At 39.9% G+C, this 68,383-nt stretch overlaps 4 protein-coding genes and 1 long non-coding RNA gene across 7 annotated transcripts; 3 read left to right on the forward strand and 2 right to left on the reverse strand.

Moving 5' to 3' along the window:
- Nucleotides 1-4,351: 4,351 nt before the first annotated feature.
- LOC109192307 (zinc finger BED domain-containing protein RICESLEEPER 2-like) lies at nucleotides 4,352-6,330 on the reverse strand. The gene is made up of 2 exons (XM_019342880.1): nucleotides 4,909-6,330; nucleotides 4,352-4,810 (listed from the first exon to the last, which is right to left on the reverse strand). Exons 1-2 carry the CDS (start codon nucleotides 6,328-6,330, stop codon nucleotides 4,352-4,354), a joined length of 1,881 nt encoding a protein of 626 aa, XP_019198425.1.
- Nucleotides 6,331-13,318: 6,988 nt separating this feature from the next.
- Nucleotides 13,319-15,691, reverse strand: LOC109192262. Of its 3 annotated transcripts, none has more exons than XR_002056076.1 (4): nucleotides 14,792-15,691; nucleotides 14,287-14,621; nucleotides 13,877-13,993; nucleotides 13,319-13,489 (listed from the first exon to the last, which is right to left on the reverse strand). It is a non-coding gene; the product is annotated as an uncharacterized LOC109192262 (long non-coding RNA). The 3 variants fall into 3 exon arrangements; XR_002056075.1 differs by having other exon boundaries at nucleotides 14,287-14,380; nucleotides 14,492-15,691; XR_002056074.1 differs by having other exon boundaries at nucleotides 14,287-15,689.
- Nucleotides 15,692-26,327: 10,636 nt separating this feature from the next.
- LOC109192616 (WD-40 repeat-containing protein MSI4-like) lies at nucleotides 26,328-37,332 on the forward strand. The gene is made up of 15 exons (XM_019343331.1): nucleotides 26,328-26,628; nucleotides 27,112-27,175; nucleotides 28,272-28,358; nucleotides 28,449-28,511; nucleotides 28,825-28,890; nucleotides 29,024-29,098; nucleotides 29,357-29,432; nucleotides 29,612-29,807; nucleotides 30,021-30,102; nucleotides 30,625-30,698; nucleotides 30,877-30,988; nucleotides 31,088-31,162; nucleotides 31,340-31,413; nucleotides 36,659-36,758; nucleotides 37,066-37,332. The coding sequence occupies exons 1-15, from the start codon at nucleotides 26,498-26,500 to the stop codon at nucleotides 37,156-37,158; spliced, it is 1,368 nt and encodes a 455-aa protein (XP_019198876.1). The 5' UTR covers nucleotides 26,328-26,497; the 3' UTR covers nucleotides 37,159-37,332.
- Nucleotides 37,333-47,058: 9,726 nt separating this feature from the next.
- LOC109192375 (transmembrane 9 superfamily member 7) lies at nucleotides 47,059-55,261 on the forward strand. Its single transcript, XM_019342985.1, has 8 exons — nucleotides 47,059-47,229; nucleotides 48,184-48,348; nucleotides 48,488-48,597; nucleotides 48,715-48,823; nucleotides 48,911-49,023; nucleotides 49,144-49,294; nucleotides 49,395-50,824; nucleotides 55,160-55,261. The coding sequence occupies exons 1-7, from the start codon at nucleotides 47,110-47,112 to the stop codon at nucleotides 50,550-50,552; spliced, it is 1,926 nt and encodes a 641-aa protein (XP_019198530.1). The 5' UTR covers nucleotides 47,059-47,109; the 3' UTR covers nucleotides 50,553-50,824; nucleotides 55,160-55,261.
- On the forward strand, nucleotides 51,763-53,624 carry LOC109192376. The gene is made up of 2 exons (XM_019342986.1): nucleotides 51,763-52,632; nucleotides 52,681-53,624. The coding sequence occupies exons 1-2, from the start codon at nucleotides 51,879-51,881 to the stop codon at nucleotides 53,436-53,438; spliced, it is 1,512 nt and encodes a 503-aa protein (XP_019198531.1). The 5' UTR covers nucleotides 51,763-51,878; the 3' UTR covers nucleotides 53,439-53,624.
- Nucleotides 55,262-68,383: the final 13,122 nt, after the last annotated feature.

Raw genomic sequence — 68,383 nt, forward strand, 5'->3', positions numbered from 1 at the left:
TATACAGTTCACAACAGGCAAGACAGATAAAGCTGAGCACAATTAATAATCATAACCCAACATATACAATCCCCAACATAGATCCCATAGTCACATCCCCAAGATATTCATAACCACAACTCATCCATATCTAATCACACAAGCACACTTTGTTGGCGCCACAGGACCAATCGCATGCCCATACATGAGGGTCAGCGCATATAGCTCTGACACGGCCCCGCAGCACCCTGCCCCGTATCGCAACACGGAGGGGTCGATCGCAACCGACCGATGAACCGCAGCTCATCATAGTTTGATCGCAACCAAACAGTGGACCGCAGCCCAAGAGAATGTCATTTGACCGCAGCCAGGAACTATGAACCGCAGCTCATGTAGAAATGTTTGATCGCAACCAAACGGTGGACCGCAGCCCAAGAGTGTACATCTTACCGCAGCCAGCTTCTGAACCGCAGCTCAGGAATAACCAATCCGATCGCAACCGAATTGGGGTATCATGCACACATAACACATAGCAAGTACATGCAACCCACATTACACGTTAGGAAGGGGGAGAAAGCGTATAACAAAACCTATGCGTGATCCTTCACATACTAAGAATAATCCTAAGGGGTTCATACTTCTTCCACCTAGGTCAACGGGATACCAATTCAACTAGCATGCAATATATAAGACTCGTAAACCTACGAACGGTACCCGAAACATCAAACTAGACATTGGCACGATAGACGGAGTCCGCTGGGACACCACGGGGATCGGGGGAACATCAAACGGGGAAGCCAAGGTCCCAAGGTGGGAGGAATTCCAGCGGGTAGCCGGTGGGTGGGGGGCCACCCACCGGCTGCCCGCCGGAAACACTGTTCCGGGCAGCGGGTGGCCGGCGGGCAGCTGCCCGCTGCCGGAGCTGCCTGTTCTGGCCCCGGGTAGGTGCGGGTCCCCTACCCCCACCTACCCCCCACTGACTCTTTTTCATCACGAATACGCCCCGGGAACCTTTGTGGAACCCGAAACCATGCTTAGACACTTTTAAACGTAATTGATGACAACACGTAGTCAATTTACGGATCAAATGCGAGAAACATACGGCACATAACCTATCATGCTTTTCTAAACATAATCAACACCCAAACATGCGAATTCCCACCCAATATGCCAAGAATAATACCATACGATACATCCTAGGGTTCTAACCACTTTTACATCAACAAGAATGCGATTCGTCTTCTAATATCAAGATTCGGTGAGAATAACACATAATCATCAAGAACATCATACAATTATCAAGAACGTCACATAATCAACAAGAACATCAACCTAGGGTTCTAATCACTTTTAGATCAACAAGAATACGATTCGTCTTCTAATATAAAAATTCGGTAAGAATAACACATAAACATCAAGAACATCATACAATTATCAAGAACATCATATAATCACCAAGAACTCCACATAATCATCAAGAACACCATAATTATCAAGAATACCATAATTATCAATAATCTCTCATCATCAAGATCACCCATGGAATCATCACACCAATCATCAATAATAATATCACAAATCATCAATACACAATAATATGGGGAAACCCTAAGAGGGGAATCATAACTATGAAAATAGGTTTTGTTGAGACATGGGTTACCTCTTAGCCTTAATTAATTCCTTGGCTATGAATGGTCTTTCTTTAAGCTTTCTTGCTTTCTTGATTTCTCCTAAGGGAATTCTTGGAACTCTTTAGGTGGTGAGCGATTATTGTGGTGAAAGATCTAGGTGCCTCCTATATCCCTATTTATATATTTAAGATTTCTAATTAGGGCCTGAATGGTATGGGTTTACTAATTCTATTCCTTATAGGGCTAGGGCTTGTTTAAGGGATAAGGGTTCATGGTCCATAGTGGACCATATTAATTTATTTAAAGAGTTTCCTAATCATACTCTGGATAGTAAAAGGCCTACTTCTTTTATTCCTAATAGATAACTAGGTCTAGGATTCCTAGTTAGAATCCGAGTAGTAAAAGGTTCACATTCTTTATTCCTAATAGGCTTAGGACTCTAGTTTAGGCAAGGGTCCACGGTTCATGGTGGACCTTATTAATTAATTAAAGGGAAACCTAACATAATTAAATCCTATTTAATTATTATTAACGGAATTAATTAAATAATTAATCCGGAATTGAAGGCCGTAACACGGGGTGTTACAGTAGCGAATATAACCAATTGATAAATTTGAATGTAAATAATTTTTATATTGGAGAAAAATAAATACAATATAACTAATGAAATTATTTATCTTATTTAATTTATTGATAATGAATAATTTTTTTTGAATAAAGACATTGTAGACACATAATTCTAAATTAAAAAAATGCATATGTATTATTTTTTGTTGTAGCTACTAAATTATTATTTAATAATTTAATAAGAGTAAAATAGAGTACTAATTATGCCAACTTTGATTGGGATGGGTTTTGAACCTAAGACCTTTCTTATTGAAATCAATGAGTAAGTTAACGGTGAACTAACAGAAATTAACGGAAAAGATAATATTTAACGGAAAAGTTAACGAATAATCATATTCATTAAGGATAAATTAGGAAATCTTAAGGGAAAATTAAAATCTGATCAATCTGAGTCATTCATTTGATTAAAAAATTTGACCGCCATTTTTTCTACCTATTATAGGCCTAACTCTCTTGGGCTTTTATATATATATATATATATATATATATATATATATATATATATATATATATATATATATATATATATAAAACAGCCGATGGTTCTCAACCCATCCAACTGTCCGTATAGCCGACCGATCGTAACCGGCTGGGTTAACACCTGATGGTTATCAACCCATCAGATGGTCATTATAGCCAATTGATCGCAACCAATTGGAGTATCATGCACAATTAACACATAAGTCAAGCACATGCAACCCACATTAACACATAGGGAGGGGAATCATCGGGGAACACTTATCCTAATATAACTCATACCTAATAAACCACATAAAACTTCTCATAACACTCCTAAGGGATCATACACCTAGGCCTGAGCATCGGTCGGATACGGACGGATCGGATGTCTTATCCGTCCATCCGATCGGATTTCGGATTTCATTTGTACCCCCCTATCCGTTTATTTTTTTGGACAGATCCTATCGGATTTCATAGGTTCAGATTTCGGATATCCGTTGTCAGATTTCGGATTTTAATCGGATATAATAAATTAAAATAAAAAAAATTCTAAAATAGATAAAAATAATACTGAGTTTCATTACCACAACGTAGCAAAATATACAAGTATACAACTATAACAGTTTCAAACTAAGTTAATAATTACATATTTTCGAATTTCAATGATTATACAAAAAATCATAGACTTGAGCTGTCAGCACCGGTACTCTTCAGTTCTTCTTCAGCAATTCAGCAAAATCAACACTAATCTAGTCATCTAGATAATCTATTCTTCTTCCTGCTAGTATTCAAACTTAAAATGATATTAGTGTTTAGATTTTAGAAAACAGACAATCAGACATTTAGAGTAACAATACTAAGCAATTATTCACTAGGCTAAGTGGCTCAGAGTGCATTTTTCCATATCAAGTAAGAATGTGGGCAAATTGCTCTAAATGTTTTATATTAACACATTGGCAACATACCAACTCCATTCCATTTATTCAGACAATAGTGGAAGCTTCATCATAGCCACCAAATAAAACAAATACATTCAAACTGAAAACAGAGTAAGGAAGAGTTATACCAGAATTCCAGAGTGCAGAGAAATGGGCAAAATTGGGCTCAACTCATCTAATGGCAGCAACAAATCAATAACAGAAAGTTGCCAAGCCACTTAGAGGCTAAACACCACTTGCAACAACATAAGTACATAATAGAATATCAAACTGAGTAAAGAAATGAACACATTGTAAACTGATATTAAAAACATTACAGTGATTGTAGGCAACATTGATGGTATAGTAGATGAAGCTCCAGTGGGCAATTCTGCAATAGTGAAAAACATAATAAGTAAGAAAGAAAGTGAAAAGGAAATAAACTTAATAAAGAATAAAAAAAAAAAAGTAACTAAGAAAGTGATAAATGTTACCTTTCTCTAATCTTTCAACCTCCTCCAGGTTCTCCTTAACTTGGATTGGCTGATTAGGTGCCCTCAACCAATCTTGAGTACATATTAGTGCTTCCACTATTTTAGGAGTCAAGGAACTCCTAAATGGATCAAGTACCCTTCCAGATGTACAAAAACAGCTCTCAGAAGCAACTGTGGAGATAGGAACTGCAAGCACATCTCTAGCCATTTTGGAGAGAATAGGAAATCTCTCACTATGGCTCTTCTACCACTTTAACACATCAAAAGCAACAGATTCATCATCCTCCACAAGACTTTCACTTAAGTATACTTGCAGCTCAGTTTGCTTACTGCTTCCACTACTTTCCAATCTCTTTTTTTTTTTTTTTTTAAGTTGGCTCTTCAAAGATGACTGAGGCCTACCAACTGTACAAGTAGTAGCCTGGTTAGCCTCAGACTGGACTGCTTGAGCAGAGGATGCTGTCTGGGTAGAACTGAGAGAGTATGTAGCTGCATAGTCATCATATAAAGCAGCCATTGCAGATTGGACCTTGGTAAAACAAGTTTTGCCTTTCTCTTCTCCATACAACTGGACAAATTGATGAGGCATGTACTCCTCCTTATCTCTGGGGTACAGAATATTGGCAAAAAAAATGATAGAGTTCATTTTTTCTGGATCCCCCCAATATTTGTCAAACTTGTTCCTCATTTGTGTCCCCATTGCCTAAAACAGAAAGAAAAAAAAAACAATTTATTAGTTTACAGAATTATAGGAAATACAAAAAACAATAAGCAAACAAATTGAAAGATAAATGAGATTACCTTTTCAGTCCCATGCTCAGAGTTCACCATAGCTTCAAGCATGCAACTGAGATCAGAGATCTCAGAGAAGAATGTGTTGGATGTGACATAAAGTGAACCAGAGATCCTCACTGTCATATCATAAAATGCTTTCAACAGCTTCACTAAGCTTTCCACAGAACACCAATCCAAGAAGGTAGGAGCACTCCCCAAGTCAGCAGAATAAGAGGGGTCATTTCTCTCATATGCATCAAACACTACTTGATATTGAATTGCAGTGTTGAGCATAATGTAGGTGTTGTTCCACCTTGTAGGGACATCAAGATGCAAAGCTGATTTAGCTTCCACACCAAACAGTTCAGCAAACTCTCTGAACTTTGTCAGCCTAGCTGGTGAGTTCCTAACCCATCTCACTGCATCTCTCACCCTCTTAACTGACTCATCTGCAAACTTCAACCCATCTTGGACCACTAAATTGAGGATATGGGCTATGCACCTCATGTGCATGTACTGAACCTTAACAGAAGAAGAACCCCAAGATAACAGTTTACTCTTAAAAAACCACATAGCTGTGTCATTAGAGGAAGCATTATCCACTGTTACAGTAAACACATTCTTAATTCCCCACTCTAATAAACAACTCTCTAGGGCTTTTGCAATGTACTCCCCCTTATGAGAAGAAACTGGGACAAAGGATATAATTTTTTTATGAAGCTTCCACTGGTCATCTAAAAAATGTGCAGTAATGCACATATAGTTGATTCTCTGGACAGAAGTCCATGTATCTGTTGTTAGACTAACCCTTTGAGTTCCCACTCTAAACAACTTCTTAAGGTTTAGCCTCTCATCAAGAAATATTTGGTAGATGTCCCTAGAAATGGTCCACCTAGAAGGGATAAGAAACCTAAGACAAGCAACCAGAATAAACCTCTTGAACCCCTGGCCCCCTACAAACCTAAAAGGGAGCTCATCTATGATTATCATCTCACAAAGGGCCCTCCTAATGGCATCTTGATTAAATACCCATGTCCCCAAAACACCCACAGGAGCCTCTGTTCCACCCTTAGAAGTGGACAGAGTGTTGAATGTGAGTAGAGACTGCCTTGTATCCTTTGAATGGGGATTTTTAAGACAACTGACCATATGGTTTTTTAATGATGATGTGCCATGTTTTTTAGTTTCACATAAATACTCTTTTGCACAGTAAAGACATTTGCCTTTAATCACTTTTTTAGTTTCAGGATCTTTGATCTTTTCAAAGTGTTCCCACACTATGGATCTAGACTCTAATTCTTTCCTCTTCTTTACAGCAGGAACTTTAGGAGTGGCCATAGGCTGTTGAGCACTTGTCTCAATGCCTGTGGTTTGTACTCCTTGTTCACCCACTGTTGAAGATGGAAGAGGTCCAGTTCCACTTCCACTTATATTTTGATTGCTCTCCATTTATAAAGATTTATGGATGAGCAAATAGGATTCAAATTTCACACAAGCACACATAAGGCCATACACTATCACAGTGATATGTATTCCATAATCAGAATTCATGATTCATGAACTCTTCATTTTATGGACTCCTGATTTTAGGACTTAACAGTAAACACTCAGTACTGAGTACTGACATACATAATTACATATAACACATTAACAAATTCATTCCATAATCAAGAGTCATGAATCATGAAATCATCATTTTATGGAAATGCCCACAAATTAGGGCTTAACACTTAACAGTAAACACTCAGTACTGAGTATTGACATACATAATTACATATAACACATTAACAAATTCATTACATAATCAGGAGTCATGATTCATAAATCATGAACTCATCATTTTATGGAAATGTCCACAAATTAGGGCTTAACACTTCCACACTCAACCATCAACCCATCAACAATTCAAGTATTCAACAACATTCAACAGTATTCATTCCAATTTGCAAATTCCAACAGTCAACTATTAGCATTCAACATGGACATCATAAATTCATAATATCAATTACAAATTCAGTAGGCTTCCACAGTTCCACACTTCCACCACCACCATACATTTTGAAATAACAAATTTAAGGGTCTTTTAACCATAAACTTACAAACACATATCAGAATAAGCACAAATTCATCACGTATGTGGGAAGCCCTAAAAATTAGGGTTCAGTTACAAATTAGGGTGCATGCAACATCATAGAACTAGAACAGAACAGACAAACTCACAAACATGCAACAGGAAAATAAGAAAAAAATGACAGAGTTACATTTTACTTTTTTCTCAAAGGTTACCTCTGAGATCTAGGGCTTCAAGGCATCAAACTTCCACTTCCATTGCCGTCCGGCTTCTTCCTTCTTGCCGTCTTTCCAGTTTGCACAAAGCCACAGACACTTCCACAAGATTCCCATCGAACTGTCGAATACTCGAAGCCTCAAAGGAGTCGAAGGGGAGTTCAGACTCTCAGACTTCAGATACTCTCAGTTGAGACTTAGAGTTCATACTTCAGAGAATCAGAGATTCACCAGAGAAGGAGATTATGGAAGAAGATTAGATGAGAAGGACTGAAGATCGGATGTGGGTGGCTAGAGGAGAGTATGAGACTAAGGAGATTTCGAGAAGAAGCTCTGGGGAGTGGGGAGTGGCCGAGTGGAGAGTCTCAGAGAATGAGAGAATGGAAAACCCTAGGTCTACGCAACGTTTTACTTAGGCCATATTTCGGATCTCGGACGGGTTCGGATGAGATATTTCCTAACCCTACCCGTCCGTCTTTAATAGCCACGTTGCGTGGGGTTGGTTCGGATATCACCCGAACCCGTCGGATTTCATCTCCGTTTGGTGAGCGCTGGTTCGGGTCGGGCGGGTTCTTCGGGTAGTTCGGGTATTGCACAGCCCTACATACACCTTCCTCCTAGGCCTACCAATTCAACTAGCATGCGATACACAAGACTCTTTTATCCTAAGAACGGTACCCGATTCATCAAACTAGACTCACATACGACAAATGGGGTACAACGGGACACCACGGGACACGGGGAAAAACATCACGATTCGTACCGAATGTCCAGCGGGTGGAGGGCCACCCGCCAGCGGCGAATTGGAAGGCAGCGGGTGCCTGGCGGGCAGTCGCCTGCCCGCTGGAAAGAGGGCGTTGGGCAGCGGGTAGGTGGCGGGTACCCTCGCCCCCACCTACCCCCCACTGACTCCTATGTAATAAATTGGTCCAGGGATCCCTCGTGGAACTCGAAACCATGTCCAAACACATTCAAACACAAACGACGACACCACGTAATCAAGTAACGAATTAAAACCAAGAACCACACCAAATACATCCTAACACGACTCCTAAACATGTCAAGAATCAACACCCGATCATGCAAATTCCCACCCAAACATACCAAGAATAACACAATATGAAATCCACGTTATAACCCTAGGGCTCTAGTCATAATTAAAACATAAGATCATTTATATAATTTATCATAAAATCAAGAACATCAAGATTTTCACATAAGCATCAAGATCGACACATAAATCTCAAGATCATCTCATAAACACAATATAAATCTCAAGCAAGGTTTTATCAAGACTCGAGCACAGAATCAGATATCAAGGAATCCAATGAAGAAGTTATAGCAAGGAAAATAAGTTTTGTTGAGACATGAGTTGCCTCTTAGCCTTAATTAGAATCCTTGGCTACTAAGGATCTTTCTCTAAGATCTCCTCTTCGTGATTTCTCCTACATTTAGTGATAGGGGAATTCCTGGGAATTCTTGTGTGGTGGAATCTATTGTGGTGGGATTTCTAGGTGCCTCCCAGGTCCTTATATATATATATTTAAGAGTCCTTACTAAGGTCTGAAAGGTAAGGATTCACTTATTCTATTCCTTATAGGACTAAGGTTTTGGTTTAGAGATAAGGGTCCATGATCCGTGGTGGACCCTTCTTAATTAATTAAGGGAATTTAAACCTCTTTTAATGGAAAGCAATTAAATAATTAGTCTGGGTTAGAGGCCGTAACACGGGGTGTTACACCCTCCCCTCCTTACAAGAGGCTTCGTCCTCGAAGCCTGTGCGTGGATCCGTTCAATCACCCCTGGACGTCACGCGTTTGACCTCCTGGTTTAGGAAATGCGGCTCCACGTGTCGTTTGCTGGGGGTAGAGCGGAGTTTGGTTAGGTTGACGGCAAGTAGTGTTTGGAAAGTTTGGGTCTACCTTGATTTCCTGGTCTCGAGCTAGACGCCCCGCGCGTGCCCAACATGGTCTCGATTGCCGCCACTCTCCGGTCTAGTGAGTTTGTTGCGAGAATTAGGGATGAGAACCCGTCATCCATAATCCGGTTCTGCCTGGTGAGTTGCGCGAGGATGCGCTCATTGACGGACCTCTCATCTTGGCCCTCCATGTTTCCTCTTTCTTGTGCGGGTGTAGGCGGGTTAGGTTCGCTGCATTCTTCCTGTTCTTCTTGTTCTCCACATTCTTGCATTGCCCGTCTCAGTTTCTTGTTAGAGATTTCCAACTGGTCAACCAGCATTCGTCGTTCTTCTGTGGGTTTCAGGCAAACCTCCTCGAGGGTGATGTATTGTCCCTCTCCGTCATGGTAGATGTCATTGCGGCGGAGGTTCTGGGCATTGAAAACCATCCCATTCACGGGCTTGGCTTCCGTGTGGCTTAGGTCCACCCATTTTCTTTCCATGATCCAACTTAGGATCGTCCCATAGGGTAAGCTGAGCCGGTTGCTAGATTTACAGAACTCCATGTGTTTCAACATAAGGCCGGGTAAATTGAACTTGACCTTATGCTTAAGGAAATAGGCAAAGGTGCATTCCAAACTTCCCATGTCCTTGCTCTTGTTGTTAGTGGGCAACAAGCTGTCAGACACAATCATGACTAGCAATTTCTGTTCGGCGGTTAGCCACTTCCTGTTTGGCCTGGTGGCTGAAGTGAAGCCATCTTTTTTTTCTAGCAAATACCCGAGGTAATCCTTGTACCCCGTGTTTTGGGTACTGACCCATGCCTTCCGGTCATAGTCCGACACACCCGTGGTGGTCAGTTTCAGGAGTTTAGCCAAGCGGCCCTCGGAGAGCACTATTTCCTTGCCCCGGACCTTGGAGGTAACTTCCAACTTGTCCCCCCGTTTGGTGGCTACCAAGTGACAATAGAATTCTTTTACCAATTCGGGGTACGTATCTCCTTTAATTGCGAGATAGGTATCCAAAAGGCCTTGGAATCTAAGCATATCGACCAACTCCGGAGAGAATTAGTCGGGTTCGAGTGCTTTACCTCCGATGAGTGTGTAGTTGGCATCGTTCCATTCCGGGACTCGGGTACCGACGGGTTTCTTCGGCATCGCTCGGGGTTGATGTTTGGTTTGGGACTTTTCTGGCGGCTTCTCCGACGGTTTTTTTTTTTTTCCGACGAGCTGGGCGACGGGGGTGGAGTGGTAGGGCGTCGTCGGTGGGGTGCCGAGGTTACACTGACTCGCGGTGGTGTGGAGTCCCGTAGCTGTTGGACAGCGTCGCGTCGGGCGTTGTGGCGGCGGTGGAGCTCTTGTCTTGTTGGTCGATGTTGCGGCGGGAAGCGGTGGCAGCGGGTCTTCGGCAGGAGCTGGGCGGTTGGCTACCGGGTGGTCGACAGCGGTGAGGCGGTAAGTGGTTGGGGTTCTTGGGGAGGTGTCGACGGTATCTCTGTCGAGGGGGGGAGAGAAGGAGAGAGAGGGAGTGTGTGGGAGGAAGAAGAAAAAGGGTTTTTGATTTGGGGATTTTGTGGGTTTTAGGGATTTGGAGGGGTTTAAGAAGGGAGTGTTCCCTTGCGATTTCAAGAAACACTCATAGCCTAGTGGTTAAGGCTTTGGTCTTGTAAGCAAGAAGTCTTAGGTTGTACTCCCATTGGTGGTATTAGTCCCCCTTTTTTTTTTTTTTTTTTTTTTTTTTTTTTGCATTCCTTTCATGCCTTGGTTTTCCTATCCTTCCTTTGACCCGATGTGGCAAGTGGCTTGACCGGATCCCCTTGTCGGACTTTTGCCTTTACCGTGTGTTGGGTTTGAGACTCGTTGATTATGAGGGACGTGGGTCTTAGTCCTCCACTTTAAGCTGATTTAATTGACTTCGTCTTTTATTTAAGGTCATAAAAATCTCTAAATAACTAAACTAAACAAGCGATTCTACTAAGGGGGTGGTTTACAGGGGTTCACATATCAACTTAAGCAGAATTCTTCTTCCTGGTTTTCCTCTTATTGATTAGCGGGATCCTCGTCCCCTAGGGCCACGTTTTCCGTGTCGATGTTGCCTTTGTTTTCAAGATCGGCCTGGGTGTGGCTAATGACGAATACCTTTACGGGGGCACCGTAACTCCCTTGGTTATTTGTGCCTCCTTGTTGGTCCATGACCGCAGGGCGTGTGTTCGGGGGTTGAGTGCACTGGAAGGACTTGTGTCCTTCTCCCCCGCAGTTGAAGCACCGCCAGGGGTTTCCCAGGCAGTCCTTGCCTTTATGGTCCTTGTTGCATCTTCGGCAAAGGAATGGTCTTGTATTCGCTTCATTGTTTCTCATGGGTGGCCCTTGGCTAGTTGGGTTGCCCGTCCTTGCGTTAGAGTCGTTTCTAGTCCTCTTTACAGGTGGCGCCCCGCCTCCTGTGCTTCTCTTACGGATCTGTTCCTGAACTCCCCGTTGTAGAAGTTGGATTCGATAGAGGTCGGCGGCGCTGGTGTAGGCTTCGTTAAGGGTTTGGGGTTTGCTTACGATTAGGGCCTTTCGGGCTTCGAAGTTGAGGCTTGTCACACACTTCTCTATCTTGGTTGTCTCCGTAAGAACTAATTCGGGCACGAAACGAGCCAGCTCGAGGAATCGTTTGTGGTATTCCATGACGGTGGCCATTCCTTGTTTTAGGTGGAGAAATTCCTCGTACATGGTTGCCCTTACGTGCGCGAGGTAGAACCGTTCCCCCAGCCGTGCTTTTAGGCTCTCCTAGTTAAACCCCAGTTCTTGCCTATAAGTAGGTCCTTCGTGGATCCACCAAAGGTCGGCCTCGTGTCCGAAGTAGAATGAGGCTATCTCTACGCGGCGTTCTCTGGGCATTCTACTACCCTGAGGATTTTGTCGAAGGTTCGGATCCATTCTTCGAGGATCGTGGGGTCCTCTTCTCCTAAGAAGGTGGGTGGGCGATGGCTCGAGACTTGCCGAGCGATATCGGAGTTTCCGTTTGGTGGTAGTGGTCGGTTATTGTTACGAAGGACGGCGTCGCTTAGTGCTTGGGCGACATGAGTTAGTTGTTGTAGATTCTGAGCTAGATATTCGTGAGCGGAGGGTTTGGGGACCTTGACTGACTTCTTGTTGGCGCCATGCTGATGGTCTACAGGGCCAACATTTATCGTAATGGTAAGTTAGTGGGTTGCATCCTTACCTTGATGTGACAAGCGTAGGGGATTCTTAAATTAAGTGTAGAATAGAGTGATGGGGAAGTTAGGCATGTAATGATAGGTAAACCCACAATCTCACTGCGTGTCTTAAGTTTCCTGAATCCTATGTACCTAAATACCTAGAGTTCAAGCTTAATGTCCTAAAGTCATGTCTTAAGAGTCTTATCCTAGGGTCAAACATAGGCTCTGATACCAACTGTAACACTCCTAAATTTTAAAACTTTTAATGCTTATGAAATAAAGGCAATTCTATTATCAAATCCCAAACAGAGCATAACTAAACATAATTGTTGGGGTGCTATGCCACATCTGAGCTGGAGAACTCAGATGCACAGGCTAAACTATCCGAACAACAGAAATCCTCAAATCAATGTCTAGTACAACATCAAGGCATGCAGGCCGATAAAAGAACTAATCTAGCTAGGTCCACGGGTCCAACTAGCGCGCTCCGGAGCTACTCATCTGTGCCTGAAAGCCAAATATACACTACAAGAAAATTGATCATTAGTGAGAGGTAAAACTGTCACTAAAAATCAAAAACCATCATAAAAGACTTTTAATGACAAGAAATTTACCGTCACCACCCGTCGTTATTTCTTCCGAGGTTAAAAACAAATAGTGACAGGATATGAGACCATCAAGAATAAACATATAGTGATAGTTTATTTACCGTCACTAAAACGTTCTTTTTGTGATGGAAAATCCCATCATTAATATTACTATTTACTAACAACATTTTTTCTCATTATATTAGATTTTGTCCGTCACTAAAAATAATAATTTAGTGTCAAATATTATTTTTATAATATTGTGTATATTGTTACTTTTCATTAAATATTAATTTTTGTAATACATTTTTTCTCACTAATCAATATTATGTTATGTTGTAACTATAAATATTGTATTGGTAAAAATTATAATGCAATTAAAATAAACTCGATCAATATATTAAAAGACTTTATCATCAATACCAAAATGAAATGTTTCATACAAGTTTGTAAAGACTAATATAAAAACAAAGAAACTAATTATAACAAATAGTCATAGTAATGTATTTACGGGTTATTTTGCCTCAAGTCTTTTGCATTTGAACTAATTTTGCCTCAAGTCTTGCAAGAACAGTGGTGCAGTCAAACAGTCAAACCCCTGCTTATCAATTATCGTATCACTTCCAGCTTCAAAATCACAAGACTGTCTTTCAACTGCCAATAAAACCCCGAAATGTTTTAGTATAATCTTAAGACATTGAACATATTAGGTGGAAGGTAAAAATATTTGGAAGACATTGAGCTGATTAAAGCCTCCAAATCCCTAGAAAATAAAATAATGTGACATGTCACATGTTTAGAGACTGAGATATCCACTATGTTTTTTTTTCTTTTGAAATCCACTATGTTTAGTAGAACAAAAACAGTCATATTCTTCTATCTAACAAAGTATAAACAGTTCATGATATGATATGGCAAGTGTTTCTTTTATACATATTAATACTCAACATACTCAAGAACATTTCAAGAAAAGTGAGATAAAAAGAAAGAAATAGGCCAGGCAAGGCATCTAATACAAGTGAAATTTATCAGTAAACTCACCACTTCAGCAAGACTTGCACCTTCATGAAGTCCTATGCTCTTGATCTCATGCTGGGCCGCTTTAGCAAAAGGAAAAACAGCTGGATCAAGGTCCTGCCTCTCTTCTGTGATAAGACCCTGCATCAGCACCCATAGTCTCTCAAATAAACAGAAGAAAAAAAATATCAAAAAAGAAAATGGGCAAGCATGACAAAAATGGCATACTGTCACATTCATTTTTTTATTTGTTGTCTTTGACTTTTTACTAATCTCTGATTACTTATATAATTATGTTTTACATTATGACAAAATGAAGAATATTACCTTTTGGAAGTTTAAGAAATTTCAGATAGTATTCATAGTATGCAAAGAGCTTAAAGCATCAATACATTTACAGATATAGAACACATGCTATATAAGTAGATTATTACGTTCTTATCCAAAACAAGAAAGTGGGGATTTGCTGATGGCCCTGACATTCTCGAAACATCCTACATTGCCATGTTCAGAACAGCAAGCCCTGCACTGAATCAAGAGAAAGAAGGACAAAATAAGAAAATGTAGCATGAGGCTTCCATTGAAAACATAGATCATATGAACAAGGGAATACATTTTAGTACTTGTATTTTAACCTACCTTCCGGCTCCAACCACAACTATTTTTTGATTGGCAAAATCAGTTAATGGTCAACCCTGCGCTCTAACAGTCCCTAACAGACCAGCTAGAGCAACACCAGCATTTGTAGAATATACAAGAACTGGTCAACCTTCATTATCAAATAATCTAAATGACTACAGACACACATAATATAATCATAAAGAAGAAGCATAAATGAATCACTAAAAACATCATCAGATTATTATCTATTTTTAGCTATGGGCTGCTTCAATTAGATTTATAGTAAAGAAGCATAAGATGATGACCAAATGAACTTACACTGAGGGATGTTGGAGGAAGCCTAAGAGATTAGATTAACACATACCATATTCCAAGTCTTCTTACATGGACACTTCTGTATGTGTATTCAGTGATTCATCATATTTAGGATCCAGAACTTCAGAATTTTGATATGTGAAAAATAATATGGAAAACAAAATGAGATCAAAACACTATCCTGATCAAGCTTCTTCCTCAATCAAAAAACTGCCACCAATTAGCTTCTTCCTCAATAAAAAACAACCATCTTGAATGAAATACAACAAAAATAAATAAAAGATGACAAGTATTTTAAAATGCACCTTCGTTAAGGACAAATAGAAGCCAAACTATCCCAAAAAATATTGAAATCAACAACAAATGTGCAGAAATATCATAATACATTGACAACAAGAATCATCCTTTATATCTTAAAAGGGAAATCAAAAATGGATTTTTGGAATCCGCAGTTATATTTAGAGTATAAGAAATTGAAGGGTATTTAAACACCAAGAATAAGGAAAGGGCATGAAATAAGAGAGACAAACAGAACACAAGCCGTCATCCACGTCCTCTTTGCCGTTGTTCAAGGTCGTCGAAGCTTCTCTCTCCGATGTTGTTCACCGAGGTTCACGTCATTGCAGCCGTCCTCGAGCTTGGCGGCCGATGGCGAGCTAGATTTCCCTCTTTGCGTCATCAACCTGGCACATCCGATTGAAGAGAAAAATAATGAAAAATAAAACCAGAGAAACGAAAATACCTGATGGCTGGAGGCGAAAACGGCGGCGAGCGAGTTGCAACGATTTGAAGGAAGAGGCAATGACTAGGTCTGGCGACTTAGGAAAAGAATGAATGTTTTAGGGATTTAGGAGAGGTGGAAAGAGAAGAGGGGGAAGATGTGGCTGTAAAATTTGATGTACAAGAAAGGCGCCCAATATCAAAATTTTGGTGGGAATTTGATTTTATTAAAATAATTTTCAACATCAATAGTGAGAGTAATAGTATCTTTCATACCAATAATGAGAGTATATTTTTAAAATAAGTATAGAATTAAAATTTGGTCACTAAATTATAAACCTTTAGCTAGAGTAGTTTTTTACCCTCACAAAAACTATGCAAATACTACATTTAGTGAGGGGTTTTTATACCCGTCACTAATTTTTTGTCGTTAAAAACTATTTTTCTTGTAGTGATATCTGTTCAGCGAATAATACTGGTAACCCACTCCAACGCGTTAAGTATAATATAGGTAGATATATATAAGGAAAATCATTTTGAAGCCGGAATATATATATACTTATGCAACTCTAATTTAAAACCGAGGATAGACTCAATCAAGCAAGGGTAGGCACATTCAATATAATTAATCACACACATAACGATTCTAACATGCATCCTAAGGTCACAAGACTATTCCATATCAATCATATCAATACTCAATTACTATTTCAGTCACAATCAACAATAAGACACGTATGCACATATGGTGGTGCCGCAGGACCAATCGCATGCCCATACATGAGGGTCAGCGCATATAGCTCTGACATGGCCCCGAAGCACCTTGCTTGTACCACATCACAAGGAGATTGATCGCAACCAATCCATGAACCGTAGCTCATTTATAATGTTTGATCGCAATTAAACGGTGGACCGCAACCCGATTATTATGTATATCTGATCACAACCAGATTATGGACCGCAGCCCTATATATATATATATATATATATATATATATATATATATATATATATATATATATATATATATATATATATATACATATATATATATATATATATATATATATATATATAACAGCCGATAGTTCTCAACCCATCTAACTGCCTGTATAGCCAACCGATTACAACCGGCCGGGTTAAAACCTGATGGTTCTCAACCCATCATATGGTCATTATAGCCAATTGTGTAACACCCTGTGTTACGGCCTCTAACCCAAACTAATTATTTAATTGCTTACCCTTAAAAGAGAACTGAATTCCCTTAATTAATTAAGAAAGATCCCACCATGGACCATGGACCCTTATCCCTAAATCAAACTCTTAGTCCTATAAGGAATAGAATAAGTAATTCCCTACCATTCAGGCCCCAGTTAGGAATCTTAGATATATATATATATCTTAGATATATATATATATATATATATATATATATATATATATATATATACATATATATATATATATACATATATATATACATATACATATATATATACATATATATATATATATATGTATATATATACATATATATATGTATATATATATATATACATATATATATATATATACATATATATATATATATATATATCTATATATATATACATATATATATATATATATATATCTATATATATATATATACATGTATATATATATATATCTATATATATATATATGTATATATATATATATATATCTATATATATAAGGACATAGGAGGCACCTAGAATTCACACCACAATAGATTCCACCACACCAGAATTCCCAAGAATTCCCCTATCACCAAACGTAGGAGAAATCACGAAGAAGAGATCTTTGAGAAAGAACCTTGGTAGCCAAGGATTCTAATTAAGGCTAAGTGGTAACCCATGTCTCAACAAAACCTATTTTCCTTGCTATAATCTTCTTCTTTGGCTCATTTGATATGCAATACTCAGGCACATTAAGTACAAAGCTCACGCACATTAACATTACACACTCAGGCACATTAAGTATAAATCTCAGGCACATTAAGCACAAGACTCACGCACATTAAGTATAAAACTCACGCACATTAATCAACCGCATAACTGCACGGGAAGCCACAAATACACCTGATCCCTTTCCTATATATATATATATATATATATATATATATATATATATATATATATATATATATATATATATATATATATGAAAATCATTTGAGACTTGGGAATACATTGATATAATCTTAACAACTCTAACTTTAAAATCAGGACATTGACTCATTTGAGGATACACTCATGAACCCAATCAGACTCATGACATACCAATAGGATTAACACGATAAGACAACGATAAGACACAAGAATAGAAAACCATAACCAAATTAAACGTTCCAAGTTCCTACCTTATTCTACATTCCAACCTTACACCACGCCATCCTTATAACAGTTCTAACATTTACCTCCGAGACCACCCTATACACCAGTCCAACCTTATCCCTCCGGAGCCATGCCGTCCCTGCTTTTCTGCCAACATTTCATAAACATAATCATAATCATAATTTACCGCCAATCATTTTGAGCACGCAATTCGTTACCGCCAACCTCATTTCATTCATCATACATAGATATCAACATAACATTTAAGGCTCAACAATAGCCTATTCAAAGGATAATCAAGAAAAAGTACACATACGTACAAGCTCACGACGACAAGTGACATCAAGATAATCATAAAACTCATAAGGAACATTATAGACTTTACTTTATTCCAACGAATTGAAAGGTTGGACCACATACATGATTCGAGACTCGCAAATCCTATTACGATACTTAGGACATCGTTCTAGACTTACGGGATATCAAAGAAGACATTCACGTACACGGGGATCGACCAAACGGAGGCCAACAACTCACCGCACGCCACGTACCAGCGGGTGGACGACCACCCCCCCCCCCGGTCGGGTGCACAACACATTCCAGCGGGCGGACGACCACGCGCCGTTCCCCGCCGGTTCTGTCCCCTGTTCCAGCGGGTACATAGGCGGGTGTTCGACCACCCGCCGAGTACCCGCTGGTACCTCTATTGTGGCGAATTTTTCCACTTCGGGAATTTACCAAGAATACACAATTTCAAGTCCAACCACATCAAAACTCACCACAACAATAATAGGGACTTGAATACATGTGTGATACCCCGAATATTTTTACTATATGATCCCTAATTATATATTATTTATTTATGAGACCCAAAATCTTTTAAGAGTACTCTACTTATATTATTTCTAGACTAATATAAATTTACTTTGTATTATATTATGCTAAATATATTATTGTACTCTAATTTGCCTAAATACTACACACTACTCTGATTTATTAAGATCAATTACTTTAATTACTGCACTTTAATAACCTTTATTTTCTCTAATAATTATTTTATTAATAGTATATTACTAATTGTATTCCTATTATATTCTTTATACACAGTTATATATACAGCCTTCCTAATTAAATACCAATCCTGATATAATAATATAATAATATATAGCCTTTTGTTCCTTCTCCAAAATAATAATTCCATTAGGTTTTAGTCTTCTACCATTAGCAATTCTCTCTCATATTTCCTCTCCTAGCCGTTTCTCTTTCTCGCTACCTTAGTCGACATTGGAGCTTTAGGTTTGGGTGAGTGGTGCGACAGTGTGGTGACCGATGAAATTGATGAAGTTTAGTAATGAAGATAATGCCAACAACGAATTGAAAGAATCATTGTAGCACACCGTGTTACGACATCCGAATCCGGACTAATTACGAAATCAATCTTGTTAATGTATAGTTAAGAAGGATTTAATTGGACTGGAACCCCATTAATTAAGTAGTGTAGCCCACAATGGATCATGGACCCTTATTCTTAATCAAGCCTTTAATCCATTGAGAATAGGGAAAGCGGGTCTTTACTATTCAGACTATAGTTGGGACTCCTGAATCTATATATAGGGGACTAGAAAGCGTTTAGAACGCTACCACGCCTAATTCTATCACGCGAGACTTTCCCCAGGAAACCTAGCAAGGGAATTCGCCACCACCAAGTCTAGAAAGATCAATTGGAAGAAGGACCTTAGAGAAGAACCTTAGTAGCCAAGGATATTGGTTAGGGCTAAGAGGTAATCCATGTCTTACAAAACCTATTTTCCTTGCTATATCTTGATTATTGGCTCTTTTGGTAATTGTATGTGTGATTCGGTGATTGAGTCTTTATAGAGCCTTGCTTAGGGTTTATGCTATGTTTATTCGATAATCTGGATAATCTTGATATTTGTAATTGATTGTTTATGTTGTGTTTACTTGATAATCTTGATGTTGTGATTTATTACTTATGTGATCTCGTATTTAATTATGTTTAGAGCTTGTTCTTAGGGTTTATATCGTGAATCTCGTATTGTGATGTTCTTGGTATTCTTGGGTGGGTTTATGCATGCTCGGGTGTTGATTTTAGTCTAGGACTTGTCTCTAGGGATTTGCATATAGGTTTCTTGATGTTCTTGAGGTTCCGGATGCTCTTGAACCGTTATGTGATTGATGACGAGTCTTGGCATGTTTAGGAATCGTGCTAGAATGTAATGGTAATGATTCTTGGTCTAGTCTTCGTTGTTTGAATCCGTGATATCGTTGTTGTGTGTCAGAATGTGTTTGGACATGGTTTTGGGTTCCACGAACGAACCCCGAGCCTAAATTCTACCTTTGTACGAGTGGGGGGTAGGTGGGAGGACGAGTCCCCACCACTTACCCGCTGCCTTGGGTTGTCTAGTTCCAGCGGGCAGCCAACGGGCAGACGACTGCCCGTTGGGCACTCGCTGGAAAGTGGACTGCCCACCGGCGGGTGACCGACGGGTGGTCCTCCACCCGTCACCCACCCGCTGGAACGTGGTGGCACGGCGTGTCGTTTTCCCCCGTTTGTCGTTTCCCCGTGTCCCGTATGCCCCGTTGTACCCCGTTCGATGTTTATGTGTCTCGTATGATGTTTTGAGTACTGTTCTAGGGATTTATGTGTAGTGTGCATCGTGTATTATTGTATCTTGGTTGTTGTTGATGCTTATGTGTTGATTGATTGGTTGATGGTGTGATGTTTATGTGTTGATTAATTGGTTGATGGTGTGTGTTGCGATCATTACGCGATGATGGTTGAGATTGTAATCGGCGGAAATGAATTGTTGGCAGTTAGCACAACGAGTGCCCGGTCATTGTACTAAAGGTACAGGCCTAGCGGTTACTGTGTTGAAGGCACAAACCCACGTTCGACTGTGCTGGCTTTAGGCTTGGGTCAGGTTATAAGTGTTGCGGTGCCATGTCGGGGCTATATGCGATGACTCATTGGTATTGGTACTAGAGGTACGGATCATGCAAATGGCACTGCGGCGCTATCATGATATGTTGGTGGACGTTGTTGGTGGTTTGTCGGTTGGGGCATGTAGTTGCCCGGACGGATAAGAGAGGCGTTATAAGGGTGGCCTGGAGGTACAGGTTGGAACTGATATAAGGATGGAGAGGAGTAAAGGTTGGAACTTGGTATAAGGGTGGGAGATGGATAATTGTTTGTTGATATTGATTGATTAACTGTTGTGTGGTTCTATTATTAATATTGCTAATGGTTGTTGAATCTGTTATCGTGTCTTGAGTCTTGATCTTGGATTTAAACTAGAGTTGCTTCGGTTATATATGTATTCCAGTTTCAAAATGATTTTTCTTATATCTACATATATTGCACTTAACGCGTGGGAGTGGGTTACCAGCATTATTTGCTGACGGTTGTTACACCACATGTTTTTCAGGTTCAGATCAGTAGCTCAGAGCGCGCTAGTTGGATCCCTCGGACTTAGCCTAGATAGTCGTAGATTCTAGTTAGACGGCCCGCGTGCCTTGATTTGTACTCATTTATGGATTCATGAATTTACATCTTGATTAGCTAGTTAGCATTTGCATCTAAGTTCTCTAGCTTAGATGTGGCATAACACCCCGACTCTTATGTTTAGTTATGCTCTGTTTGGTAATGTTGGATTTGGTTTTATTTCACATGCATTAAAAGTTTTAATAATTTAGGAGTGTTACAGTTGGTATCAGAGCCTAAGTTCGACCCTAGGAAAAGACCCTTAAGACAAGACTCTAGGACATTAAGTTCGGACTCATGATACTTAAAGTACATAGGATCTAGGAAGCCTAGGGCATGCGGCGAGACTGTGAGTTTATCTACCGTTATCTGCTTAACTCTTCCTTAATCTATTTTGTGCTTAGCTTGAAGGTTTCCCATAAAGTATATCATAAAGGTAAGGATGCGAATCACTAACTTACCATTACAATCGGTGCTAATCATGTAGACACTGGAATGTCGCCAACAAGGAACCAGTCAAGGACCCCCGAGCCTTCTACCCAATATTCGTTAACTCAGAACCTACAACAGTTGACTCAGGTCGCCCAAACATTGAGCAACGCTGTAACACCCCATGTTACGACCTCTAAACCAATTAATTATTTAATTACTTACCCTAAAAAAGAGAATTAAATTCCATTGATTAATTAGGAAGAGTCCACCATAGACCATGGACCCTTGTCCCTAAACCAATCCCCTAGTCCTATAAGAAATAGAACTAGCAAACTCATACCATTCAGACCCTAATTAGGACTCTTAGATATATAAATAGGGGCATAGGAGGCACCTAGAATTCACACTACAATAGATATCACCACACAAGAAATCACAAGGATTCCCCGTAGGAGATGTAACACCCCGTGTTACGATCCCTAACTATTTAATCATTTACCCAAAAAGAAAGAATTAAATTTCATTAACTAATTAGGAAGGGTCCACCATAAGCCATAAACCCCTATCCCTAAAACCAATCCCCTAGTCCTATAGGAAATAGAAGTAACAAACCCATACCATTTAGACCCCAATTAGGACTCTGAGATATATATATATATATATATATATATATATATATATATATATATATATATGTATGTATATATGGTCATAGGAGGCACCTAGAACTCACACCACAATAATCTCTCACCACACAAGAAGTTCCAAGAATTCCCTTAGGAGAAATCAAGAAAGAAGAAATCTTAAAGAAAGACCCTTCATAGCCAAGGAAATTAATTAAGGCTAAGAGGTAACCCATGTCTCAACAAAACCTATTTTCTTCGCTATAATCTCCTTCCTTGGCCTCCTTCTATATGCTTGTGTCTTGATGAATTTCCTCTATGCTATTTGTTATATGTTCTTGATGATTGATAAGATAATTTATGTGTATTCTTGATAATCTTGATGATCTTGATGTTGAAAAGAGGTTCTTGATATTGATGTGATGATTCTTGACGAATCTTGATATTTCTTGATAAAATATGATTTTTGATGGTTTGGGATTAGAGCCCTAGGTTGGATTGGGAATTTGTGTTGTGATGTTCTTGATATATATTTGGGTGGCAATTCGCATGTTCGGGTGTTGTTTATGTTTAGAAGTCGTAATAGGATGAGTTCTACGTGATTCTTGCTTTTTGATCCATTAATTGCCTATGTGGTGTCGTTAATTGCGTTTAAAAGTATCTAAGCATGGTTTCGGGTTTCAAAACGGATCCCAGGATGAATTTGTGATAAAAGAGTCAGCGGGGGTAGGTGGGGTAGGGGAACCCACCACATACCCGCTGCCCGAAGATCACCGCCAGGCAGCGGGCAGCCGCCTGCCCGCCGGCAACCCGCTGCCCGAACAGTGATCTCCGGCGGGTGACCCCCACCCATCGGCTACCCGCTGGTCCGTACCCACCTCGGGTCTTCGGCTTCCCCGTTTGATGTTCCCTACTCCCCAAGGTGTCCCAACGGACCCCGTTTGTCGTGCTTGAGTCTAGTTTGATATTTCGGGTACCATTCGTATGATAAAAGAGTCTTAGTAATTGCATGCTAGTTGAATCGGTAACCCGTTGACCTAGGTGGAAGTGGTATGAACCCCTTAGGACTATTCTTAGTATGTGAATGATCACACGTAAGTTTATTTATATGTCTTCCCCTCCCAATGTGCTACTACGTGCTACTATGTGTTATGTGATGCATGATCCCCCAATTTGGTTGCGATCCAATTGGGTGTTCCCGAGCTGCGGTTCGGAAGTTGGCTGAAGGCCGAATTGACTGTTCCTGAGCTAAGGTTCAGAAGTTGGCTGAAGGCCGAATTGATTCATCCTCCTGGCTGCGGTCAGTGATTCACTTCTTGGGCTGCGGTCCACATGGGCCTCGGTGCTATGACCCACCGACCTGGACGCGCCAGACGGTGTGTAGGGCCAATAAGCCTAGGAAGGCTGTAGTCCACCGACCTGAGTAATTAGGCGGTGTGTAGGGCTACGGCTGGCAACGATCCACCGAGTGATGGGCCAGCGGTGTGTAGGGTCGTAGTCTCCGAGGATCTTCGCCCACCGACTGAGTCCCTCAGCGGTGTGTAAGGCTTGATCTGCTACGGTCCACCGACTGTGCCTATCAACGGTGTGTAGGGTCGTATGTCCCCCCTTGTAAAGGGGATCACAGTCCACCGACTGTGCGCGTCAGTGGTGTGTAGGATTGTGGTCCGACATTGAGTTCGTCAGCGGTCCTTAAAAGGGTTGGTTGCGATCAACTCCCTTCATGCCGCGGTATGAGGTAGGGTGCTGCGGGGCCGTGTTAATGCTATATGCATTAACCCTCATGTTCGGGGCATGTGATTGGTCCTGTGGCGCCATCAATGATTATGTGATATGAATGATGTTTGGATGATGATGTGTTTGAATTGAAAAGTGATCTGTGACCTTAGATGCGTATTCCTTATGATGTTAACTCTACTTAACTGTTTATCATAGATTAATGTGCTCGTCCCTAGTTGCTGAGTCTATTCCTGGTTTTAAACCTAGAGTCTCCTAAGTATATATCTTCCTGCTTCAAAATGATTTTCCTATATCTATATCTATATATATACCTATATTGTATTTCAACGCGTTGGAGTGGGTTACCAGCATCTCTCGTTGAACAGATATATTTGGCTTTCAGGCACAGATGAGTAGACCCCAGAGCGCGCTAGAGATCCGAAGCGTAGATTAGTTAGTTCCCCTTCGGCCTACGTGCCATGCTTATGTATTGACATTACTTTGAGGATTTCAGTTAGTTAGCCTGTGCACCTGAGTTCTCTAGCTCAGGTGTGGCATAGCACCCCATACTCTTATGTTTGATTTCAGGATTTAATGAGGATTTACCTTTATTATATAAGTTTAAAAAGTTTCAAATTTCGGGATGTTACAGGAGAAATTAAGAAGAGGAGATCTTAGAGAAAGAACATTTATAGCCAAGGAATCTAATTAAGGCTAAGAGGTAACCCATGTCTCAACAAAACATATTTTCCTTGCTATAATCTTCTTCTTTGACTCCTTCTATATGCTTGTGTCTTGATAAATATTCTATAATAATTATGATATGATCTTGATGATTGATGAAATGATCTTATGTGTTGATCTTGATAATCTTGAGGATTATAAGAGGATCTTGATAATTATGTGATGTTCTTGATAAATCTTGATGTTCTTGATTTTAAAGATGAAACTATGATTTTGATGATTTAAATATGATTAGAGACTTAGGCTAAATTGGGAATTTTGTATTGTAATATTCTTGATATAATTGGGAGGGATTTCGCATGTTCGGGTGTTACTTATGTTTAGAAGTCATGTTAGGATGTATTCAATATGATTCTTGGTTTTGATCCATTGTTTGACTACGTGGTGCCGTCGTTTATGTTTAAAAGTGTCTAAACATGGTTTCGGGTTACACAAAAGATCCCGGGACCCTATTATTGAAAAAGAGTCAGTGGGGGGTAGGTGGGGTAGGGGAACCCGCCACCTACCCGTTGCCAAATTTGGCGTCGCCGACAGCGGGCAGGCGATTGCCCGCCAGGCACCCGCTGCCCGGTTTCTCGCCGCCGGCGGGTAGACCTCCACCCGTCGGCCACCCGCTGGTTTGTCCCCACCTCAGGATGTTGGGTTCCCCGTTTGATGTTTCCTCGACCCTCGTGGTGTCCCAATGGACTCCGTTTATCATGCCTAAATATAGTTTAACGTTTCGGGTACCGTTCGTAAGGTAAAAGAGTCTTATATATTGCATGCTAGTTGAATTGGTACCCCATTGGCCTAGGTGAAAGAAGTATGAACCCCTTAGGACTATTCATAGTATGTGGATAACCACGCATATGTTTCATTATACGTTTTCTCCCCTTTCCCAATGTGTTAGTGTGGGTTGCATGTGCTTGCTATGTGTTATGTGTGCATGACTCCCCAATATTGGCTGCGGTTCATAATCCTGGCTGCGGTCAGTGACACACTCTTGGCTGCGGTCCACCGTTGGGCTCGCCAACGGTTTTACATGAGCTGCGGTTCATAATCCTAGTTGCGGTCAGTGGCACACTTTTTGGGCTGCGATCCACCGTTGGGCTCGCCAACGGTTTGATGAGCTGTGGTTCATCGGTTGGCTGCGGTCAACCCCTTCATACTGCAGCCAACCCCTTCATACTGCGGTATGAGGCAGGGTGCTGTGGGGCGGTGTTAGCGCTATATGCGCTGACCCTCATGTATGGGCATGCAAAATGACTAAAATATCTTCATTATTTGACCTATTAAAATTTTCATGTGAGATTTGACGGACAATTTGATCGGAGTGATCAAAATTGATAAAATTTATATAGTCAATGTACTAAATTAACACTCTTTAAAGAAATGAACTGTAATTAACAGGACCTATAATCAAGTGAACAAAATTGAAAATTACTCTTATTATATGTCTGTAAATTACAGTGAGGAACCTGATAAACCGTGGGAAAAGGCCACAAGTGCCTAAGTGGAAGGGCAGCGTAGCAGTGGTTTGCGCTTGAGCAACGCGGGAAATCCAAAAGCGAGACTGTGGGAGAAAGTTCCGGAGAGAGAGAGATTGCAATCCAGGGAGGGCCAGGGGGAGAAGATGAAGGAGAGAACCGGAAAAGGGGGTCAGCCGTCGGTTAACGAGCGCTACACACAGTGGAAGTCTCTAGTTCCCGTTCTCTATGACTGGCTTGCTAACCACAATCTTGTATGGCCATCTCTTTCCTGCAGGTCCTGCATCTCTCTCTCTCTCTAGGGTTTGATCATTTTCAGAATTTATAATGTGATTCCTTTTTTCGCTCTTTGTGAGTTGGTGATTTGTTGTTTTTTTTGTTTTTTGTTTTTTTTTTTTTGTCTTGTGTTTGTGTTTGGCATCCTGGTTGATCCCTGGAAAAAATGACCGCAAGAGAACATGGAGTTTTTAATTTTAAACTTTTTGTCTATTGTTTATATCACTAGCATTAGTGCATTGTATCCCTAATAACCCTAGTTGTGAGCATTGTAGAAATTTGTTTTCAGAAATAACAAGGATTCGAGAAACCAAATTTTGTGTTAAATCGTAGATTTAGGATTATGAATTTTTTATTATTTTTATTTATGTTTTGTGCTCCTGCATTATGGTATGACGTGAAGTTTCACCATTGTTGTGATATGCTATGAATTTGTATGTTGTTTGTGATCCTATTAAACTAAAGCCACCATCCTCTCTCTCAGGTGGGGGCCACAAGTGGAGCAAGCAACTTACAAGAATCGCCAACGGCTCTACCTCTCTGAGCAGGTAAGATGATGTTCTTAAGCCCTTCAAATACTTGTATTATGTTAACTCAGCTTGATGGCTATGCATGTGGGTTGCATTGCAGTGGTCAAACTTATTTGATTTTTTATAAATCTTTTTTAATTATTACGGAAGCTGCAATGGACTAGTTCCATGATGAGATGAGCTTTTGCTGGCTAGGGATGTACACTTGTCCAGCTTTGCGGTTTTTTTGAAGTGATGGTGGTTTATTGGTCAAAATGGGCAGTTCATTAGGCACTTGAAGCAAGTTCATTATTAGATATTGATATACTTGTACTCATTTTGATGGACAGACTAGAGGAGAATACAAGGAACTGCTTATTTGGTTGTTTTGGGAAGTTAATAAATTGTCATCTTAATGTTTTTTATATTTTTTTTAAAAGATCTTATTTTGTTCGCAACTTCCCATGGTGTTAAATTATTCGCATTTACGCCAAATAGATGTCAGTGGAAATGTCTAACAAAGAAAAGAACAAGATAAGTGACGACATTATGATTGTGCAGACAGAAGCCACTACATTTTTGCCACTCCTTGATGTGGCAATTGTAATAGATTGAAGTTTAAAATAAAAAAGGAAAAACTAACCATACAAAAATTGTCACATTAGGGAGTGGCAAATATGTAGTGGTTTATCCGTTTTTGTAGGGGTGGGAAGCATTTTCCTTCTTGAAAATGTGAACTATAGAATGTGCCCATTAATTGAGCAATTAAGACTTTGTTCTTGAGGCTGATAGCCTGAAAGCCTGATAGTGCTCTTGGTTGATTTTGAGAAGAATCTTGAGGATGTAGCTGTTATTTTTTTATAATTGTTAGAGTTGAAAAATGTCTTATTCCAACCAAAGATGGCACAATATTACATTCATGTCTTTTACAATTTACAGTATATACTTGAATTTTCACTTCTCAGCCTCTGCTCTTCAAGTGCATGGAACATTTTTAGCATTTTATTGTGTGGTCTCTATAATGAAAATTCCTTGTATGTATCTTTTTTAGGCACACCGAGTGGCGCTTTTTTCTCAAGTTACAGTTTATTTACACTAATATCTTGTTATTTCTTCTCTTGACTCCCCATGCTAGACTGATGGTAGTGTTCCAAATACACTTGTGATTGCAAATTGTGAAGTTGTAAAACCTAGGGTTGCAGCTGCAGAGCACATCTCACAGGTTTTCTACATGATAGATCCACGATTTTCACCCCTCCCCACTTTTATTATTCTGTTTCTTATTATATAGTATTGGTTTCCTATGCTCTAGTTCAATGAAGAGGCCCGATCTCCTTTTGTAAAGAAGCACAAAACAATCATACATCCTGGCGAGGTATGCATATTTTGTTTCATTTCCAATTACTGAAACCAAATCGTAATATATAGTATAATTTACACATTAGTAACAATAAAGAGTTTTTACTTTCTATTATTTTGGATTATGCATTGGGTTTGGTATAAAGTTTTCATTTTCCATTTTAGTTAAAACTCTTTTAAAAGCATGAGCACTGCAGGAATAGAAGTAGCACTTTCCCCTCCTAATTTGAAATTCACCCTTTATATAACACAAAGGATGTATTGAGTTCTGGAAACATGAAATCTGGTTTTGCATAGAATTGATTTGAAAAATCTGTTAATAATTGCAGGTTAACCGAATCAGGGAATTGCCTCAGAATAGCAAGATAGTGGCCACACACACTGACAGTCCGGATGTGAGTATATTCTTCAACTTTTGATGCTTGTCACAGATATTTTCATACAATTTTTTGTTATTCTTCTGCTCCCCTTTTATTAATGCTAGATCCTTTGATGTGATTACATGGTTTCTTGAAATTCTTAAACCAGGTTCTCATCTGGGATGTTGAGTCTCAGCCTAGTCGACATGCTGTTTTGGGAGCCTCTGACTCTAAGCCAGACTTGGTATGCTTTCTTTTAAAATATAAGAATGTGAGGTCATAGTTAATTTGTTTCTTAGTATTAACATGATTGCTGAGCCCATCAAATTGTCACTTTTACTTTGCCTCAAGTCTTGACAATTTATTTAATTTATATTTGAAGGTTTCTCATTTAAATATCATATACAAGTACTTTATTCAGATTTTGCAAGTTATCTTTTGATCATTCTGCTATGCTTGTTTTTCTCCAACTAGGTGGTTTAAAGTTTGGTGTCACTTGCAGGTGTTGACAGGTCATCAAGATAATGCTGAATTTGCACTTGCCATGTGCCCAACGGAGCCCTTTGTGCTATCTGGAGGTTAGACAGTTTGAATCTCAAAATATTTTGCTGTCTATACATTTTTCAAGTAGTAGTTGTTCATCTGTTTAAATGATATTTTGAATGTGTGTGTGTATAAGACTTCAATTGGTGATATTTTGGATGTATACAAGTATATCTACTTAAAGTATTCCATTGTTCATAACTTTTTGTGGCAGGGAAGGACAAGTCAGTAGTGTTGTGGAGCATTCATGACCATATCTCTACCTTGGCAACTGATCAGGGTGATAAGAAGCCTCTGGGATCTGGAGCCACTAGCACTAAGCTGCCTGCAAATAGTCCTACTGTTCAAGCTCGAGGTGTTTTCCAAGGGCATGAGGATACTGTTGAAGACGTTCAGTTTTGCCCTTCAAGGTATATGACTTTGCAGTATCTGCTCTCTTGCCCTTTGGGATGTTCTGTATTTAAGTCCTAATTATTTCATGTAACAAGTTGGGAAATATTACATTTATTATTGTTTATTCAAGACCAAACTTTCTTTTATGTTGGAAAAAACGGAGGGAAAAATAGAATGGTTGCAGCATTATCCTGACATTATTTTTACTGATTTTTTATTTAATGATATAGTGCACAGGAGTTCTGTAGTGTTGGTGATGATTCATGCTTAATATTGTGGGATGCAAGACGAGGTTCAGCTCCCGTCATGAAGGTTATTCTCCTCATTTTGCTTTTGCTGCTTCTAGAGCTTCAGTTTATACTTGTAAAATATGACTAAATATCTACGGCAATATTAAGCATGCACTTTCCTGGGCTGCAACTTGAATCATGAATACATTATCCTTCAATTAAAAGTATCGAAATAGTTCTCTTATTTAGTATCAAGTGTGCTCTTTCTATACAGTTAACAACCCATGACACTTCACCATTTGAGTGTGTTTTTGGGATTATAATCTAGCAACAACCATTTTCTAGAGTTTGATTGAGAAGGTTCTGAAAATGTTTACTGAAAGTTGAACTTTGATCTCTCGTCTAAACCTTTCACCTTTGTTTTACTACCAGTCACTTGACAAATCTGATTTTGCTAAGATATCTTGATTGTTATACACTGTTTCATGTTTTATTTTTTTCTCTGTTTCTTGTGAAGATATTACATTCTCTTTGCTGTTAACCTTACTGTTGGAATTAGATTTTATATCTGGTTAGTCTTTAGGATTTTGTTATTTGCTGGCAGGTTGAGAAGGCTCACAGTGCTGATCTCCATTGTGTTGATTGGAATCCATTTGATGTAAATCTTATCTTGACTGGGTAATGTATACTAGCTGCTCCTTTCAGGTCTTTGCTGGTTAAATTCTTCTGTAATTATAGGGAAACATCATTTTTTTATGACTTTCATCTGGTGTTAACATACCATTACACTGTTGAGCTAGTGTTGTCATTAGTATATACAATCTCTCTGAAACACTGGAGTACCATTCTTCTTCAGGTCTGCTGATAACACCGTCCGTATGTTTGACCGCCGTAAACTCACTTCTGGAGGAGTAGGTTCTCCTATCCACATATTTGAAGGTCATTCTGCTGCTGTTCTATGTGTCCAGGTATTACACTATATGACATGTCAGATTTCCCTCTAATATTTGAAGGATTCAGTTTGCCTGCTATTTCCACTGGCGATTTAGCAAACTTGTATATTGCAGTGGTCTCCAGACAAGTCATCTGTCTTCGGAAGTTCTGCTGAGGATGGTATCTTGAATATCTGGGATCATGAAAAGGTTTGAGTTTATACATAGTTTTTCATATTCTTTTGAGTTTTGGAAACTGAAAAATAATGTCTGATTTAGAAAGTTGACATTTTAATGGTTGAAAAGTATTAATGTTTCATTTTCAAAATGCTACATGCTTTTATATTAGTAGTTACATATTGTTTATTGACAAAAATGTTTGCTCAGATTGGTAAGGAGGATCCTGGGAAAAAACCTCCAAATTCCCCTCAAGGCTTGTTTTTCCGTCATGCTGGACACAGGTTCTAAGATTTTTAATTACTAATCTGATTTCCTATCTATTATGGCGGATTGCTCCATGTTAAATTCTATCCAGGCTCAATAATCTGCCACTTTCACTTTGAGAGATCTGCTCAATACATGTATTCTGCTCACCTTTACTGGGAAACTTAACACATCTTGAATCATCATGTCTATCTCTTTATCTGACACTTCCTGTTGAACTCTAAATGGTGAAGTGTATATTTAGATAGTGAAAATACTGTGTTACAATGAGTACAGGGAACCTACACTTATATACAAGCTAATAGGAAACCCCAACCACTTATTTCAAATTTCAAATGACTAGCTAGGAGAACTCCTCTAACAACCTTCTAACACCCCCCTCAAGTTGGAGCATAGATATCAAACATGCCCAACTTGTTACATATATATGAAACCCGATTCTTACACAATCCTTTCGTGAATATGTCAGCCAGCTGATCACCACTCCGAACGTGTGTAAGTGATATTAGTCCTTGCTCCACTTTTTCCCGTATAAAGTGGCAGTCAACTTCAATATGCTTCGTCCGCTCGTGAAAGACTGGATTATTTGCGATGTGTATGGCAGCACAGTTATCACACCACAAATCTATTGGTAACTCCACTTCAACACCCACTTCTTTTAAAATATTACGCACCCAGATTATTTCACTTGCCACATGAGTCATAGCCCGGTATTCCGATTCTGCACTTGAGCGCGACACCATATTCTGCTTCTTACTCTTCCACGAGACCAAGTTGCCTCCTACAAACACACAATAACCTGTCATAGACTTCCTGTCACCCGGTGAACCAGCCCAGTCTGCATCGGAGAACGCTTCAACACGCATATACCCGTGATCAGCATAAAGAATCCCTTTTCCAGGAGCACCTTTCAAGTATTTCACAATCCGAACCGCCGCTTCCCAGTGTGTCTGGGTCGGTGCACTCATGAATTGACTAATCACACTCACTGGAAACGCAATATCTGGACAGGTAATTGTGAGATAATTCAGTTTTCCTACTAACTTCCTGTACTGCTCCGGATCTTCAAACGGCTCCCCTTCTCCTGTCAATAACTTCACACCTTGATCCATGGGCGTATCACACGGTTTTGACCCAAGCAGCCCCGTGTCACCGAGCAAGTCCAACACATATTTCCTCTGTGAGAGGAATATGCCCTTCTTAGAGCGTGCAACTTCAATTCCCAGAAAGTACTTCAACACTCCCAGATCTTTAGTATGAAACTCAGACCCGAGAAAGGACTTGAGTGCCTCGATCCCACTTGTATCACTGCCTGTAATTACAATATTATCTACATATACTATCAACAAAACACACCCATAGTTAGTATGTTTGTAAAAGACAGTATGATCATATGCACTTCTCTGCATTCCAAACTCAACAACCGCCTTGCTAAACTGCCCAAACCACGCACGCGGAGACTGCTTCAGCCCATATAACGACTTCTTCAGCTTGCACACCTTCCCAGACTCCCCCTAAGCAACAAACCCCGGTGGTTGCTCCATATAAACTTCCTCACGCAAGTAGCCATGTAAGAAAGCATTTTTCACATCAAGCTGATGCAAGGGCCAATGACTTGAGGCTGCCAAAGAGATAAATATCCGCACAGATGTTAACTTGGCCACTGGAGAGAACGTCTCGGTATAATCTATACCATACGTCTGGGCGTACCCCTTGGCTACCAAGCGTGCTTTGAGTCTAGCCACAGACCCATTCGGGTTCATTTTCACCACATACACCCATTTACACCCAATAGCAACCTTACCAGGGGAAGCTGCACTAGATCCCACGTCTGGTTCTCCTCAAGGGCGTCTATCTCCTCTACCATCGCACGCCTCCAACCATCATGGGACATAGCCTGACTCAAAGATTTTGGAACAGGAACAGACTTTAACTGGGACACAAAAGCACGTGAAGACGCCGATAAATTGGTATATGACACAAAGGACGGAATGGGACGAGCACAACTACGCTTACCTTTCCGAACGGTGATAGGAACATCCTGGTCTGTCGACGAAGATTCTGGTAAGGGAGGATTTACTGGTGGAACCGGTGGGGCTGCATGCGTATCAACTTCTCTGGGCCGCCTGATATAAACCTGCGTAACAGGAGGCCTAGACTCCACTCCTACGGAGTCCGGGATAGTAACAACATATGTCTGAAAATCATCCGTCTCGGAACTACAACCAGATGAACCAGGGAGCTCCTCACTGAATAAAGTGTTCTCGAAGAATGAGACATCTGCAGAAACCAAGTATCGCCCCAAATCCGGGGAGTAACATCGATACCCTTTTTGAGTACTTGAATATCCCAGGAAAATACATTTTAATGACTTAGGATCGAGTTTCCCTCTTTGAGGACGAACATCCTGGACAAAACACGTACACCCAAACACTTTAGGAGGAAGGCAGAACAACGGTTTGGACGGATAGATGAAATGACAAGGACTCTGACCCCCAAGGACCCTTGTAGGTAGGCGGTTTATTAAGAAACACGCCGTATGAACAGCATCTGCCCAGTAAACCCTAGGGAATTTCATTTGAAACAACAAGGCCCTAGTAACCTCCAACAGATGGCGGTTCTTACGTTCTGCCACACCATTCTGTTGGGGAGTGCTGACACAAGACGACTGATGTACCATCCCATTCTGACTCATATAACTCGAGAAGGAACGAGAAAAATACTCAGTCCCATTATCACTCCGCAAAACCTGTATCATTTTATTGAACTGAGTTTTGACCATCGCATAGAAATTACAAAAGATCCCAAACAACTCATCTCTAAATTTCATGAGGTATAGCCAAGTGTGTCTAGAGAAATCATCTACAAACGTTACAAAATATTTAAACCCAGATTTCGATACTACTCGACATGGCCTCCATATATCTGAGCGAACTAATTGAAATAAAGACTCGACTCTATTATTGACTCTAGGAGGGTATGGTATCCGACAATGCTTAGCAAGCTCGCATGACTCACATTGCAAGTCAGACAGAGATTCTAACCCCAGACACAACTTCTTTAAGACAGACAAAGGCGGGTGACCATACCGGGAGTGCAACTGCAACGGAGACATATTTCCCAATAAATCAACCGGAACACTTCCAGAATCTTTGGACAGCCGTTCTAACACGTACAACCCACCGACCTCCTTCCCTTTACCAATAATCGTCTTCGTCAACAGATCATGAAACAGACAATATCCAGGGAAGAACATGACACAACAATTTAGGTCCTGGGTAATTTGACTAATTGACAATAAATGGAATGGGAATTTTTGGGAGATATAACACAGAAGTGAGAGGTAACGACGAACTAACATTCACACTACCTTTACCTAAAACAGAGGTGGATGAACCATATGCCAAGGTAACTGTAGGACCATATTTAAAGGAACAATATTCGGAAAACATACTTAGATTACCTGACATGTGGTCACTGGCTCCAGAATCAATGACCCACTGTCGAGACGAGGAGGAAACACAAGCAATAGGATTACCTGTTTGAACAAAGGTAGCTGACGGAGACGGCAATGACCCTGGACTAGCTGGAGACTGCGAGGAAGACAGCTTTAACTGATTAAACAAAGCCATATCTTCTTCAGTTATCACAACCGTCCCTTCTGGTCTAGAGGCAGAATTAGCAAATCTCCTATGGTCGGAGAGCTGTGGGCATTGGTTACGCAGATGACCGGGATCACCACAATTATAGCAAGCCCTTTGCCCTCGACCTCCTCCGCGCCCTCTACCTCGTCCCCTGGACCGACCTCCTCGACTATTGGCACTATCAGTCCCACTATCTCCCTGTGAGAAAAAGACTTGTTTCTCCAACGTACTATCAGTACCAAGGTTCACTGACGCATTTTGAACCATAGAAAAAACTTGGTCGAGCGAGTCTAATTCCTTATTCCCCAATAATTGTGATTTCAAAACATCATACTCCTTATCCAACCTAGAAATCCAACTAAAAATATGTAACTGATCACGTTGTTTTTTCATTTGATCCACTTTATCAGTAATCGGCATAGCAGCACACAATGCCTCACTCACATTCTTGAAGTCATAATAGTAATCCTTGATGTCCCGCCCTTTTTGAGACGGTCGATGAACATCCTGGGATAACTGATTTAACTTCCTCAAATTATTTGCCCCGCTAAACCACTTATTCACTAAATCCCACACTTCCTTCGCACTCTTACAGTGCTGTAAAGATAGGATTATCTTCCTATCAATACAATTTATTATACGCGAAAACAGGGCGTTATCATCTTTCTGCCATGCTTGGGCTTTGGTAGGGTCATCCGGATATGTTTCAATTAAATGTCCAGCTTTACCCATACCCTTCAAGTTCACTTCAACTAAAAACTTCCATTCCCCAAAATTGGACCCATCCGGTGCCAACACCAAATCAACCAATTTAGATTGAGTTGACACCACAGTAATAGTCCTATTTTCTGCCATAATAAACACACAAGAACCAACCTGGAGGTGCAGACTTCTCTTTTATGCAAAACCCAGATCTGGCAGCAACTTGGCAGCAAACCACGCAGATTCAGTTCTGGAAACACACTGCCCACGCCAAATCCCCTCAACAACGGACGGGGATATTGCTACAGAAGCGTCGGGCGCACGGAGACGGAGCTAGCCGCGTCGGCGGCGACCGGAGGCGAGGCCGGAAAACGTCGCACGCACCGGCGCGTGGCGTCGGAGCTCGGGGAGTGCGGCGGCGCGTGAAACTTCCGACGGCTGCTCCGTTCCTTCCAGCGGCGGCGGCGCCTCCTCGTTCCGACCAAAGCCCACCACCCACATCTACTGCTCTGATACCATGTTGAACTCTAAATGGTGAAGTGTATATTTAGATAGTGAAAATACTGTGTTACAATGAGTACAGGGAACCTACACTTATATACAAGCTAATATGAAACCCCAACCACTTATTTCAAATTTCAAATGACTAGCTAGAAGAACTCCTCTAACAACCTTCTAACACTTCCCGATTCACATAATCTCTTTCTTTCTTTCTCCATCTTTTTTCCAATTGTTGGGTAAACCTTTAGTTAACATTGCCTGCTCTTATTGTCAGTGAGAGAACTGCTTGCTTACCAAAATTATGCATCTATTTTAAAATCAATTTTTACACCAACATTTGTCTACTTTACACTTCTTTCAGTTTGACAATTTATTAGACTTTGTTATGATGTGGTGTCTCTGTTGATGGATTCAGGGATAAGGTGGTTGACTTCCATTGGAATGCATCAGACCCGTGGACAATTGTTAGCGTCTCTGATGATGGTGAAAGCACTGGTGGAGGTGGCACTTTGCAGGTGAAAACCTCACTTTTTGCCTATTGTATATATTAGAATGCTGCATTAACCTATCAAACATAAAGATGTTAAGTCAATCATAATTGATGATTATCCATGCATTAAAGCTAGAATTTCACATCAGTATTTTTATTATACTCGGCATGTGCTTCAAATCCTCGGGTATTTTTTTTTTTATCATAAACGTCAACCCCGCCCCTAATCCAATCCCCAAAAACAGGCTGTCATTGTTTTACATGTTTTATATTGTTGGCAATGTAGAGTCAATTTGGCAGTCTCTGTTTCTTAACTTTGAATTATCCTGCAGATATGGAGAATGATGGACATCATTTATAGGCCACAGGATGAGGTTATTACTGAGCTGGAGAAGTTCAAATCTCACCTGCTGACTTGCTCTTAATTTCGCCTACTTCTCTCCAGGGATGAAAACTTGTAATTTATTTGGCTGATTTCAGATTCCTTAGTAAACTATATAACCTTGGGGATTTATCTGTTCTGTAATCTCTAGATTCGAGACCTATCTACAATTGAACTCCTATAATGCCCTTATAATACAAGTCAAGTTTCTAGCAAATTGGATGGCTAGCGAAGTAGCAAGTTGGTTTCTTGGGTTCAACACTGTAACAATTATATTGTGTGGGGTGGAGATTGCTGATCGCCACCATTGTACTCAATACAATCAATCATGTATTGTATCGGTTGTTAGAGATTATTCACGGTTTTTTATGAGCTTACAAGAAAAGAGAGTAAACAAAGAGAAGAAAGAAGAAAAAAAAAAAAAAAAAAAAAAAAAGCATGACATTTTATTTTTAAGTAATCGGAAACGTGCCAGCGTGCGTTGCAGTGCACACGCTTGTCTAGGCGTGCTTCCTGCGCGTTATGCGCATTGATTCAATGTAGCAATGCATTTTCTCTCACATGGTGATCCCCACAATAAACTTAAACTTGCAAGAGAAATGACTAGCAAATAAATTCTTCTCCACACTTATTAAAAACTCCTCCTTGGTTTATTGATCTGCAAAAATTCAATAATATCCTTTGATGTAGATGCTCTTATTGGTAATGATTTTCAATAGTACTTGGTACAAATTATGTATTGTATTGGATTTATTCTAATAACATCTTGTATGATATGTGATTGTACATTGTATAGGTCATATTGAAAATCATTTCTAATAACACGATACATACACTTAGTGTTAATTAATACTATAAAAGTTCATATACAGGTCCAAACTATGTTTACCCTAGTAATTCAATCCCCTTTTAAGTGAAAAATAATGCACCATGGACTTTTGTAGTTGTACCTCATTGTTTATTTTAAAATTTATCCTGGACGGTAACTTTTTTTTTTTTTTTTTTTTTTTTTTATGCTACAGTAGATGTAGTTACTATGTAAAATTTAGACATCACATGAACTTATATAATTTTGTTATTTTATCATTTTTTTTTGAAAGAAAAGCTACATTAAACTTCATTAAATAAGTGTGGACTATGTGGTCCAATGGTACCCGGGTTGGACTTCCATTTGAAAGATTGTAAGTTCGAGCCTCAATGGAGGCGTTATTAGCTCTTTGTGTTTTAGTAGGTTGAGAAAGTATATGACTCTAGCTTAAGCATGAGCTAATTTAATCACACACCCTGCAAATGAGGATCATTCAGACAACAAACTGGGCCATTTTTAGCAGCCACAAAATCACAAGAATACCATAATCAACTTGGTTGATTTCAAAGAACGAGTTATTTTATCACTCATCTTTATTTTTTTTCACTAGTCTTGTTTTTTTGTCTTTTCATAATACAAATAATTAAATTAAGAAAGAAAAGGATTGAAGTGGTGAAGAAATTGCTGCATTGTACAATGTACGACATTCTTATATTTGTTTTGAAATTTGGACTCAAAAGTAAACACATCAAATAATGTGTCACTCTTCCTACAATACAATATAATCCCTTTTCTCACCTAAGTTTGGATGGTAGCCTAAAGAAGAAAAGTAACAACTCTTTCCCACCATGATAGCCAAAAGAAGAAAAGGTAAGAAGATCCTCTCTCCCCCTCCGGGACACAACACCCGTGCGGCCGTGCCCATATACAACCATTCTCCTCCCTTTTCCTCGCAAGATTATCTCACCCTTCCATTAATCATTATTTCGTTTTGCACCCAAATAATTCTTCTTTGGCTTATGTTGGATTCCAAGAAGTTCAAGCTAGCATCAACAACAATGCAAATTTGAGCTACCACATTGCAATGTATATATACCCTCTACTTGTTAGGGTCAGAATTAAGATTCAAATTCAGTGGTGTTAATATACTAAATTTAATAGTACTTTTAATAACATAGAAATATAAATATAAATTTCACTTATAAACAAATATCTTCATTTTACAATTGTTCACAACGCGTTTTCGTATTTTGAAAAGTGTTGTATAATTTTTTTCTTTATCAACAATGCTTTCAAACACACCCCTTTCAATAAAAGTAACCAAATAGTCATTCATCAAGTTATTTTCCATTCGAATGTGCAATCTATTCTGGCTCTTTCAACATTTGCACTTGCCACCGATAATATTAAAGTTAATTATTTCACCAAGAAAAAAACTAATAATATACACTATTTTTCTTTGTCTCCACTAGTTTTTCAGAAAAAAAAATCAACTTCTTCGATATTGAAAAATGCAGAGTTAGAACACACATCAAAGATATTATAGTGTTTACAACAAGCTAGCTTCAACAACATCTATATATATATATATATATAAAAGTAAAATCCTCCTAACAAATTCCCCCCTCCCCCCCCCCCCCCCCCAAAACTTTTGTAGTAAAACTTATTTGGTAAGTAATTGTCAAATAGAAATTAAATAAAATCTATTAATTGGTAATATTATATATGGTATTATATTCTATAATATAATATAATATAATTGATAATATTATTGTTCAAGTATAATAAAAATATTATTGTTCAAGTATAAAATAAAATCTATATATCTATATATATCTATATATCTATATATTTATATATCTATATAAAAGTAAAATCCTCCAAACTAATTTTTTTTCCAAAATTTAGGACCATTTATGTAAATTCATATTTATTCTGTTTATGGAAATAATAATTATAAATATAAAAAACTATATATATATATATATATATTCATGCATTTATATATACGTGTGATATATATATATATATATATATATATATATATATATATATATAGACATTATATACACTTAATATTTAATTTAATCTATATATACTAATATAATTTCATTACCTTACTTTACTTTCTATATTTTTTAAATAAATTATTATACTTTCCTTTCGAATTACTATTTTTCACCTATAAATACGAATTTATAGACTTTGACATTCATTCATCTTTCCTCACACAACTGGTTCTTCGTGATTTTCAATATATTCCTATGTCTTCTTTAATCCTAGCAAAACTCATTCACTTAATCTCTACTTCAGGTAATTGTTTTTACTCTCCAAATTCTTTTGTTTGAATCTAAGTTTGTTGAGATTGATGATGATGATCAATGAATAATATGATTCGGTTATTATTATTATTGGATTTATTTGATTCACAGGTTTCTTATCAAGGTGGTTAGGATGCTATTAAGGTTGATAGAAAGTTTGCCTTCGAGGGTAAGATTTTATATTCACCAAAATTATTATTTTCCCCGAGTATTGTATGTATTGATATTATATGATATATGTTATTCATGTGAACACAGGTACAATTATCGATAAATGGTAATATTGTGAGTGGTGATTCTCGAAATATCGAGAATGAGTTTTGGATTTGTCGAACTCGTGCGTTATGTAAATACTTGGCTTGAAATTTTTGGTGTTGTATACATAGTAGTATTGTGAAATTGTATTAATATTTGATTATGGACTATAATTATATTTTAGAGAATTATATATTTGGAGAAAATTATATATTCTGGAGAAAATTATATTTTTGTGGATAAAGTATTTATTTGTGGAGAAATAATAAAATTTTGAGAAAATAATATATTGTGTGGTGTCCAAGTAAGAGCGAGTACTGTTTACTTGGACTATTTACTACTCATTGAGCTTAGAATCCCATGAGAGTGTATCACATAAGTTATGATTCAGGTAGTAGGTAGGAAAACTTTACTGCTTGGATCATATATTACCCAGTGGCTTTGAATCCTCTGAAGTGTGCACATAGGTTTTAGTTCAGTTTCAAAGTGGATTTCAAAAAGTTTGGTTATTTCTCCATAAATAACTATTTATTCTCCATACAAGGAAATGCATAACTCCACATGTATTTTGGAAAAGTATGAAATTATATGAGTTTTGAAAATAAAAAAAAAAAAAATTCAAGCCATTATTTTACGGGGTGAAGTAAAACTTATTTAGCTTATGCTAATTTTTGTTTACATTCTGTTTTTGTGTAAAATTATTTATACAGGTGAACATGGATATGAATTAGGGAAGAATTCAAGTTGAGAAGGAATAAAGTTTAATTATTTGTTATTTTGAGGAAAATATTGTTGTATAGTAATTTTAGTTTTAAGTACTACGTTGATTTTGAGATATTATTTGATTTTGTAAATTTAGCATAATTACCATAAATAATGTTTAATAATTGACAAATTCTATTAGGCAATAAAAATTTATCATTATAAAATCTTTTGTACTATGAACACATTATTTTTAATTATTTCGATTTAATAATATTATATCTTATTTACAAAAAATCAAAGTAATACTTTTAGTACTACTGAATATTTATTAGTGGGTATATTATATACCGTCATTAAATTAATTTCTCTGGTAAAATCAGATCTTCAACTTCACAATGATATATTCTAAGAGTCTACATTAAAAATATAAGAGAAAACATATATGCTTATTAGAAACACTAATATTGTGACTTGATATAATGAGGTAGTGAAGCAAAGAAGAATAATGAATTTTCTACCTTTTCTAACTACATTCCCCCGTAATTCAAGTAGCGTTATGAGTTTATTTGGTTCTTGGGCAAAACAGCAATCAAACAAAAGATAAATCGAATTGAGGGGTGAGGACAGTTTAGATGAAGGCATTTTCTCATCATACTTGTCTTTTTCTAGAGAGATTGAGAATGTGATGCTGAGGAAAGAGAAAAAGAAAATGAAGAGATTTTTTTTAACCAGAAGTTTTTGTACAAATTTATAATTGTATATTTATATTAATAAATAATTATTAAGACAAGTATAATTTATTTTATATTGTGGAGACATTACTTTTAATAAATTTAATTTAATAATATTATACCTTAATTATAAAAATTCTACATAAGCATTCAAAAAAAAAATAAATAAATAAAAATTCTACATAATAATTTTAGTATTAAATGTTATACAATAATTACCATAAACAATGTTTAATAATTGACAAATTCTATTATGCAATAAAATTACTATTTTTGACAATAAGATTTCTTCCGTATATATTTGTGACAATTTTATAGCAATAAGATTTCTTCCATAATTATTAAAATAGTAATTTGTTCCATATATATTTATGTCTTTTTCGGTACTAATTTTATTTGTGACTTTTTACCATAAAATTCTATCTAATTTGTTCTGTACTATGTTTGTGCCTTTTTACCATAAACAATGTTAATTCTATAGCAATAAGATTTCTTCCATATATATTTGTGCCTTTTTCAGTGTAATTATTATGATAATTTATATAGATATATATTTTTATACTTAATATATAATATTATTGGCACAAAATAAATTATACTTACCTTATTATACAGATTATTTTTTAATATAATTTCATAATTTTTATTAAAGGTAATTATTCTCATAATTTTTCTTTCATTCTTTTGTGTAATCATTATAGTAATGTATTTAAATATTGGAAGAGAACAAATGTTATAATTAATATAATTAATAACATTATAGTAATTGCCACAATATTTGTATATACAATGTATTATACAATCATATAAGGATTTATATTTATTCATACAAAATTTAGAATTTATATTTTTATTGATTTCTAAGTACAATTCTCTTAGTTATTATTATTATTATTATTATTATTATTATTATTATTATTATTATTATTCATATTCATATTTTTAGCATTATAATATATATGAAATACAATTTGGAATAAATCAATTTAATTATATGAATTTTTGCTATAAATTTATCTAAATATGTACATGATTAGAGATTATATTAACCATACAAAATTTTAATTTTAATTTTGTATGTTATGAAAATAGATACTTGACCAAATATATAAAAGTCCAACTATATTATTATATTGTACATTTTAACATCTTTTTATTTTTTTCTATTTTAATTTTAAATTCATAATAACAAAAAAATTTCATGGGTAAAACACTATATTTTAAAAAATATAATTTGATAAATATCATAAATTAATTAAATAAAAAAATAAATAATTCAAATATGTGAACCAATGATTTCAAAATGAAATTAATATACAGTTACAAAGAAATATGGTATGATTACATTTACTTTATTTAGTTTTAATTCCCTTAATGATATGACTTTTCTTTATCAATTTTTTATGGGAGACTAAGTGAGTGTTTGAGTTGCTGAAAATTATTATTTTCTTAAAATACTTACGAATAAAAATTTTTTTTAAAATATTTGTTAACCCCTCATAACATGTGTACCTGTTATATTTTTAAAAAATACAATTTGATAACTATCATAAATTAATTAGTGCAATATCATTTCTGTTTATAAATTATAATAATTAAAAAAAATTTAAATACGTGAACCAGTGATTTCAAAATGAAATTAATATACAGTTACATATAAATATAGCATGAGTAAATTTACTTTAATTAGTTTCAATTTCCTTAATGAAATGACTTTTCTTTATCAGTTTTTTATGGGAGGCTAAGGGGGTGTATGGATTACTAGAAAATATTTTAAAATAAAAATACATACTAATAAAAAATAAATATACAAAATATTTTTTAACCCCTCAAAAAATGTGTAGATGTTTTTTTTTTTTTTTTTTAAATACAATTTGATAAATATCGTAATTTTTGTTTATAATAGTTAAAGAAAAAAATAAATATTTCAAAGATGTGAACCAATGATTTCAAAATGAAATTAATATACAGTTACAAATAAATATAGCATGATTACATTTACTTTAATTAGTTTTAATTTCTTAATGAAATGACTTTTATTTTGTAGTTTTTTATTAGAGACTAAGGGAGTGTTTGGGTTGCTGAAAAATATTTTTCAAATAAAAATATTTACTAATAAAAAATATTTTTAAATAATAATGTTTAATGGAAAGTAATTAAAATGTATTAATTGGAAATATTGTATAATTAGAATATTGCAAATGTATTAATTGGTAATTAATTTATAGTAAATGTGAATATTATGTAACAAGAGTGATGCACTCGAAGAAGGACAAGTGTGTAAATATTAATTCTTTTTATGAATGAAAAAATAAATAAATATTACACACAGGAATATGTTATTAGTAACCACCACTTAAGAAAAAATTATGAAGGAAAAAAAGAATGAAAATCAATTTCAATTCTTTTTATGAAAGAAAAAGGAAATAAAATACTAGGGAAAACGAAATAAATATATTAATATTTTACTGGAAATATAACACAGTTTTTCCTACCAAAAAATTAGTAACCAACAAATAAAATATTAAGAAAAAATTATGAAAGAAAAAGAATATGGCAATCAATATTTATTCTGAAGGAAAAAAGAAATGAACATATTCAAAAGGAATTAAAATATTAGAAAACAAATGAATATATATTAATATTTCACTCGAATATAATCGGCAGTTATATTATGATAATTATATGAATTAAATAATAATTAATTAATTAATTAATTATATTAATAAATAGTAATAATTAATATTTAATAATTATAGTATAGACAAATTGATATTGATATGTATTGCCTGAATATAAAAGGGTTACAAACTCATTTATTTTCTACCATTATATACTTTTAATTCTTCTCTTATATTTCTCAACTTTCTCTTTATTGTTTAGTAATGAAGTCAAATTTTGTCACTGCCTTTGATCTATCTTCCAATACAAGGAAAAACTCTATATGCCTTCAGTTGACGCGTTGTTATTTATCCAGAGAATATCAACGCACAACCGTCAAGGCGTCAACCACCAAACTCTAGAGTGCTTATTTCATGACTCTAAGTTACATATTGCATTTATATATTATTTAAACATCACTTTATTTTTGTGATATTACATTAAATATATCAATTAATATTAATATTTATGTTGTATGTTGTATATTATATACAAATAATTTATATAACTGAGCTGCAAGCTAGACAACGAGCTAATTAGGCCAATTAATACAAATCATAAACACTGCTATATAAAATCTCTAAATTTTTAGCACCGGATGCGTACATCTACACGTTGGCTATTAATTGAATAATTATTTGTTCGAATTCAAGCATTGATAACATCAAAAAACATAATCGATCCAACTCAATTATTCAATTGCACTATATAATATTTGGTGTTTTAATTTAAATAATTATATATCAATCCAAATATTTTTAATATATTACAAAAAATCCATTACGTGCATCGCACGGGGGCAAATACTAGTTTAGTAAAGTACCAATGCTTTGAAAAAGTGAAGCAACACAAAAAATTTCTAAGTTTTGAACTCAACTTGGAAACTCCATATCTATTGCAAGAAGAGAGTAAAAGTTATTTGAAAAAAAAAAAAATTAAAGCTTTTTCAATTCTCTGTTTTCACTTTAGTTCTCTAGTTCACACTTTTGGTTCTCATATTTTTCTATTTATATGTTGACCCCTATTATATTTATTTTAGTGGGGTTAACTTTAAGATTTCTCTCTCTCTCTCTCTCTCTCTCTATATATATATATATATATATATATATATATATATATAAAAGAAACAATAGAATTTGAGTAGGGTTAATTGATGCTCCTCATTAAATATCATGTAGTAATTTTTTTTTTATATGTCATTAATGATGTTTAGCATCCACATCAGCACACTTTGTTAGATATTTAGACTACCCAATTTAATAGTTTGGTATTCAAATAAAAACGGCAAATTAGATTTACCTAGGATATGCTATATCTAAAATTACATTAGCTAATGCATCCAAAATTGTGAGGTTAGTACAAGAAAGTAAAGTAGCGTCAAATTCAATAATGATTTTTGTACTTAAGCACGAGCTTTCTTCATTGGTGTTAACTAGTTACATGACAAATATATCACATTGCATGTATAAATAAAGACTCTCATCAAAATGAGATACTTTTTCATATTTTTATTGTTATACTTTGTAGAATCGTAATCATTCACTACATTCCTAATCTAAAAAGTTAACTAGCTTTTGCATGTATATAAAACAAAAAGTCCTCATATGCAATTAATTTCTTGTTGATTTTATTTGCCTTTAATTAATTATTAACCTCTTTAATTAATAAGTATTTAACTCTAACATTTCGAATTCAATACTCAACAATGACAAATTAAGCATGTGCAAAAGGTTAATAAATAAATCTGTCAACAATTATTTCCATGCCATTAATGATGTTAACATAATAACATCCACATCAATATTAATTTAATTCATAATAATTAAATTTTATTTCATTATTCTTCTCCCAAAAGATTGAAACCCCAACCATAAGATCCCCTCACACTCCGACCTGACAGAGTATGTGGAATGATGTAAATAACGGTAACTAAATGGTTCAGCATACATGGCCAAATGCCGATGCGCACAAAGAATTTATCCATGAGTCCCCTTACATTTCGGCCCGATAGAACATCTGGGAAGATGTAAATTATGGTTACTTACTGCGCACAAAGAACTTTCTTCACTTTAAAAGGTTGTTGGTAAAACTCAATATCAGACCACCGTTCTCAAAATTCATTCATGTGACCAACTAAGCTGCTCATGTGAGCTTGAATTTTATTTCATGTACATTTGATCATGAATATGGTTGGAATTGGGTAATTAATACCAAGTTGACCATGAGATAATAAATTTTGAGTAATTCTTTAATGGAACTCCCTAGTTCAAAACTTCAAATTGCTATGGAGGCCCATATAGCAAATTGAATCAAAATTACAACCCAATTTGATGGGAGTTTTCTATAATTTATTGAAACAAATAGGGGCCTAAACGTGATTACAGAGACTAGGAGGACATTGGTTTAATTTAACATTTCAACCTGCCAAATCTGAAATGGCTCAGTCAGTATAAATAGCGTCTCGGCAACTATGCTCTTCTTCTCTGCGCTCTAAATCTCGGATCGGATTGAAGATGGGTCGAAGGAGATCCAGCCGGGTCAATATGATCTCCATAATCTGTATCTTCTTCTTCCTCGTTTCATCTGCGCACTCTTTCTACCTCCCTGGTGTTGCTCCTCGAGATTTTCCAGCAGTATGCTTTCCTGTTCCTTGTATATTTTTTTTTTAATTTTTTTTTTTGATTACGTATTTTTATTCGAAACATTAATGATGATGATGAGGCGTTTATATCAATATAATTTCATTAATATTTGAGTGGAGTGGTGAATTATGAGGAATTGTTTGGATCTATCATAGTCGGTGAACCGTCTAAGTATGTGCACATTGTTATTCGGCACGGTCGTTCGGATCTCTGATTTAAATCATTTTGGAAGCATGTTTGTTTTTAAATGGTGTAAATTTCATCCCTCTGTCTGATATGGTGTCATTTCTAACAGTGAATATGTTCTTTTAATGTTGGCATTATGAGTGTTGCTTTTTGTGTAGTGTGGATCTTAGCTGGGTTATGATCATGAGTGTGGATTTATATGTATACATTTCTTCCTATAGCAGTTAAGGAAAAAAATATGTTTTAGAATGTACTGTAATTAGTAAGTAATGGGAGTGATCAGATCAGCAGGTGGCTTTTGAATAGGGGGAAACATGCTCATTCTTAGACTATGTATAGTTCACTACATTTAGGTTAGGTGAACTGAACAGAGAGCAATTTGTAGTTAATGTTAATGAGGTGTCCTCTGTTCTGGGTTGACTTTGTCCTTGGTTGTAAATGGTTTTTGAAATTTGTGTGCTGGACCTCTCTCTCTCTCTCTCTCTCTCTCTCTTTTTGGTCAAATAAATTACTCTGTATTTGGTTTCTTTCCTAAAGCTAACATCATATGTGTAGTTGTATGGTGGATTGGTGGCACCCCTAAATCATTTGAAACAAGTGATTAATGGAAATATAGTTCTACTTGTATAAGAGTTAACTATCTTTCTATGTCTTCCCCAGCTCTTGACTGGTGAAGATAAATATTTTTAAAATGAACTGTTATTTCCCAAGTGGTTGCATGTAATTGTCTCTCAAAATATGCCTTTTCATTGATGACAGGGTGATCTACTTTCTGTTAAAGTTAACAAGTTGTCTTCCACAAAGACTCAACTTCCATATGACTATTACTACTTGCACTACTGCAAACCTTCCAAGATTTTGAATAGTGCAGAAAACTTGGGGGAGGTCCTTCGAGGTGACCGCATAGAGAACTCAGTTTATACTGTAAGAATCTTTTGATCTGCATCTACAAAACAGCTACTTGTATGCTATGTTGTAGTGCCTTTTAAAAAAAAAAAAAAAAATATATATATATATATATATATATTGATGTGGTTTTGTTTTTTTGTGGATTACTTCACAGTTCCATATGAGACAAGAGCTGCCATGCCAGGTGGCATGTCGAGTAAAACTTGACAATGAAGCTGCTAAGAACTTTAAAGAAAAAATTGACGATGAATATAGGGTCAATATGTGAGTTTTAGTTGCTATTTTTCATTTTAGTTTTGTCCAGTATTCACATGTCTGTGGAGTTTTTTTGCTTATGTTCTTTTCCTATTCAACTCTGAGCATTGACAAATGATGGTGCAGGATTTTGGATAACCTTCCAGTTGCTGTTCTTAGACAAAGGCGTGATGTAACTCAGCCTAACACATATGAACATGGTTTCCGTGTTGGGTTCAAGGGAAACTATGCAGGGGTCAGTCACAAAACCCGAATTACTATCATTTGACTACTGATCATTCAGCATTTTCTTTAACAAATTTGTATTCACTTGCCTCTGTAGAGTAAAGTGGAGAAATATTTTATAAATAACCACTTGAGCTTTAGAGTTATGTATCACAAGGATCTTGAAACTGATACTGCTCGAATAGTAGGATTTGAAGTTACTCCAAACAGGTTATTCTTGTACCCATATCCTTTATTCTTATCTTATCCAATTATTTTCTATCTTGTTTTTCCAGCTATAAGTATGTTCTATGGTCTGATCTCCTTCATACTTTGGCTATCTGTGGACAGCATTAATCACGAGTATAAGGAGTGGGATGAGAAGAACCCCCAGGTGACAACCTGCACCCAGAAAACCAAAGATATGATTCAAGGGAGTACTATTCCCCAAGAAGTAGACACAGATAAGGAGGTTATTTTCACTTATGATGTGTCTTTCAAGGTATTACTATCACAGGGAAGTCTTATGCTTACCACTTTGAAGTTTGAACAATTATTTATTACCTCTGAGTATCTTAATTTCTCTGCACTTTTTGCCTCAGGAAAGTGACATAAAATGGGCTTCACGTTGGGATACTTACCTTCTAATGAATGATGATCAGATTCACTGGTTTTCCATTATCAATTCTCTTATGATTGTTCTCTTCCTTTCTGGTATGGTTGCCATGATTATGATGAGAACTCTCTACAAAGATATCGCAAATTACAATCAATTGGAAACACAAGATGAAGCTCAGGAAGAAACAGGATGGAAACTTGTTCATGGAGACGTGTTCAGGCCCCCTATTAATTCTGGATTACTATGTGTTTATGTTGGGACTGGTGTTCAAATATTTGCAATGACCCTTGTGACAATGATGTTTGCTGTACTGGGTTTCCTGTCACCTTCCAACCGAGGTGGGCTTATGACTGCCATGGTTCTACTGTGGGTCTTCATGGGCTTATTTGCTGGCTATTCATCATCTCGTTTATACAAAATGTTTAAGGGCACAGAATGGAAGAGGATTACCTTGAAAACTGCTTTCATGTTTCCTGGAATTCTTTTTGCTGTCTTCTTTGTACTGAATGCTCTGATCTGGGGGGAGCAATCTTCTGGAGCTGTTCCATTTGGAACTATGTTTGCTCTTGTTTGCTTATGGTTTGGTATCTCAGTTCCATTAGTGTTTGTAGGCAGTTATTTGGGTTATAAAAAGCCAGCTACGGAAGACCCTGTAAAGACAAATAAGATCCCAAGGCAAACACCTGAACAGGCATGGTACATGAAACCTGCCTTTTCTATACTTATCGGAGGCATTCTTCCTTTTGGGGCTGTTTTCATTGAGCTGTTCTTCATCTTGACATCCATATGGCTGAACCAGTTCTACTACATCTTCGGCTTCCTTTTCATAGTTTTCCTGATCTTGCTGATCACATGTGCTGAGATAACTGTTGTGCTCTGCTACTTCCAGTTGTGCAGTGAAGACTACTATTGGTGGTGGAGGGCCTATCTCACTGCCGGTTCCTCAGCTTTATACCTTTTCCTTTACTCTATTTTCTACTTCTTCACCAAGCTCGAAATTACAAAGCTGGTCTCAGGCATGTTATATTTCGGTTACATGTTGATTGCATCATATGCCTTCTTCGTTTTAACTGGGACAATTGGCTTTTATGCATGCTTCTGGTTTGTTCGTAAGATCTACTCTTCTGTGAAGATTGACTGATGTGATGGCAACAAACAATTCAATTACTAGTGTTGATACTGATGAAGTTGATTGATAAGTAGAGAAGGAAGCATTTCCACTTTGAAGGACAGAAGTGCAGATAGTCAGGTTTGCCACTTCACTGGACAGGAACTAAAGGTACCGAGAAATTGGGGTATTGCCCAGGGCGTTTTCATTTTCCAGTGCCAAAATAGGCTTGGACTGTAGGTGTTATAATTTCGTTTTGGTTTACACTATCATTATATTTCTGAACTACACTTTTGACTAGCAATTTCTTGTCTTAGGATTTGTCAACTTGTGGATTAATATAGAATTGTGCTCTTCTTTATGAATATTATTTTAGATTCCGTTTCTTAAACTACTGTCTTCAAAGGAGGATACATTTAGCTTCTGTTGATACTCAATCATGGTTTAAGCTAGCATAATTTTGATAAATGTCCAGATTAAGATTCAGACTAGCAGCTGTCTTGTAATAAAATAAATTACACGAGAAATGCAACATATGTTATCAGTAATAAATGTTTCGTTTTTGTTATAAACTGGCGCCGACCGTAGGAAGACCACCTTAAAATCAACAATCAAACTGAGCCAGACAACCCGTCTTCAGATCACATATTTTTGGGGGAACAAGCAGAGGTTGATCGCGAATCGTTATATATGAGTGGTCAAATATAGGTAGTAATTCGTTTTATTACGAGAGGCTGAAACTACAGAACTCTTGGAGTTCTCGAGAGGTAGCAAATAGATTTTAAGGAGAGTGTGTACTACATGACATTTGAGGTTCTCGGGAGGTAGCAAATAGGTTTTAAAGAAAGTATGTACTACATAATTTGAATTTTCGTTTGAGTTTATATTTGCAGAATTTTGAACCCTTTTTATGTTTATTTTATAAATAAATTGATTTATCGACTTATTTTTTCAGATTAAATTAACAATTTTTGGCAATTGAGAGATATAAATTATCATCTTTTAGTATGATTTAGATATATCAAATTTGAACATAAGTGGAAGTACAAATTGAGCGTATATTTTTAGGAGTATATGGAACATTCTTTTTGTTAGTAAAACTCTCATCATAATCTTTCTTGATCTTCAATACTAGCCTACTATGCTGCTAGGACTAGAAAAGCAATAGTTTTTAGATTGGAGTGGAGCATTATGACATTGAATCTATTTTCTCCCTAACTTCTCTTCTCGTCCCAATCTTCTTCTTTACTGCAATTTCCACTCCATTTCTCTCTTCTTTTCTACTGCAATCCTAGGTTCATTACACATTTTTCACAAAATCTCTCAACTTCTTTTCAAAATTTATGCAACAAAATCTCAATGGCAACCCTAGAAAGACTTTGTGAACTTGCGAAGATGGTCCGTTCAGGCTCAATCTTGGATGTCCAGGGGTTTCTTGCCCAAGCTCATGATCAAGCCCTAGCGGAGGAGATCATCCAGGCTTTGAAGGAGTGTGGACTTCTCCACTTCTGTTCTTTCCCATATGAAGGCTACTATGTAGAGGACGTTGCCGAGTTCTATTTGATGGCGACGGTTCAAGGAGCGGTTATCATCTCCGTCGTCAATGGCCAACGCATAGAAATCAGAGAGGCAGATATAAGGAACGCATTCAACTTGCCGGAATCTGAGTTAGATGTAGAGAACCATGGCTACGATCGGGAAGAGTTATGGAACAGAATCAGAGAAGAAGGGACATCAGAAGAAAAGACGCTAAAGCCTGAGTTTCATAGGCTTGTGTATATTGTGTGCAAATGCCTGGATTATAGAAACTGTTTTCGGACGATTGGGACGCTAATAAGCGCCATCATGCAAAAAATCAAGTTCAACTGGGCCAGGTTCATCTTTCACACACTAGTACACTTTATTACTATTGCCAAACCTCTGGTAAACAATATGTTTAAGAATTATGTTGGCTATGGCCTGTTAATTGGACACTTGCTGAAAGAGAAAGGAGTGGTGCTGAGAAATAGGAAAAATGTTGGAAATGATAGATACTTGTTCAAAGTAGTAGGGAGAAAAAGAGCCAGGACAACCTCTTCTAAACCAGTTGCAGTTGGGGCAAATGCTCAAGAAGGGTGGTCTGCTTCTAATCAACATGTTGAGATGGCCATGGGAGGTATAGATGATCCTGAACTTTTAGCTGATTTGAAAAGGGTCAAGGCCTGGAGAAGTTGGAGATTAGCTGAATATGATGCTCACTGTAAGATTGCTCTAGAGATGAAGGAAGAAGAGTTGTTTGCTCTAAACTGGTTGGGAACAAGAGGTGTTGCAGAAGCTATAAGGCTGGTAAGAATTAATGAGGTTTACTTGAATAAACTTGGTAAGAAGAGGGATCAACAAGTGGCAGCAGACAAAGGAAAAGGCAAGATGCCTGATGTTAAGAGAGAAGGAGAAGAACAAACTGAGGGGATTCTGCCAAAATTTACTGATCCTCGAGTTGAAAAACGAGAGAAGGAAATGTCAGATGAAGATGAATCCGGTATCAACAAGGTCCTAAGACTACTTGTAGATAGCCAAAACCAGTTGAAAAGCGAGACCGAAAGGACTTCAGAAAAATTGATATTAGATATGCAGCAATACTTTGATGATTTTCTGAAGAAGTATAAAGCTGAGCAGCTGGAATTTAGGAAGTTCATCCAATCTCAAAATGCAGAATTGCTGAGTGCCCTTCACCAGCAACAAAACATGATCAATGATGTGAGGGCTAAATTGGAGGATTTGAAGCCCATCCTTGAAGATATAAGGAGGCAACAACTCCAAAACTCCGGGGCAATTCAGTTCCTCTATGATGCTGCCATAAGGGGGAATGTAGCATTCATACCGGAGGAAGGAGTGAGTCAAGAGGCAGAGGAGGAAGAGTCTATCATAGAATCAACATGACTGCTTGCTTGACTTTGTTCCCTCTATTGTCGTAGTCTTTCATTTTGCTCTATTTAGGCAGTTGGAAGAGCACACTATAGCAGTTAAGTGAAGTCGTTTTGGAATGTGCTGTAATTAGTAAGTAATGGGAGTGAGTGATCAGATCAAATTACTCATTTCTTCTCGTAGTTTTTGTGAACTGCTGGATTAATAGAATGTGCTCTTCTTTATGAATGTTTTAGATTCCATTTCTTAAACTACTACTGCCTTTAAAGGAGGATACATTTCTGTTGATACTCAATCATGGTTTTAAGGTAGCAACATTTTGATAAATGTCCAGATTAAGGTTCAGATTAGCAGCTGTCTTGTAAGAAGGAAAACCAAAGAAAAACTGGATTTCTGACCACCTGAAGATTCATAATCTCATTTGCAGCAAGGGAAATTGTAAAATTATGCATAAAAAGAGACAGGAACCTTAACAACTAACAAACATGTTCTACTGAAGGGTAATGAAAGCTTTTATCTATATCTCATTTTGCTTACTAAATAAATTGAATGTATACTGATAAAAAAATATAAATAAATTGAATGTATACTGATAACAAAATATTTAATGCGTTGTTGACTTCTTGTTTGGTGCTGTTAGTAGACCGGGAAATTTCTCTCGTTAGTAAATGCATCTCCAATTGTTTAAATTTTGCACAAGATTTTAGGAAGAGAAAAAGAAAAGAAAGAAAGAAAAAAAAGAATATGACATTTTTTTTAAAAAAAAAAAAAGGAAAGCGATGGTCAAAGTCAAAGTAGGCAAATTATTCAGTGGATTAGGGATCATTTTGTAAGGTGGAAGCTACAAAATTTATTTTGTATATGGCAAGGGGTTCCATTATTCTATTAATGGGCCGGTGTATGGGCGCTGCCTTGTTATGCGCTTTTAGGTGAATACAATCTTGAGATTTTTTCCCAGAATGCGAGTAGTTATTAAAGTTTGAGATACCTGACAAAACCAGATTCCGTAAACAACATAGAGGAAGAATGAAGGGGATGGTCCTAGCTGAACCGGAGAGCCCCGAACTCCCATTGATGTTGATAACAGAACCTTCTTCAAAAAGGTCTAAAGGGTGGGCGCTTTCACCACTCAGCCATGGATGCTTAACAGGGACCCTTCAAGAGCAGCGTGTCTACCAATTTCACCATAGCGGCGTGTCCTGAACCCCCCAAAATCTTGATAGATAGAGCCAATCATTAATTGTATAAAAATACACAATTTATATATTGAATGTTCACAATTCAAATTGTAAATATACATTATGTAAATTGTATATTGGACCCGAGTCAATGGTATAATTGTTCAATTGTTATATAGGCAAAAATTTCATGTTTCGTATGTACATAATTGTTGAGTAAAATACACATAAACTCTAAACATAATACACATAATCTTAACATAATATATAATTCACATAAACTCTTAACATAATACACAAACTCATAACATAATATACATGAACTCTTAACATAATATACATAAACTTTTAACGTAATACACATAAACTCTTAGCATAATATACATAAACTCTTAACATAATACACATATACTTTTAGGGTGCACGATATAATTTGCCCTGTTGGTCAGTCGGCGGCTACTGTATTGTGCGTGGAGAATACATGCCCACTTAGGTGTTATAATTTCATTTTGGTTTACACTATCATTATATTTCTTAACTACACTTTTGACTAGCAATTTGTGTGGCAGAGATTTTCTTGTCTTAGGATTTGTCAACTTGTGGATTAATATAGAATTGTGCTCTTCTTTATGAATATTTTAGATTCCATTTCTTAAACTACTGTCTTCAAAGGGGAGGATACATTTGGTTTCTGTTGATACTCAATCATGGTTTAAGCTAGCAACATTTTGATAAATGTCCAGATTAAGATTCAGACTAGCAGCTGTCTTGTAATAAAATAAAGAACACGAGAAATGCAACAACATATGTTATCAGTAATAAATGTTTCGTTTTTGTTTTTGATAGCGTAAATTGAACCGGAGATTATGATTACACTACGAATACGTATATTTGTGAACGAGTAGAATGAAGCACTCGTAGGTCAGTCGGTTGGTCTACCAGACGACAACTGAGCAATCCGAAGCTTAATAGTATTACAAGTATCAAGTGGTTACAAGTAGTGAGTTACAATGTAATAAGTAGTGCTTGTAATCAGATGAAGATGAAGATATGAGGAGGAGACCCTCCTATTTATAATGTCTAAGTCGGTCTACGCATTTAATGTGCTTGCTGCAAGTGGATCGACGTGGCGTCTTCTCGTTGGCTGAGTCAGGCGGTCGCTCTGCAGCTATGCCTAGGTTGACAGATTGATGAGGCGGAGCCGCACTACCTGTAAGCTGTCCATCGCCGCTCTGCAAGTGCAAGTTGGACCCTAAGACTTGTCGTGTAAGTTACATTTTCGGCTCTGCAGGTTATGTCACTTTGTAGGCTGACTGGTTAGCCTACAGTAGACCGACCGGGCGGCGTTCTATCAGGGCGATTCCAAGGGTGATCCAGAAGCATCTTCTTTTGTCACGAGGCCTATCGATACGGGCCGGAAATCAAACTGGTTGGTCAGCCGGAAATCAAACAATAGTTTGATGTTGGGCCCGTATCGATAGGCCTCGTGACAAAAGAAGATGCTTTCGGATCACCCTTGGAATCGCCCTGACAGAAAGTCACCCGGCCGATCTACCGTAGGCTGACCGGTCGACTTACAAAGTGACATAGCCCGCAGAGCCGAAAACGTAACTTGCACAACAAGTCTTAGGGTCCAACTTGCACTCGCAGAGCGGCGATAGACAGCTTGCAGGTAAGACAGCTCCGCCTCATCGATCAGTCAACCTACGCATAGCTGCAGAGCGACCGCCTGACTGAGCGAACGAGAAGACGCCACGTTGATCCACTTGCAGCAGGCGCATTAAATGCGTAGACCGACTTAGACATTATAAATAGGAGGGTCTCCTCCTTATTTCTGAGATCTTCATCTTCATCTTCATGTGATTACAATTACTACTCACTACATTGTAACATATTACTTATTACTTGTAATACTACTCAGCCTCGGATCGCTCAGTCGTCGTCCGGTAGACTGACCGACTGACCTACGAGCGCTCTGTTCTACTCGTCCACAAACATACGTATTTGTAGTATAATCATAACCTCGGTTTAATTTACGCTATCCGATATTAATTCTTTATGTTTTTAATATTTGCATGATTCATACATATTTTATATCCTATATTTTAAAAAATTGTTATCATTTTAGCAAAGCTTTAAAGTATTGGTTGAATTAACTGAACTAACTTCGTAGAGTAAGAAAATTTGTAAGAAATAGTACTATTAAACAGACGAACGGGTGGATCAACAAATTTTAATTTGGCCCTTTGTGACATGTGAAATCTTTATTATGTGACAAAATTAATTAGATCAACCAACAAGTGGGAAGAAGAAACTTTAATATGTATTCACATGGACAGTTCAATTAGTTACATAAATGAAGTTTAAAAAGAAAGATTAGAAATTGAGTTTCATCAGTAGCAGAAGTTTAATTTTTATATTCAGTTGAATTATCATGATTTACATATTTACAGATGCTATGTTGGATCCGAGCATGAGGCAGTTTTGGGATAGAAGATTCAATGTACATGTGAAAGCTCTAAGGGGGCGTTTGGTTCACGGAATCTTGGATTACCTAGGTCATCTGAGTCTGGTAATGTTATATTACCTTGTTTGGTTCAAGTTATGAGATTACCAGGTAATGTTATATTACCTGAAAGCTGATGTGGCGGTAATGTTTCAAGGTAATGTGATTACCTCCATTTTTTTAGGTAATCTTAGATTACCTTGAATTATTCCAACTTTGCCCTTGTTAACTAATAATAATAATAATAATAATAATAATAATAATAATAATAATGAAATTAATATATGTTTATATAATCAAATATACATATGTGTATATTTATATATTTAGTTTTTTTTTAATATTTAAATTTTGATATACATTCATACATATAAATAAATAAATACACACACATAATATACATATATATACATATTGGTAGGGAATATCCCGGCCGACATAGTTTCACCACGACCGAGAAGCCTTTTGTCCTTTTCTCTTTGTCTTTGCAGGTAACAGGTCGGGCTCCTTGTGAAGAACCCGGTCGGGGTCCGACCGGGAGTTGCCCGAACGATGATGTCAACCACCGAGCGGGAGCCCTTTGGCGAGAGAGCTGATGAAGGGCACGTGGCGGTTCTCTACATCGACAGGCAGGGCACCCGGGAGGATGACACGTGGTGGCTACGTGGAGGACATGCCGAACGGCTGGAATCCTGTCCCCGGCAAAGCGGCTATAAATACCCACAGTAGCTACAGTGTAGGGGACTTTTGGACGATCGATAGGTTGTTGTTAGAGAATCCCGACCGCAGTCAGTCGGCACTCAGAGCAACCAAGTAGATTGTACTTAGGGCCTTTACTGTGATCAATAAAGACATTTACTTGCTTTAGTTGGTCTCGAGTTACTTCATATCGCTTACGTATAATTAGCAATATCATTTTGGCGCCGTCCGTGGGGACCCGGTGCAACAAAGCTACGTCTTGACGAGCACTCGGCCTCTTTGCAACGATGTATCCGTGGGCACACAACAACTTTGCCGACGACCAGCCGGATGCGGCGAGCTCCTCCGACCACTATGCTACCCAACAGCAGGGTCAGACGATGGACCTCAACCTCAACCTCTCACCACCGCATCCATCAAATGCATACCCGGCCGCCCAACAACCGGTGAATTACATACAACCGGGATACCCAACACCCGGTTTGCCGTATCAGCAACAGCCGATGATGTATCCCGCCCAGTATCCGTACCCGGTCCCACCTCCGCCGTATGGGTATTGGCCAGGCCAACCAATGTGCTACACTTCCCCGGTTGGTTATCCACCATATACGCCTGCTTATACAACTCCAGCCGCCGCCCCTCCAGTACACCCGACCGCACAGGTAGAGCCGCAGCGTCAGTCCGCATCCCAGGCTCGACGCTCGGCTCATTCGCGGTTGGGGTCGGGGGGTGCTGATGCGATGGAGGCACCAGCTCAGGCCGTCCAAGCGGAGGACCCTGAAGAAGTTGCCCGAGCGGTAGCTTTTGATCGTCTTCGACCGGAGATGCGCCAGCGTTTGGGACCCCAAGACCCGAACCGCGGGCAAGAAGACGTACAGATGCAGGAGGCTAGTCAGGAGGCTTCATCTGGGTATAGCGGGTCGAGATCTCACCGACGGCGACGCGCTCGGGATACAGCCCAAGCCGCTCAAGCCGCCGAGCTCAACGAAACCCGAGGATTACTCTATAACCTCCAGGCGGAAGTTGCGCAGCTCAGGAATGCGTACCCTGCAACACCCCCGGTCAACCAATCGACCCTGCACCAGACGCCTTTCACAGCAGCGGTAATGGCCCAGCCTTACCCGCTCGATTTAAAGGTCTCTGGAGAGAAGAGTTATGACGGACGGGCAGATCCTGAGGCCCACGTGAATGATTTTTTCAGCAACATGATGCTGAAGGGCGTTTCGGACGCCGTGATGTGCAGGGCCTTCTACTCGACCCTCACCGGTCGGGCAGCAGAGTGGTTCCGAACCCTGCAACCGGGGTCGATCGATAAATTTGAGACCCTGGCGATCAAATTTGTAAGGAAGTTCATCACTTCCAAAGTGGTGAGAAAGTCCTACATGTATCTTGAGAAGGCCAAGCAGCTAGAAGGGGAAAGTTTGACCGATTTCCTCATCAAGTGGAAGGCGGCGGTTGGGGAGGTCGAGCCTATGGATGATGCGACCGCCACCCATATGCTTCACATATCTCTCCGGGCGGGACATTTGTATCAAGACTTCATCCTACACCCCCCGACCAGTTACGAGGAGGCCCTTCGGAGGGTCACAGACTATGCCAACGCCGGCGAGGCGAACGCCGTAAAGCGCTTGCAGGAGGTCGGCTCTTCGTCCCGTAAACCGGCCGGCCGGGCGGAACATCGGTCGGGAGATGACAATCCCCGATCCCGCACCAGGCCTGGCGAGTTTACGGCCTTGAACCGATCCGCAGCGGAGGCCATGCAATACGCCCAGTCCTGCAATCTCATCAAACTCCCCCATCCCGATCGAGACGGCCCTGACAAGAGTAAGCACTGTGCTTACCATCGATGCGCTGGGCATGACACCGAGGAGTGTACCCACTTACGCCAATTGTTGGAAGATCTGCTCAACCTGGGAAAATTGGACAAGTGTGTGGGGAAGAGAGAGGACAACAAGAAGAATACCGATCGGAGGGATCACAGGCGTTCTCATCACCGCTCCGATCGGTCAGGTCAGGACCGAAGAGACGATCGAAGGGACGATCGTCATGACGACCGACGGGACCCTGACCCTCCGTCTGGTAGCCGCCCGTCCGGAAAGCCTACCATCCACGTCATTTTTGGTGGACTGGAAGATGCTTCCCGACCGCGGACTAATTGCCCGGTCGCTATAGTGGATTCCCGGGAGACCGGGAAGAGGCAGAAGATGGAACCCATAACCTTCACCCTCGAGGACCAACCTACCAGCAGTGACCACGGCATGGAGGCGCTCGTGGTCACGATTGACGTTAAGGGGACGGACGTCCAAAGGGTTATGGTGGATACGGGCAGCAGCGTGAACGTCCTTTACTTGGACGTCTTCGAGAAGCTTGGCCTCGACAGGAAGGAGCTGACTCCGGTCGGTGTACCACTGTCAGGATTTACCGGGGCTCTTATTTACCCCGAGGGAAAGGTAACGCTCCCGGTCGAGATCGGCGCGCCTCCAAAGTCGATCAGGACGGAGCTAGAATTTGTTGTGGTCAACCTCCATTGCGTCCACAACATTATCTTGGGCCGACCCGCCATCATGAAGATCGGTGGGATAATTTCTATGCCCCACCTGTGCATGAAATTCCCCACCCCTAATGGGGTCGGCGTGGTCCGCGGCGATGTCCAATCCGCCCGGAAGTGTTACACCCGAGCGGTCAACAGACGAGATTCCGGACCCTCTTCCCGGGTGAACACCATAGCCAAAGAGGAGGCTAAGGAACGGAAGAAACAGCCTGAGCCTTCCGAGGAAATAGAAGAAGTTCCCCTGTCCGAGGACCGCCCGGATAGGAAGATCAAGATTGGCCGAGCCCTCACCCCCGAGCTTCGAGCGGAAGTTTTGGCCATACTCCGGGAGTATGCTGATATCTTTGCGTGGGGGCCTGAAGACATGCCCGGGATCGATCGATCAGTCATCTGTCACAAATTGGCCGTCGATCCCTCAGCAAAGCCGGTCGTGCAGAGGACACGACACCTTTCCTCCGATCGCCGCGAATTTGTCAGAGAAGAAGTCAAAAAGATGGCGGCGATCGAGCACATCCGGCCGGTGGTTTATCCCGAGTGGGTGGCAAATATCGTTCTTGTTCCTAAGCCCCCAGCATGGAGGATGTGCATCGATTTTACGGACCTTAACAAGGCCTGTCCGCTCGACCCGTATCCTCTACCGAGCATTCACCAGATGGTCGACGAGACGGCCGGGGCCGAATTAATGAGCTTCATGGATGCCTTCAAGGGGTACCATCAGATCATGATGCACCATGAAGATGAGAGCAAGACAGCCTTCGTAACCCCGGACGGGCTGTATTGTTACCGAGTGATGCCATTCGGCCTCCGGAACGCAGACGACCTACCAGAGGATGGTCAACATGCTCTTTGCCGATCTACTGGGCCGAACGATGGAAGCTTACATCGATGACATGCTGGTCAAGAGTCGGGACCGATCCGACCACACTCGGGACCTTCGGGAGTGCTTCCAGATCATGAGGAAGTACCAGTTGCGGCTGAACCCGACCAAGTGCACATTCGCGTTTCAGACCGGCAAGTTCCTCGGCTATATGATGACCAAGAGAGGAATCGAGCCTAACCCGGCCAAAGTAAAAGCGATTCTGGACATGCAACCACCTTCCACCGTTCGGGAAGTCCAGCAATTGACCGGTCGGTTGGCAGCCCTCAGCCGGTTCCTCTCCAAGCTAGCCGAGCGCGCTTTGCCTTTTTTCAAGGTATTGCGGAAGGTTAATGGATTCGTCTGGGACGAGGAGTGCCGAGCGGCTTTTGATGAGCTGAAGGAATATCTCATGTCACCGATCGTGCTCTCAAAGCCTGAGCTCGGAGAAGAGCTAGACGTGTACCTCGCCGTGTCCGATCGCGCAGTAAGCGCAGTGTTGTGCCGAACCGATCCGGAAGGGGTCCAGCGACCGGTGTACTATGTAAGCCACGCGCTACATGGTCCCGAGCTCCGGTACTCCCGGCTAGAGAAGGTCGTCTACGCCTTATACATTGCCGCGAAGAAGTTGGCTCCCTACTTCCAAGGTCGAGCAATTCGCGTGTTGACCGATCAGCCGATCGGGCCAGTCCTCCGAACCGCTTCATCATCCGGCCGCCTAGTCAAGTGGGCGTTAATGTTGACCCAGTACGCGATCGAATACCGACCGAGACTGGCTATTAAAGGTCAAGCTCTTGCTGACTTCTTGGTCGAGTGCACCGCCCGGGATACCCGGTCTCCTGAGGTTGCGGATCCCGAGGCTGAGTGGTGGTCGCTGGCTACAGATGGGTCAAGTAGCAAGAAAGGGGCAGGAGGAGGAGTGGTGGTCACAAGCCCGGAAGGATTCAAGGTCTATTTTGCTCTCATGTACCAGTTCCACCCGACCAACAACGAAGCCGAGTACGAAGCGTTCGTTAACGGCTTACAGTGCGCTCGGGACTTGGGGGCTGAATACATCCGAGCTCAGACAGATTCCGCGCTCGTGGTCGGGCAAGTTCTCGGGGATTATGAAGTCAATGGAGAGCGTCTGCAGCTTTACCGAGATCTTGCCATGGAGAGTCTTGCTCAGTTCCGGGGGTATACCGTCCGACACATACCCCGATTGGATAATGCCGACGCAGATATTTTATCTAAATTGGCTCAAGATGCCCCGGAACACATGTCGAAAATAGCTCGGATTTTGGTGATCCCGAGACACAGCATTCGTCGTCTACCGGTCAATCCAATCCAACCGGTAGAAGACAATTGGATCACCGATCTGAAGGAGTACCTCGAGCATGGTCGCCTCCCAGACGACCCACAGCGTGCTCGGAAGGCCAAGCTTAGAGCCCCAAGGTTCCAAGTTTTGGACGGTCGTCTCTACAGGCGATCGTATGTAGGGCTGTGCAAATTTCGGAGAAATTTCGGTTAACCGACCGAACCGACATAATTCGGTTAACCGTTTTTTAACCGAAATATTTCGGTTCGGAGAATGGTTAAAGGTTTTCCCAAAATTCGGTTAACGGTTAATTCGGTTCGAAAGTGTCGGTTAACCGAATTAACCGAACGGTTAACCGAATTTTGGAATATATATATAATATATTAAATATTAAATATAAATATATAATATGTACTAAAATCCCAAATAGTCAAATGGATTATGGACTTATGGTATTATTTTTGTATGTTTTGATATGAATTTATTATGATATGTATTTTATTTTAATTGAATTTATTATTTTAGGAGTTATTTTTAGGATTTTCAATTTTAGGGTTAAAAATTTCGGTTAATCGGTTAACCGACCGATTAACCGAAAAAAAGTTCGGTTCGGTTAATTCGGTAGAACGCATTTCGGTTCGGTTAATGGTTAAGGCAAAAAAAAATTCGGTTAATTCGGTTCGGTTAACCGAATGAACACCCCTAATCGTATGGAGGCCCTCTGATGCGTTGCTTGACCGCATTTGAGGCCGATTTAGTCATGAAGGAACTGCACTCGGGAATTTGCTCTTCACATCAAGGAGGCCGATCCCTGGCCCGTCGTATCATGCTGATCGGGTACTATTGGCCGTCCCTCCAGCTGGACTGTGAAAAGTTAGCTCGGGAATGTGAGACGTGCCAACTGTTCGCCCGGATGCCTGGACGACCGGCAACCTTCTATCAGCCAGTCACGACCGCAATTCCTTTCGCTAGGTGGGGGGTAGACATATTGGGCCCCTTCCCTCAGCTTTCCGGTCGGAGAAAATTTGTGATCGTCGCCATCGATTACTTCTCCAAGTGGATAGAAGCCGAGCCTTTAGCCACGATCACCTCTCAGCAATGTGCTCGTTTCCTTTGGCGAAATGTGATTTCCCGCTTTGGTGTGCCCGTGCATCTCATCAGCGACAACGGCCGCCAATTCGTAAGCCAGTATTTCCAGAACTTTTTGGCCACGATCGGGACAACTCACGTTCGGTCGTCGGTGGCTTACCCGCAGGGAAACGGTCAAGTAGAGAACGCGAACCGGACGATTTTGGAAGGTCTGAAAAAGAAGTTACACTCGGCCGGTCGTAGTTGGGCCGATGAGTTGCCATATGTCTTATGGACTTATCGGACGACCCAGAGGGAAGCTACTTTGGAGACCCCTTTCGCCCTGGTTTATGGAGCTGAAGCCCGACTCCCGATCGAGGCTTGGATCCCGACCGATCGAGAGAGAACCTACAATGCGGAGGAAAACGAACATGCGATGGCTGTGGATCTCGATGCGGTCGAGGAAAAACGAGAGCTAGCCGCTCGGCGCATGGCCGAATACCAGAAGCGTGTTAAGAGTTCTAAAGACGTTCGGGTTCACCCTCGTTATTTTCAGGTTGGAGATTACGTTCTACGACGAAGGGAGGCCAGTCAACCTTTAGAGGGCGGAAAGCTAGCTCAGAACTGGGAAGGGCCGTATATCGTTAGCGCGGTCATACGGCCGGGTACGTACCGGCTGGAGACGACAACCGGTCGGGTAATCGAGGGGACTTGGAATTCCGAGCACCTCGTTATGTTTAGGCATTAAGCCTATTTTTTGTAATCTTTTGACGAAGCGGGGGCTTGACCTGCGAGTAGGTCCCGGTCGTCGGTTGTAATTAAGCTTTATGGTTGTAAATATTTGTTTAACCGCCTGCGAGCGGGAAGGTTTTAATGTATATACGATCGGTGATTGTTCGACCGCTTGCATGCGGCGGCCCGGTCGGTTATTTTCTTTACCTTCAGTGCACGCAGATCAATTTATCTTCAAGCTACACCGACCGGGCGAATTTATCGACCGGTCAAACGCGCTCCACATCGGCGGACATTCGAGTCACGCCACCGGTCGGGGAAGCCAGGAGCACACAGCATAATTCCCCGATCTGATCACCTCTTGTCCACTATTGCACTCACTCGTGCCATGAGAGCACAATAGTGTGGGGGCTGGGATAAGGGAGTATCCGTAGGCCCATCGCTCGGGAAAACTCAGCTATCAGGGGCTTACTCAGCTATCAGGGGCTTACATATTTTCAAAATTTCGTCAAGGCCTGAAGATCGGGTAAACCTGATCGGGTTGGCCAATATGACGTTGACTTAAGTCCGTTGTTCGGAGATATCCCGGACGTAGAGGCTTGGGTAATCTTAAGGTTTCTGACAGGCCTGGAGATCGGGTAAACCCGATCAGGTTGGGCAGTCGGACGTCGAAACCTCGAGCGTCGAGCGGGTCGAGTAATGCAGGACCGGGCCAAAAGGCCATGAGGTCAAGCAACTATGATCGGTATGCGGCTACGATCAGTGTGTGCAAATTAAAAGCAAAGGTGTAAAAGCACGAAACGAACGATGTAACTTAGCAAAAAAGGAAATTTATTAATCACAAAGAGAGTGCCCGGTACAAATTCGGGACCGGGCTCCCGATCAGTGTTTTACAAAAAAGAAGAAGCCTATTCTACTTCTTCAATTCCCGAGCTCCGGCAGCTGCCTCCTTCCCGCTCGAAGTGGCCGCCGATGATGCCCCAGGCTCGGCCGCCTTTTCCTTGGGAGCGAAGGGGGAGGGGCCGGGGTCGGCTAGGTCCGGGGGTAAAGTCGACAGGACCAGCTGAAGATCCTCTCCGTCGAGAGCTTGCTCCAACCGGGTACGGGCCCGCTCCAGCATTTTGCGTTGCCCGGACTTGAATGCCCAGCGGCCGAAGGAGACGATCAGGTCCTCTCCGACCTTAGTTCCCCGGGCCGCCGTGAGAAACGCCGAGCCCGACTCGCTGTCCTTGAAGACAGTCTGCACCAACTCGCTTGGATTATCGAGCCGGGCCTTCAGCTCTTTCGCTTCCCCGATCGCCCGTTGGGCGACTTTCTCTGCGAGGGCCCGGTCTTCCTCGCTCTTTTTCAGGCCCTTCTGGGCCTTCTCCAGCTCGGCCTGGATGTCCTTGATTTCCTTCAAGCGACGAGCGGCCGTTTTCTTGTGGTGGTCGGCTTCTTCGGCCAGCATGGCCCGACCTTGAAGGAGTTGGGCCGCGCGGGAAATCTGCAGTACAAGAAGATGTTCGGCGTTAGCCCGGTCGAAGACACTTGCATATAAAAGAGAGTTAATGGAAGAGAGCTTACCTCGGCCAGATCGTAGCCAATCTTCTCGGCCACTTGGGTCGGGGTCATCTTCCCCAAATCCTCCTTAGCTGGCCCGGCGTTGCCGATCCGGGCCAGTATGGACGTAACGGCCCTCTCTCGCCCGACCGAAGGGCTCGGGCTGCGCTGTTCTCGGCGGCGCTTTATACCGCCCACCTCAGTCACGCCCTGCTCGGGCACTTTCTCTTTGCCCCGGGCGACTTCCACCCGGGTGACCAAGACGTCCGTCGGCTCAACGACGAAGCCCTCCGCCGTCGTGACGGTCGAGGTAGATAGAGGTCGGGCCGTCGGGATCTCCTTTTCCCCGGCTGGCTTCGCCTTCGCCTTCTTCTTGCCGCCAAGGGAGATCTTGGCGGGCGGGGGAAGGGGGGCATCTTCGTCTCCGAACTCTGCCATGGCTGCAAACAAAGAAGAAAGTTAGTCAATTCGGGACGATAAAGAATATACGCTCAGAATGCTAAGGATCGGGAAAGAAGTTAGCTTCAAGCTTTTACCCTTCCTCTTGCCCCGAGCGGGCATCCGTGCGATCGTTACACCTGCCGGCTCGGGCTTGTACTTCTCGGTCTGGTCGTAGACCGGACCGGGTAGCCGGGCCGCGTCGTAGCACTCGGGCGATTTGAAGATGTGGTATTCGTAGATCTCGCCCGAGATCTTGGTCACGGCATCGATGAGGGTCGGGGTCTCGATTGGCGTGACTTGCTTTCGAAAACGCTGACTCCAAACCCTCTCGATCGGGAGGATCCATGGATCGTATTTTACGGAGAAGATCCGGTTCTTCCACCCCCGGTTGTTCCCGGGCAGCCCTTCGATCGAGCATCTATCCGCTCGGGATTGTATCATCAGAAATCCACCCCCGTACGCGGCCGCTAGCACCTTCACTTGGTAGACGAAGTTGAAGAGTTCCATGGTGCAGGCCACGTCGTGTCGACGGCAGATCTGGGGGAAGCACGCGATTATTCGATGCGCGTTCGGGCAAATCTGCCCGGGCATAACTTGGTAGTAGCCCAAGAATGCTGTGAGGAGGCTGGAAAAGGGGAATGTGATCGGGGCCATTAGCGAATCGTAATGCAGCCCGATCCATTTCCCTTGGTGCCGCTCGATGATATTTCCGAGCTGTCTGCTGGTATCGAATTCGACCCGACCAGCAAGAGTTGCCGCAATTTTGCTTGCTTCTCCTTTTGTCAGCAAGCTCTTTTGGCCTTCAACGCTCTCGCTATTGAGGAACTCAAACCCGTCCCCGCCCGGCGGCGTCGGTCCGGTCGGGTCCTCTTCGTCCCCTTCGGCCTCGTTGGCCCGGTCTCCGCCCTCACGCTCGGCTCGAGGGTAATCCCCTATTACCCTCGTGGGCGTTTCCCTAACGCCTTCGTCCGGGAGTTTCCGTCCGCTCGTGGACGTTTCTTCGCTCCCCGACCCACTGGAGCTCGACGCCGAGGTCCCTGACGAGCTTGATGACCCTGCTGGCTCGGGGGTTTGGTCGGGAGTGGGTTGTGGTCGTTGTTCGACCTCTGGGGAGTAGGACATGATGTCCACCTCCTCGCTGCTGTGCTCGATTGTGTCGTCATAGTCTGCGATTGAAGCGTTCTAGCTATCCGAATCCGACATGTTTTCTACCTAAAGGTCGGTCGGGGTTAGTACAGGATCGGGAGGTTAGCTCAAAGTTAGTCATATCCTATTCCTACGCAAAGCTAAGAACAGAGTAAAAAGCTGAGGGATCAAGAGCTTACCGATTGCTGGTACTTAGCACGAGGGAGAGAGCTTGAAGCTTGGCTTTGCTCGACTGGTTCGTTGAACTGATGCTCGGGACTCTCTGAGGGTGCCGGTTGCTTCAGAAGATTGAGGAAAGTCTAAATGAAGGCCTCAGGGGCCTATTTATAGGAGGGCGTTTGGGCGGGAGAATCATCCACTTGCGTGACGCGACCAGCGCTGACTCCAAGGTGACGGTTGCAGTCGCAGAGGCCGGCAGTGGCCGACACGTGGCGAGGAGGGAATGACAGCTGGCCGGTCGGTTTACTGGCCGACGGTTGGGCTTCTTCATCCCGGCCCATTTTTTCCGGTCGATCAAAAAGGCCCGGGCTGGGGGGCTCTTGGTAGGGAATATCCCGGCCGGCATAGTTTCATCACGACCGAGAAGCCTTTGTCCTTTTCTCTTTGTCTTTGCAGGTAACAGGTCGGGCTCCTTGTGAAGAACCCGGTCGGGGTCCGACCGGGAGTTGCCCGAACGATGATGTCAACCACCGAGCGGGAGCCCTTTGGCGAGAGAGCTGATGAAGGGCACGTGGCGGTTCTCTACATCGACAGGCAGGGCACCCGGGAGGATGACACGTGGTGGCTACGTGGAGGACATGCCGAACGACTGGAATCCTGTCCCCGGCAAAGCGGCTATAAATACCCACAGTAGCTACAGTGTAGGGGACTTTTGGACGATCGATAGGTTGTTGTTAGAGAATCCCGACCGCAGTCAGTCGGCACTCAGAGCAACCAAGTAGATT

The sequence above is a fragment of the Ipomoea nil genome, unplaced genomic scaffold, assembly GCF_001879475.1.
Source record: "Ipomoea nil cultivar Tokyo-kokei standard unplaced genomic scaffold, Asagao_1.1 scaffold1770, whole genome shotgun sequence".
Lineage (NCBI taxonomy): Eukaryota > Viridiplantae > Streptophyta > Magnoliopsida > Solanales > Convolvulaceae > Ipomoea > Ipomoea nil.

Bases quoted from the DNA above. Each gene is read 5' to 3' on its own strand.
- LOC109192307 (XM_019342880.1), bottom strand. From the start codon at position 6,330: ATGGAGAGCAATCAAAATATAAGTGGAAGTGGAACTGGACCTCTTCCA. The intron at 4,811-4,908 runs GTAATCTCATTT...TTTCTGTTTTAG, and splicing joins CTGAGCATGGGACTGAAAAG to GCAATGGGGACACAAATGAG.
- LOC109192616 (XM_019343331.1), top strand. From the start codon at position 26,498: ATGAAGGAGAGAACCGGAAAAGGGGGTCAGCCGTCGGTTAACGAGCGC. The intron at 26,629-27,111 runs GTCCTGCATCTC...CCTCTCTCTCAG, and splicing joins TGGCCATCTCTTTCCTGCAG to GTGGGGGCCACAAGTGGAGC. The intron at 31,163-31,339 runs GTTTGAGTTTAT...ATGTTTGCTCAG, and splicing joins ATATCTGGGATCATGAAAAG to ATTGGTAAGGAGGATCCTGG.
- LOC109192375 (XM_019342985.1), top strand. From the start codon at position 47,110: ATGGGTCGAAGGAGATCCAGCCGGGTCAATATGATCTCCATAATCTGT. The intron at 47,230-48,183 runs GTATGCTTTCCT...CATTGATGACAG, and splicing joins CTCCTCGAGATTTTCCAGCA to GGTGATCTACTTTCTGTTAA. The intron at 49,024-49,143 runs GTTATTCTTGTA...ATCTGTGGACAG, and splicing joins TTTGAAGTTACTCCAAACAG to CATTAATCACGAGTATAAGG.
- LOC109192376 (XM_019342986.1), top strand. From the start codon at position 51,879: ATGGCAACCCTAGAAAGACTTTGTGAACTTGCGAAGATGGTCCGTTCA. The intron at 52,633-52,680 runs GGTGGTCTGCTT...TGGGAGGTATAG, and splicing joins TGGGGCAAATGCTCAAGAAG to ATGATCCTGAACTTTTAGCT.